Source organism: Thermobia domestica, chromosome 7 (genome assembly GCF_964235325.1).
Source record: "Thermobia domestica chromosome 7, izTheDome1.hap1.1, whole genome shotgun sequence".
NCBI lineage: Eukaryota > Metazoa > Arthropoda > Insecta > Zygentoma > Lepismatidae > Thermobia > Thermobia domestica.
Window position 1 is genome coordinate 252603425 of NC_137460.1, and position 72089 is coordinate 252675513.

A 72089-nucleotide genomic window follows, 5' to 3' on the forward strand; every position below is an offset into this window, starting at 1 on the left:
TGTCGTAGCATATGCTTGTAGTATTTACTGTCTTTCATTTTCTAAGAGTAATAACATACATTTAATAGCATGTGTGGAATTAAATATTAAGTTTTTCATTAATCCTCAGTTTCAATATAACTTTTGCAAAACAAGCATCATTATTCATTACTATGATTAATATTATCCTTTCTATTTATTTGTTTTGCAAATTTATTAAATAATCTGATCACACAATTTTCCAGACAGAATTTTAAGATGTTCATGAGCAAGGAATCAAATCTCTTCTTACACTTTCGTTGTTTAAGAGTGCAAAGGGCTAGTATCTACTTGCGTTGTTCTTCTCAATTTACTTAATAAACTATTATATACGATATACGGTATTTTAACTGAAAATATGGTATCCTATTAGTTATACAACCTTTCGTCAAACAAAATGTTAGAAACAACCAGGAAAACTAACATTTATATACAAATATTCAGATCATGTCTTGCCCCCTCACTTTTAACGTCCAACCGCCGCCACTGCACCCAGATATCATGGAGGAACGAGAAATAAGACTTGACGAATATTTTAGATCTTACTTGCTTCAATTCTTATTCAAAGGTATATGCGTTAATGTGATAAATATGACATACTTTGTTCATATGTTAATATAACGATATAATACTTAAATATTAGTACAATGAATTACTTATCTTAACTTCTTTCTGCAGTAATTGTTGCTTGTTTGCTGCTAAACCACATGGTTGCTTGCAAAACCATCATACTTTGTCTTCGGTCACACATAGACTGAGTAGCACTCTAAAACACTGTTAAGAACATGTAAATCTTGTATATTAATGAACATGAATATGCTATGTATATTCATTCTAAAACCATGAATGAATATGCTTGCCTAGTTGCACTTCACAGCACATTGTTGAATGCACAGACACTACTTGAATAGAACACTGAAAGCACTGTTGCCAGCCAATGCCAAACAAAACTCACCAAAAAATCACTAAAAGAATCACAAAGAATTCACTAAACCACTAAACTATAAACAAAAAAATGAAACTAATATCAATAAAAATAATGCACATATGCAAGCTTATCCAACATGTTTAATATTTGCATAAGATTAGTCTGCGTCTTATTGAGAGATTGAATTTCGTCAGCACGTGCAGATAGGAAGTCAAATAATTAGGTAAAGCAATTTCTACATATTGCGATTGAAATTTTGTTTCTCCGGTGGAAACGAATTTTCTCCGAGGGAATATTCCCCCCGGAACTACAATCTGAATTCATCTCTGTTACGGATTTGTATACAAAACTGAAACGAAATTTGTTAAATACAGGATATTAGTATTAGGGATGGCCTTTTTGAAAAATCTGTTTTTCGATTTTCGGAAATTTCATTTTTCGTTTTTTCGTATTTCGCTTTTTCGAAAAATTTTTCGTTTTCGTTTTTTCGAAAAATTTTTCGTTTTTCGGAAAAGTTTTCGATTTTCGTTTTTCGAAAAATTTTTCGTTTTTAGTTTTTCGAAAAATTTTTCGTTTTTCGTTGTTCGAATAAAATTGCGTTTTTCGTTTTCGAAAAAGTATTTTTCGAAAAAATGCGGCCATCCCTAATCTCAAGATTAAAGAGATTCGCAGTCACGTCCGGATGTTTGCAACACTGGCACTAGTACCCGTAGAGTATATTTATGATGGTTTGTTGATCAACATGGAGGCTGTCCGATTAGACGAAGAGTCGAAGTCTTCAATGATTACGGAGCAATGGCTGGAAAATCCAAATTTTTCTCCGGAAAGTTGAAATTGTAGCAGTCACAGGAACCGAACAAATAAAGCAGTAGAAGACTGACAAAATGCTTAAACAAAATATTATCCAGAACCCCTGCACATTTCGAGTCTTGTGAAGACTATTGAGGGAAGATTCTATATGTAATCATGTTTTCAGAGGAATGGAAATGCTGAGCATTACTTAAAAGAACGGAAAAGCCATGTATATGAAAGTTGACGATAGGATACAATCAATACTTCATAATTTGACAGAACATGTTGACCTGAGAAAATGTCTCAGTCGCTTGAGCTTTGTATGTACATAACCTTGAACAATTTCCTATGGAGGCGCGGTGGCTCAGTGGTAGAGCATTCACCTCCGGTGCTTGGGGTCCCTGGTCCGATCCCAGCTCGCACCGTGTGGACCTTGTGATTGACAAACACCGTGCTCGTGGGTTTTCTCGGAGTTCTCCCGTTTCCTCATTTCGTAGCGTTGCACCATTTCATCTATTATTTTGCTCATTGGCATCTCCCTTAGTTACGCAGCCCCATTTGAGGTCTAGGGATGCACACGAGACAAGATTTATGGCTTTCTCGTCTCGCAAATGTGCTGTAAAATTGATGTCTCGACTCGAAAAAATGTATAGGCCTATTTCTCTATTGGAAGAACCGTGTCTCGAATCGAATTTTGTGAGGAAAATCCTGTCTCGACTCGTCTCGTGCGCATCCCTATCGAGGTCCCTCGTGACTATATGTTTAGCGTATGCGTTTTCGGCTCGGGAGACCGGGTTCGATTCCAGCCTGGAACTCAAGTGGTTTGTATCTCATGTTGCGCTGAGTTCACGTCTCTATAGCTGAGTAGAACGTTAAACTAAAACCAATATCCTCATCATCATCGGAACACATTTGTTAAGCTTAAAATAAAAACTAGATTGCGAATCTTCTATTTATATGTTTTCTTTTCACTTGAAAAATATTTTGAGTCTCTTTAAAAGAAGGAAACACAACAATCATTTGAGATTTTACATTTAAAGAAAGAAAAAAATGATTAATTAGGCTTATATTATATGGAACTTCTCCACTTTATAGTATAAAAATTTGAGATGGACCATTTATCTTGATACGCCCATGTAATTTTGAAACTAATTGATAAAAATGGCTGGAATTTTGTAAGATGCAAATAACGACAAGGGAACTCTGTCTAATAAACTCTGCAGTACCAACAAATTAATAGTGTTGCCAACATAATATAAAGTTATATTTTTAACGCCACTATGCCATGTTATTACATATCTCAAATCTAAATATTAAACGAAACCTTACAACACAAATTTGTTATTCAGTGTTGCAAATTAAGGACGCTGCAATATGACAAGCATCTAAACTTCAGAAACCTGATAATAGTATTAATAAAAGCAGAGGCGGATTCAGGACGAACTCAACGGTGAGGAAAGAAGGTAGTGAAAGATTCTGTTTTCTCTCTCACCGACTTTTGCAGCACTGGTGATTGTGAAACTTAGGGAGGTGAATAACCTTTCCCCCCTGGATCTGTCTATGAATAGAAGTGAGGAGGACAGTGAAATGCAAACCCGAAATGCCTTAGTGTCGAATACTATGACCATGGCTTATTTCGAATGAATACAAGAAATTGAACATTAGACTTTTTTCGAAAAATTTCTTACATAAACAGAACGTCTAATCACGTAGGTGATTCTCAAAAGACGTAAATTTCTCGGAGCCGTTACAGCAATTTGATATCTCAAATCGTTCAGGAGATATGAAAAACGTGAATACTGATAGTGATACTCCTAAAAATGACGTATTTGGGGATTGTTCGTAATGAATCTTGATTCTCTTTGCTTTTATAACATTACAGAAACAGATTTTGGTACTTGTAATTACAATAAATTCTTGCAATTACGTAATTTTAACCAGTGTTGCAAACTTTACCAATGTGTATCACATCTCCAGATCAGTTTGAGATATCAAATTGCTGTAAACTGCATTATGATCTTTACGTCCGTTGAAAACCTTCTATGTTGTTGGATATGATACTCCTTTCTGAAAAAAAAGTCAAATTTTCAATCCCTTACGTGAAGACTAAGGAGCATGGAAGCTTCTCAGTTGCGGCAAGTGACTTGCCAATAATGGCAGAATACCTATGATGACAACTTTGTACCTATTTATTTGAAATAAATCATATCATGATCATAGTATGTAACACTAATGTACTGTGCATGCCACGTCCAAGTTATTTTTTATTACTATTATAGAAGCCTAAAACATTTGGATCTTTGAAGGCCCGTACTGGCCCACCGGGACACCGGGATATGTCCCGGTGCGCCCTCCGAAACATCTCATTATAAATAAAAATAAAGGTACAACTTTTATATATATATATATATATATATATATATATATATATATATATATATATATAAATTCTTACATTTGTTATTGCTAAAGAACTAGTGGTGAATACAACGCGTTCTTTACATAAGGCGTCCTCGCGAACTACATCAAAAATAGACAGTTTTATTTATTCTTCTGTATGGCATAGTTCTGTACAATGAATGCATGCTATTACTGTTGGTAAAGAAACCCGTGAAAGGTACAATGCGCCCTTTATGTAAGGCACCCTTGTGAAACCAAATCAAAGATAAACGGTTTAATTTATTCTTCGGTATGACACAGTTCTATACAATAAATACTTACCGTTACTGTGGGTAAAGAAACCATGAAGAGTACAGTGCGCCCTTTATGTAAGGCGCCCTTGTGAAACCAAATCAAAGATAAACGGTTTAATTTATTCTTTGGTATGACACAGTTCTATACAATAAATACTTACTGTTACTGTGGATAAAGAAACCGTGAAGAGTACAGTGCGCCTTTTACGTGAGGCACCCTTGCAAAACAACATCAAAGATAAAAGTTTAATTTATTCTTCTGTATATTGGTGGATCCACGACCACGTGGGGGCGACCGCTCCCCCCAAAGGTCTTTTACTTCCAGTTTACTTTCGGAAATAAAAATATTGTCTTTTCAATCTGGCCAATCCAATCTTTGTGACAAGCCTAGCAGAGTCTAATCAAAAGATATGGTACTTAATACAGACATATTTGAATTGTGAATACTTCTGTCCCTAGTTCCTTGAGACTATCACCATAAGCCACAAACGAGCGAGAATGATTTATTCGTTGAACGAACAGCTGTAGGAAGAAGGAAAGATGGATCACTCTTTGAACTAAAAATGTACACTTTAAAACTATATCCTAGGGAAAAAAAAATGATGTGTGATTCAAAACCCGAAACTTCAATTACGTTTACCTTGAATAAAGAGAAATATAGAATATTCAGCGCTCCTTACCGAAAAGCTCTCTGAATCTAAGAGGAGACTTTTCGGTTGGTTGATTGATTGATATGTATTTATGTCGTTTGTCAAAAACGATGCTTTACAGAACGAGAACTAGAGTTTAAAGTTGGATCTGAACCACTGCAGTGCGTTCTATATTCACTTACCTTGTATCAAACCACAGAACCTCATGCATCAAATATCAAAGGTACGTCCGCTAGCTACTACATCAACAAAGAACTGTGACTTTTGGGCTTCAACACGGAAACATTTATTGTGACTTTTAATGGCATTTCATCTTTTCTTAGGAAATAATACAAGCTGTTATTGTAATCATATACTGCATAAAGAAGTCGTCCTGATCTTCGCACAGGCCCAACCGCTTTTTGAAATTCGGACAGTAGATAATATTTTCGATCTAAGGTATCACTAAGGAAGGATTTTTGGGAAATTCAAAGAAAGGAAGGGAGAATGGGGTGGGAATTATTTTAATAAGATGATCATCTCTCCGAATCCCTTAAGGTTAGAAAACTGAAATTTGGATTTTGATTTCTTATTTAAAATAATGCGTTTCAACATTTTTTGATGCTTCAGTAAAATGGGGAAAAGAGGTGTAAAGAAAAGGGGGCGGGGATTGCAATTATCATAATAAGATATCAATATCTAAGAATCTTTGAAGGTTAGAAACATGGAATTAGGTATATGGACTTCTCACTTAAAACAATTCAGTAAATATTTCAGCGTTTTGTATTGTTATTATTATTATTATTATTATTATTATTATTATTATTATTAATAATAATAATAATAATAATAATAATAATAATAATAATAATAATAATATAAGATGCCCATATTTCGGGATTCCTTACGGCTAGAGACATGAAAGTAGCTAATTTGATTATTCATTTAAAATAATGAAACATGTATTTGAGTATTTTTTGTCACTTAACGTACAGTAGAAAGGCAAAAAAATAGTGAGGGTTGACTAAAATGCCTTGCGAGGTGTTTGAATTTCGTGACAGCGTTTTAGCTCGATTCAATTATATGTATATGAAAGACACAGAAGGGAGAACGCGAAATATTGTGCCACAGTACACGTAGAAACATTTTCTACATTGTACCGAGCCGTATTCCGAACAAATTGGGGGTCTGGGAGCGATTATCCCACCTAGGTAATGGCTACTATAATATAATTTTATTGTTGTTGTAGGCGTTTCTAAATGCTGCTTTTAAGAAATTAATTAATAGAGCCAATTTCCAACACCCTCTTCCTCGTCTGGTCTAATGCTTCTTTTATATATATATATATATATATAATTATACCACCGCAAAAGCAGAGTATTCGGACAAAATACCCTATACGGTGTTTATAGTCCCCAGTTTGATTCCCGGTGAGGGTACATTTCAACGAAAAATGTGGTTCGGATTCCATTACAATCAATAAGTGCACGTCTCCTTTATCCGTCATGTCACTACCATGGAACGTTAAGCTCAAGCAACAAATCAAAATACCCTATGTATAGAGGTCTACACTTTTGTAATAGTGTCCTATATTTGTCTTCTTGCTCTCTCCTGCTTAAGTTAAAAATTGATTCCAATTTTTATTGGATACCAGAAATTGGATACCTGAATTTTTATACCAGAAATTGAATTCCTTACACACTCATCTTTAAATGCATCAATTGAGTACAGTTGGGAGCTTTTCTTGAGAAATGAACTATTCCATGCACACATAACGTCCAGGAATATCAATGACTCCCCAACTCTTCGTGAATCCTGAGTTCTATACCAATCATAGAAATGTTTTCTTCATCTTTGATACATCAGAAGATTTTGGTACGACTAATGTAGCCGCAATCTTAACGCGCAGTTAAGAAAATGTCAATAATGTTGATAAACTGGAATCATGGTGAAATATTGAGTTAAGCAAAGCGAAACGTAACGAAAATCCAACATCTTGCCCTCAGAAAATGTTCTTTTTATAACGCCATAGATCAAATATCAGATCAGAGAGACAGTGAAAAAAAATGTCATGGATAGGGGTCGACGAACGTCAAGGCATTCTATTGGATAATGAAATTGATAGTTATGTAAAACTTCATGTTTTTTTTTTGCGATCACTTTAGTGAAACAAAGGGAAGTTATATTTATATACACAGAGGAGATATGGGAGAGGCTTCGTGGCAGATAACAGATGACATATAAATGCAATCGTCAATATAGTACTTTGTGTAAGTACTGTGCAAGACAGTGCATCTGATATATTGTGGTGACTAAGTGTGAAGTGAATTATGATACCGCCACGCCTCCGAAACGGAAGTTCGTATTTAACTCTATAGAAAGAATATACTTTCAACAAAAAAACAAAAAAAATCGGGTCACAAAATATAATCTGAGAATCAGGTTTACGCCCCCCCCCCTCTCCAGCCCCGGATTCATATGTGTCCCATTTTTGCAAAGTAAAATTCTGGTCACTTTTAGGCTACCTCATCTTCCAGAAAGCGAACCGCACCTCCAAACGATACCTCTGGATCCGCTAGTGCTTCTGTATGGCACAGTTCTATACAATATACATACTGTTATCGTTGGAAAAGAACTCGTCAAGGCACCCTTGCAAAACAACATCAAAAATAAACGGTTTTATTTATTTTTGTGTATGGCTTAGTTCTATAAAATGAATACATGGTGTTACTGTGGGTGAAGAACCCGTGAAGGGTCCAGTGCGTCCCGCGCATAGAGTAGCCTGCGAAACACCACGTTAGAGGGAAGTGGTTTTAATTGTCCATCTGTATATCAATTCTACATACTAAATTCATATAGTCATTGGCGCAAATCCCGAGAGGATGAGGGGGACATGTCCCCAACCTTGGAACTACGGGGTACTGTCCCCTAAATAATTCGATTTGAAATGTGTTTTGGGGGGAGAAATGTGATGATTTGTGTCCGACTGCCACAAAGGAAAGTGATATGAAATTGATGTCTCTTGGCTTGTTTCTTTTTAAAAAAGAATCCTATTCTTTCATATTTCAAACTGAACTTCGTATCCTGGCGTATTTACGTCACATCAATCTGTATTATTTCAGCTCCCGTTACTTAGACAAAAATTGCAATAAGTGTCAGAAAAGGATATGTGCCTCTCCTCATGCTGGAAAATTGTCTCAGCTGTAGATAGGGCACAAATCCCGAGGAAATTGGGGGCCAGCCCCCCAATTTCAATACATTAATTCGTCTTTAATTATTGTTAGTCTATTTAATTCCTGTAACGATTCCTGTAATGCTATTGAGATCATCATCATTTTTCTCAAATAATAGTATTCTTGCATCATACATAATTGATTTTCTTTCTTCATAGTTTTATTTAAGTTATTATAAAATAAGTGTCCTAAAATTTAATGCGGTCTAAGTAGAAGCATACCAATTACAAATATGCATGTATTCAGATTTCAGAATAAGTTCATGGCATTGATTTGTAATACTGATATGTACCACTATTTCATCTACATCGCCTGATATATAATATACAACATGTTCAACTCAGAAAGCAGATTCATCTGAGTCTCATCTGCCCCTTCGCCACCAAAAAAGCCTTAAATCTGTCCGTCTCCCAATATTGAAGACAACTGTGCTCCCCCAGTTTCTTTGGAAGCCACCCTTGCACCGCCACTGCACTTTATCCGATTGTACACTAATGGAATCTATGACTAAAAATAATGGACATTCACTTTTGCTCAATTTCAATTCGACATTTTGTTCTGGAGTATGGCTGGTTTTGCATTTTTCCGAAAATTTTCGGGTGGTCATCGCTCCGAGGCATTTCTACACCCAGGTTGGTCTATACTTTTCTTTTTATCTTGGAGACAGGAATTAAATCTTCCAAAAGACAGACAGACAGACAGACACACACACACACACACACACACACACACACACACACACATATATATATATATATATATATATATATATATATATATATATATATATATATATATATATATAACGTAATCACGTTTGTATGAGCGCCCTCATTAGTAAGCCAGCACAGGCCTGGATCTTTGTGGATGTTTGTGACACTGTAGCATCCTTAGTTTGTAACAATTTTTTTAGGGGGTATGGGAATAAGGTAATAAGTGAACTGGATAAATCTTTATTCATCAATTATGTACTGCTTTGGTAAAGATGGTACTCTTACTCCCAGCAATTAGAGGGTTACGCCCTCACTTTGGCATAGGTGTCAGTAGATATACATTGATTGTTAAACATTGTGAGATGGTCAAAGTGCAATTATATAAACATGAGGAAAAGTAAGCATATAAAACTAGGGATACTGATAAATAATAAAAATAAGGAGAACAATAATAACAATAAATCAAAAGTAGAATAAATATGTGCAAAAATATATATGTATACGAGGTGCTAAGGTATTAAGATGATGGAAAACAAAATGTGTCACTAAAGTAATAGAATTTAGAGCGATGATGATGAGGTATGAGATGAAGTGCAGAGACGACACAAACATAGTTGTATTAGCAAGACAGATGCAGTGTTAAATCTTCTGTCCCGGGGCGACTCGGGACTGATGAGGACAGGGGGAAGCCCTTGTTAATAATGAGGATTACGTGCTAATATAGGAAAATATGAGGAACATGATCATTAATGAGGTAAATATCATATATTTCCCGTTCGTCAGCAGTCAGATGTGCATTTTGAACAAACAGTGATACTAAGATGTTTAAAAGTGAGTGTTTATACCGAAATGTAGCATCAGTAAGAGCATCAGTCTGCAGAATGGCCAAGAATAACGGATGACCTGTTTGTATGCGTGAAATTATATATTTTAGTCGTAGTTCTGCGAGGTGTTTCGTGAGTTTTGAGAAGTCGATATACTCATATGTAAGCCATGTAGGGTAAGGAAGCTTAATACGGTACGCCAGCCGAATAGCATGTCGCTCCATTATGCAGAGTTTTTCGTAATATGACGCAGAAGCATTGCTCCAGGCGGTGTGTCCAAAAGTGAGGATGGGACGGAGAAACGCCTTATAAGTATGAAGTAACACTTCAGCTTTCAGACCCCAAGTTGTGTCTGTGAGACGACGCAATAGATTTAAACGAATTTTAGCCTTAGCTGTTAAATTTTTCAGGTGAGCATTCCAAGTGAGCTTTGAGTCAAAGACCACGCCTAAGTAGGTAGCAGTAGGTGAAGGGCGTACTCGGTACCCATCAACATTTACTTGCAAGAGATTTGGATTTCTGTAAACTCTGGAACGCATTTTCGGAGGTAAGAACACGATTGCTTGCGTCTTTTCTGTATTAATAGTTAAATGCCATCTCTTGCACCACCTGATGTAATTATCGAGAGTTTGTTGTAAAAGAGTATTAAGTTGTTGGATAGTTTTACCAAGAGCGAGAAAAGCTCTGTCGTCGGCGTATTGAAAAGTAAAATCATTACGTGGAACTGTAGGGATGTCAGAAGCATAAAGGATATATAATAAAGGGCTGAGAGCCAAACCCTGAGGAACTCCAGTAAGCTGAAAGATAGGCCAAGATAGAGCATTACCCACTGTAACATAAGCAATGCGATTTGTAAGGAAAGAATATACTATCCTCAAATAGCAAAGTGGAAACTTAAATGATTGCAATTTTTTAATTAAGAAGTAATGCCAAACTTTATCGAAAGCCTTTTCTAAATCCATAAGAATGAGGCAAGAAGGGAAGGCTTTATTATACTGGTTAGTAATTATGGTGCTGAGACGAAGAAGCTGGTCATTTATGGAGAAATTAGGCCGAAAGCCTGCTTGATGGATGGGTAGTAGAGTAGTTGTCTCAAGATACTTATGAAGGAGGCAGACAAGAATTTTCTCAAATATTTTACTGAATACTGATGTCAGTTGAATTGGTCTGTAAGAGGAAACAGAATGCACTGGCTTGTTTGGTTTATGGAACATGCAAATTTTTGAGACTTTCCAATCTGGAGGATAGAAACCAGTTCTGGGAATAAAATTGTATATCGCCACCAGTAGTAGTAGAAGTGATTGCGGGGCTTCTTTTATATGTCGATAACATATGTTATCAACGCCAGGAGCTGTGTTCTTTTTCCGCTTGAGGGCTATATGTAGTTCATCAGTAGTAATGGGTGCGGTGAGTGGATGTTCCAGATCAATGGCATGATCGGCAGAAGGTTGTAAAGCAGGAATTCAAGAGATGTCTATCCGTTCAGAGATCTTAGAGGCAGCTGTTGGAGTAAAAACGCTCTGTAGCTGACTAGCAAATGCGTTTGCTTTCTCTTCGTCGGAGAAGAGAGGAGTGCCATCTGCAATTAGAGGATAAGTTGTTGACGTATTCTTGGCAGTTGTTGACGTAATCTTGTATTAAACCTCTTCCAATAGCGACATGGGTGTGCTTCTTCGGATAAGGTATTACAAGTCTTAATCCAACTGCGATGTTTATATGCAGCAACATAGTTGCGAACCGCTCGTTGCCATTGGCGATGTTGATGTAGATAGACATCAATCCCTGTTCGATAGTATTCACGGAGATGTTGACGAGCCTTGTGTATTAAAGTGACATACGTCGGTGGTAATTTTGGCTTATGGAGAGTTACTTGAACAGTTGGAATATTATGATGAGCACTGGTTCGTATTGCCTCAGTGAGAGTAGTAAGACACGAAGCCAACTCAGGCTCGGTAGCTGGTGCTGTTACACTTGAAAGAGAGTGTTCGATGTCTTTGCCGAAAATGAGGCCAATTAGCTTTGTCAAATCTAGGAACACTTCGCGGGGCTACTACCGGTCGTTGCGGTTGTCCTCGAGTTAATTTAATTGGATGATGATCGCTTCCGATGGAATCGAGAACTTCAAACTGGCAGTCATTAATAAGATTTATATATGTGATGACAACATCTGGTGTAGTCTGACTGATTGGTCTAGTGTGACGAGGAAGGACATGAAGATGCAGCTGTAGATTTTCACTTAAGAATTGGTGAAAATTTGCCTTTTCGCGAGCACTACGACTATGGATATTAATATCCGCCATGATGATAATATTACGAAAGTTATGGGCTATGTATTCAAAATACTGTAATGGTATGGGTTGGCGTGGTCTAACATAGATAGTGCTAAAATTAACTATTAATGATGGAAAATATATAGAATAAAGTAAGTATTCCGGCATATCGGCAAAAACTTGAGGAGTGTATGCTCTTACTGGATATTTGGAAAAATAACATATTGCAACTCCGCCTTGAGCACGTGCCATATGATTGGGATAATCGTGACGCTGCAGTTGATAACCAGAAATATGGGCTAACATGTTCGGTCTTAAGGCGGTTTCATTAAGTGCAAATACATTAATATGTTCCTCATATAATAATGTTTCGAATAGCAGCTTGTTGTGAAAAGGATCGAATATTAACGAATAGGAAAGTAATCCCCATGATGTAAAGTGACATATGCATGGCTTTAAACAGCAGTTTCCATCGGTCCAACGTGAAAATGAACATAATTGTTAGAGTAAGTTGCATGGAGATTGATGTGAAAAATGGATTTTGCAGCAGAGATTATGTGGTGTAAGATATGAGCTCGCTGAAATGGAAATATATTTTGTAACACCAAACTGATATAACGAAGGAGATCTTCGACGGTTAGCGGAGGTAATATGGATTGAGTCTGTTGAGTTGTTTTATCAGCCGTTTTTAGCGGTACCGTTAGTTCTGGATGCTCAGGGGTTGGTGCTGGTTTGGCTTTACAGCGATAATTGTAAGTAGGATGAAGCCCACTGCAAGTGTTACATTTCGGTGGTCCTTGTAGATTGGGACATGCCTTGGTCTCGTGTAGCCCTGAGCAGTATCCGCATTTAGAAGGATTTGAACAGTTAGCGGTAGTATGATCATTGTATACCTGACATTTTTCACAACGAATTGATAACGGTCTTTGAGTTTTAGATGGTTCAACTCGGTGTATTTTCTTATAAATAGGCGCACCATATCGCAATAAATAGTCAATAGTGTCCTGTCGCTTACAAAGAACGCGGATCATGTATGTAGGACCATTATTATTTCGAATGCGAAGACATTTATCGACTGATATCCCTTCTTGCGCTAGTTCCTCGTGTATTTCTGCATCTGTTAGTTCAGGTGAGACTCCTCTAATGACAACAGACAGAAAAGATGGTTGTCGAGGTGGTGGAGGCTGCTTTTGACGCTTATCTGTCAATTTCGTCAGTTTAGCATTTTTCCCGAAAATTTCGTAGGAAGCTTTATTCCGTATGGTGATTCCAAAATTCGGATCTTTCGATTTCAAAATGTAGCCATTCCTAGTGGAAACGATTTGAACTAGTGTTTCCCGTACCCTAGGAACGTATTTCATTATTTGCAGAAATATCATTTTGGAAGTTGTGAATTTAGTGTCATATTCTGTCAGTAGAAAGTGATAAACAGGATCGAAAGTTGAACTTGGTAAGGAATGATCTACAGGACCCGTTATTTTATTAGTATGCTGTGGATTGCCCTCGACATTCATTGATGTAATAGGAGACCTTGATCGAACACGTTTAGCAGATTGTGTAGATTCTGTAGAAGGATGCCTATCTCTAGATGTGCTTGCTATCGGTTGACTTCCCCAAGAAAAGTGGCGAGTCCGGCTGCGAGATCCCATAGATGTAGGTTGATCGCGGGAAGTGCTTGGATTCGTCGGAAGTGTGGGTGGTAATCCTATATGTCGTCCTAGGTGAGCTTGACCGTTTATGTTGCCAGAGTCCGTCATCGTGATAAAGTAGCCAAGGGCCAAAGCCCAAACGAAGATGAAGAAGAAAGAAAAGATGATGAAGATTAATGAGGTTCAAAAAGCAAGTTGCCCTCCGAAAGTGAAAACTTCCGTCAGCCCTCTAAGTGTCGTATGTGTGCTGTGCTCCCAAATGCGCATTACAACACTTGATCGTAGCTAGCACATTAACTAACACAAGAGAGGTTAGGCCTCTTGATTCAGTATGAAACAAAATTTCAGCCTTTTTTATATTATTCTAAAAGTTACAAGAGTGTAAAGATAAATAGTCCACTAAGTGTGTTCGTGTCACGTTATTTTTTTATTTTTACTCTAAGAGTGTCAAACACGTGTGTCCTCTAAATAAATCTTACCTACCCCACTCGGGGAGGGGGCTAGAAGATTCAAATGACACCAATGTACAATCACTTACCTCTGTTTCTTTTGTGGCTCCATCTCTGGATCACCCTCGGCCTCAATAATCTCTTCCAGTGACTGATATCTTGATGTTTCATGTATAACACCAACGTGTCATGATCTTAAATGGTGCCACAAGCCAGTCGTTGAATTTCGATTGTGGATAATACTTCGACAGTAATTGCATTTTGAAGAAACATCATCATTTTCACGAGAGAAATGTTCCCATATATTCGACTTTCCCATTGTAAATACTTCCCAAAATATCTCTTCTTGCAGTTCTCTTATATACTTCGAAACAAGCTCTGCGTTGGTAACTGATATAATGAACTCGGTTGGGTATTCCTCATAACAAACTAATGCTTCTCTCACTAGACTAATAAACACATCAGAAGTGTTGATATCGTAGGACACGTGTCCCTTCTCTAAACAACAATCTTTTATTGTTACCAAAGTATTCAGTCACAGTGAACACGAAACCACGTACCGTGTAAGCAAAGGCGAGTACGAGATAGCTAGCTAAAAGCAGTCTCAAATAGCTATTACGATTAGAACACGCCGCATCAGCGAAATAAGATACAATTCAATTTCAGTCAGGGAGTAAAGCTTATCTGTATGTAATGATGCGTTTTTTTTCTTTTGTTTATAACTTCAATCAAACTAGGCAGGGAAGGAAATGTTGCTCTTTCGCAACTTCAAATTTCTCTTCAGTTTCGTTTCGTCCCTTCGTGTTCCATCTCCAAACTTTGTCCTTCTGTTTCGTTTTTTTTTAGTTTTTCGAAAAAAAATTTTGTTTTTCGTTTTCCGACAAATTTTTCGTCTTTCGTTTTTCGTTTTCCGAAAAATTTTTCGTTTTTTGTTTTTCGTTTCTCGAAAAAATTTTCGTTTTTCGAAAAAATTTTCGTTTTTCGTTTTTCGAAAAATTTTTCGTTTTTCGTTTTCGAAAAAGCCATTTTTCGAAAAAGTATTTTTCGAAAAAATGTGGCCATCCCTAATTAGTATATAAACAATACGTTATTTATAGCCGGATAACATCTGTAAATATTATTTATCTATCTATCTAGCTACAATCATTGGCAACATCTATTCCAACAAATGATCATGAAATGGCAAACAAAAATATATTAAATTAGAAAAAGAAATAGTTCTAAACGCTATGTTTCCAACCCTGCTTATAAGACACATCTTTCCTGCTCGTTGAAGCAACCAACCAGCGTTGCCAGAGTGTACGATAATTATCAAAACATACGATAATTTTAGGATTGGATAGAATATATTTTTTCCATTGGTATTTTCTTTGTGCAAAAGGAAGAACAGCTGTTTGTGCGGAGATAGGAAGAAAAAAATCGACTGTAAAACGAAAGAGGAAACAAAATGACACTTTTCTTTTTGAATCCCTTACCGCTTCAGCGGACAAATTTCAGGTCAGGAAGATGACCATAAAATCACAATGAAATTCGCTTGTCTTTTTGGTGGGCAAGGAGAACAAGTGTAGCGTTGTTCTTCCTTGTTTGTACTTCTACACAAGAAACAGAGAGCAGGCTTTCTGGAAAATCCACCACCCGCTGGAGTCACCCGTCTCATCTCACTCTCTATAGAGGATGGAGCGGGCGGTGGACAAATCCAACAGAATAGCGGTACATCAAATATTGCGAATTGACGATCCTAACTGCTTTTTCAGTTTTCCCTCCCACTATGCAGCTTTACAAGTCATATGTAGAGAGCAGAGAGAGAGAGAGAGAGAGAGAGAGAGAGAGAGAGAAAGGATGCTAATACCAAAAGTTGATGTAGTCATGGTGGGAATACTTAATTCGCAAACAGAGTTCTTTTTATTTTACGCCTTATTTCCCGAACTTGAAAAGATCAATTTGAAGGAAAGGGAAGTTCGAAATATTTTATGTTGTAAACCAATAACAAAGAACGTTTGTTCAATACGTGCTTTAGTAAGGGAAATAAACAGCCTGTTGAAAGAAAAAGATTGGTCAGATGACGCCGTATCAAATATCAAAAGAAACTTTTCCAATCAGTCCCAACATATGTTTAAAATTATTGTGGACTGTGTAGTGCATTGTTGTATCGTGAGTTTAGAAGAACGTAGTTGTCTAGTTAATCTCGTGGCGTTCATTACATATTTTACAGTGCTCGAGCGAACGTCGTAGTGTCATTGTAACATCGGGCTTACAATGAAATATTGAATGCGTTTTGTGAATGTGCGTTTTCTCTCGCGCGCGAGTGTGTTTGTATAAACTCTTTGCTTTCCAGGATGGAGAGGAAACGAGGAGCTTGTGAAAGCAGGTGTAGTACACCTCAAAAGAAAAGGCGGTTACGGGGGAAATCTTCTACTAAAATAGAACATCGCACTCAATATTACAAAAAAACAGTGGGAAAGTGTGGCGGAATTCAAAGGTTGGCTTACTGCTGTCAAAGTCGATACAACGAAAGCTAGGTGTACAGTTTGTAATTATGAACTTTTAGCAGAACTGACCATAATTAAAAACCACGCTAAAGGGAAGAAAAATCTCGAACGTAAGCGCACGGTTTCGTTTCAAAGAAGTGTTACTACTTGTTTTCGTGAATCAAATGAAGAAACTAATCTGGACAAAAAGATAAAATTCGCAGAAATTAGACTCAGTGCTTTTATTGCCGAGCATAATTTACCCCTTCGTGTGTCAGACCATTTAGCGTTAGTAAATAAAGTGTGTTACCCGGATTCTAAAATTGCCCAGGGCGTAACATTAGGAAGAACAAAGGCCACTTCTATTATTAAAAATGTATTAGCTATAGGAGCTAGTGACGAACTAAATGGTGTTCTTGCGCGGAACAAATTTTCTATACTAATAGATTAATCTACAGATGTAAGTGCTGTAAAGACTCTCTGTATTTGTGTCCGATATGCGTCCGATAATGGAGTTTTGGCAAAGTTTTGGAAACTATTACAAGTGTTTCTCACGGATAAAACTGCGGTTGGAGCCACAGCCCAACATCTGTTCGAACTAATAACTACAGCTTTCAATGAAGACAATATTCCTGTCGAAAATATAGTTGGTTTCGGTAGTGATGGGTGTAACAATATGATGGGTGGAGATAATTCTGTGTCCCAGAAATTGAAGCAACTTCTACCTGGTATAGTTATCCAAAAATGTATATGTCACTCTTTATATCTCTGTGCCAGTGAAGCTTGCAAAATGCTACCTATTAGATGCGAACATCTTGTGCGAAATATTTACGCTTACTTTTCGCACAGTAGTAAAAGGCAAGCAGAGTTTCGTGACTTCCAAGATTTTAGCGGGGTCGAACCACACAAATTGCTGCGACCATCACAGACTCGTTGGCTGTCACTTGTCAACTTTGTCACGCGCATTGTTGAACAGTGGCAGCTCTTAACAGTGGCTTTTATCACTTTTCCTCCGATATGATTACTTTAGACCCCGAAGAGTTCTATGTGAAGTTAGGTGAATTCGAAAGTCTTGATGGAACACGTGAATTTAAAGAACTATCGCGCTTTTGCCTTGAAGTTCTGGCATTGCCCCATGCAAATGCAGCTTGTGAAAGAGTTTTCTCTAAAGTAAATTTAGTGAAAACAAAAACAAGAAACAAACTTGTATCAGAGACAATAACATCATTACTACTGACGTCGCAGTTAGTAGCTTCGCAAGGGGGTTGTTCTGCATTCGCTCCTTCGGAAGCAATGCTCTCTTATATGAATTCTGCGAACTTGTACAAAAATGGATCTCCAGTTAGTGGGTCACAAAATTCGAACCAGTTGCAAGAAAGTGAACTGGAGGAAGTGGCTTTCGAAGAAATCAACTGAACAATCTTGGTGCTGTATATAGTGTACATACTTAAAAAAAAAGTTATTATTTTTAGTTTAACACATCAGATTTATTGAAACAAGTATTGTTCATCAACTTCTGGACAATGTCATTGACATCTTACAAGGTACGTATAGATAATTTATTTTTCCTTTGTCGATGTTAATGAAATAATATAACATTCATGTCTTTACATTTATACTGTACTTTGATGGAAACAGAGTATGCAGTGAGAAAACACACATGCACACGTACACACACACACACACACACACACATATATATATATATATATATATATATATATATATATATATATATATATATAGTATGTGTACGGGAAATACGATAATTTCTTCCGATATTCGATAATTTTTAGTTATTGTGACAATAAATTTGTTTCTGTAGTCTGGCAACGCTGCAACCAACCAAGTGTTGAAACGTATTCTGATTCGTGTCACAGCGTCGGAGTTGGTAAAAACCTCTTATCCTACACTTATCTACTCTATTCGTAAATACCCTTTGTTATGTAATACGCTTTTATTAATTTATTGTACGATGAATACTTTTGATAACTACTTAATTGTCTTTGTTACCTAAAGCATTAAACTGGAGAGGAAGAAGAAGACCTATTGTTTTCAAAAATCAATTATATACATTACGTTATTAAAACATAATCGTTTGTTTGATTAGCACTTTAAAATTGCTTTTGTAAACGGTCTTCTAAATCATTTCATTAATACTGGCAGCATAAAATATAAGGGAAGTATAAGAACAGGGTCAATTTCTTACTAAATTTAAAGTCATAATGGCTGGCTTGGCGTCTGTTAAGTTGGAATTGATGTGCAAAGAAGAAATTGATTGTGACTTATCTCAGGAAAATCCACTCGAGGCGAAAGGGTGGACATACGAACTGATGACTGACAACAAAAAATTATTATTACCTACAACGGAAGGAGAGCAAACAATGGAGAAGGATGCAGCTGTGTTTTCTTTGGATGCGAAACTAAACGTTGGTATGTTGAAATCAGAATCTGCAGTACAAGATCATCCTGAATTTGAAAGTAATATAGAAACGCTAAAAAAAATAGTGGTTCAAGAGACTTGCGCATCGAACTCTAAGGACTCCCAACAATTAACAGCAAAATGTTCAAATTCAGTTCGGCAAGAAAGGTAATGTTCAATTTTTCATAAAGTAATTGGCTCAGATTGATAATATGGTTCGCAAAGTTTATAGATTAAGCAATACTTCAAGATTAATATTTAGGTATGGGAAATGTAAATTAATAATCTTCAATTTGGAAACGGAATGGCACATACAGACCAGCTGTGGCGTATACCAAATAATAATAATATCAATAACATCCATACAAATCTTAAGTAGTTCATATCTTGATGAAATAATTATTACTTTATTATTGATTACACATTTCTCAACATTTTTTGTATATATTTACAATATCGGTGCTCCACAATAGTGTTTTATTTATATAGAGGCTTTTGCAAAGAAAAAATCGGGAGAATGAATTTTTTCCCAAAATTTTGAAATTTTACACGCGAAATCTGTTATACTGGAAGAAAAACTATGGACGTTTGTGGTTTTACTCAGGATGTAGCTCGAGAGGGTCTAGCCTCACTTTTCCGGAGGGCTTCGAAAGACATTAACAAAAGATAAGATAAAAAAGAATTCTAACCAACAATGGGTGTTCAGTAATTGTACAGGTCCATACATAAATTCATTTCATACTAATTTCTTTTAAAGGAAGTAGTCGTTTTGTATTTTCAGCAATCATTTCCAGGGTATGGACTTCCATTTCTCCATACAGGTTCACTTTAGGTGCTTAGAGCACGTACACGATACAAGGATTATTGTACAAACGAAATATGCTAGATGGCCGGCAAAAGAAAAATGTTGCTATGTAACTTAGAGAAGGGTACAGAATGTTGGTGCCACTGGAAGCAAAGAGATTCGTCGGAAAGGGTAAAGCGGGTCACCGAAGGTAAATATAGGCCTATAGGTAAACAGGAGGATAGCACAAAACACTGTGTATAGCGTAGGCTTACATATATTACTTGTTTAATATGTATTTGTACCTTCCTAAATATTTTATAGGTAAGTTCCTGAAATGCTTTCATTGCTTGCATTGCTTTATTGACAAACAACAAAAACACCTAGTTTTTTGGTTTAAATCCTTTTTCGTTTGTTTGTTTATTTAAACTAGGGTTTTTGGTTTAAATAATTTGCTCTAGGTATTTATATCACATATGGACAGAAATCAGTTTATTTCGCTTTGGTGTTATTATGCAACAACCGGGTTATGCTGGAATTGGTCGCATCAGCTTAAATCGGCATCTGAACCGCTTCTCGGGTTATATCCGAGAGAAATTGTCTTCCACTTGAACTCGGAACTGGGACTAATTAGTCAAAATCTGATATGCCTGCCGACTTCTCACAAAGGACGCCTGATAAAAATACTTTGTTCTGATCTTTACATCCTTGTTAATAAAATTGTCAAGTGTCATTTCAGAAGGACAAAAAGATAAAACAATAGCAGTCGTGAAACATTATACAGAGTTAAGTATAGACAATTTCAAAGTACTGCAGAGTACAAAGGAACTGATTTAGTCCAAGTTAGTTCACTACGACTTTTATTAGTCCAAGTTAAAGAAACACAACGACTTAATTTGCATATCAGCGATAAAAGTTAATTTAGCCCACTTTGGCTCTGACACATTTAAACATAAATACACACTAAAGATACTTATGATTTCAGGAAATTCCTCTCGAGTGGTTTGCATTCCTCCCCCAAGAGAAAGGTCGGCATTTCGAAGTACTTTATCAATAGATGACATTATTAGAATGATAGAATATTTAGAATTTTCTTTGATTGCTATTGCATAAAAATAATAACAAATTATTAAAAAATCACAAAAGTGACATCCATAAACTTATATAAAAAGAAGTTACTTCTGTAGATTAATCTCTTTGAGTAATGAATGGGGAATTTACTTCTGATTATACTACGAACCATATACAGAAGTGAAACGTGATAACCCACAAATGTGTCTTCATGAAAATTTCACGAGCTAGTGATGGGTAAATTCCCGGGAAGATATTTTTCGTGAATATTTCCGGGAAGATTCCCAAAAATGGGAATCTTTCGGGAACTTATGTACAATCTGAAGGAATGTGCCATACTATTACTATATTCTGATTTCATAGAAAAAATCTTTGTTTTATCACAGTACGTTATTACTGTTGTCCCAAGAGGAATAATTAAAATCTATATTCTGAAAGATGTTATGAATATTTATTTGGATGGATATTTATTTACAATATGTCATATGAAAGTAAATATGTTTTAACAATGGTATAGTAAGTGCACATACCTTTAAACCACTAAAAAGTTTAAATGTACATGTAAGTGGCTTTTTTAAACTATAAACATTAAATTTTGAAATGTTATAAACAATTTTGTCAACATTTACGCAAATATGTATGTTCACAATATTTGCAAGATACTTTCTTATCTTTACAGTATTGCATGTAACATTGCTACACACAACCTTTGTTTCTGCCCACTTCTCGAAATTTCATGCGTTAATTAACTTGTAAGAGATGTCCGAGTACCTCTTCAGAATTTCAAGTCAGAGAGAGGAGACAGGCCGACGTATATTACTAACGGTGGTTCAGACTTTATTAACACGTTCGCTGCTGAGGACGCCCATCGGCGTTCAGTACTGAATTCGGTATATGCGCCGGACGCCTCCCGGCGCTTGTCCCTTCAGCTGATTCACTTTTCCGCCAGCGCTAGTGCAGGTATTGGCGGGAAACTTTGTAAATTAGTACTTTGCTACTTTGGCTATTGTTTAGCATTGGGAAGCCAGCTTTTGCACCCACTTTTCGCGATATTCTATTCCGATGCGGTTATTTTACGTTAAATTACGTTACCAGCATTAAATTCAGATAGCATTGCAAAACGAGCGATAGCGAGTGAAGGCGAGTTAGAGCCCCGCATTGAACGTTGTTTTTTAACTTCGTTACAAACAATTCACTTTCCTTTTTCACATCACTTCCACTTACCTTTACGGTTTGTACAAATCCCCTACTGCCCTAAAAGATATGTGTTCGATACTTTCTTGACTACTTTAGTACCTATGTCAACTCATTTCTTCCGTAAATCATCCTACTTTTTGCTAGTTTTGGCGCCTAATACTAAACAATTACCTTACGTTTTAGTGCAAATGGAAATTGAACCTAAAATTCGTGTTATTAGCTATATAATGTAGTCAAAGAATTTTAAATTTTTTAATTTTCAAATTCTTGAGAACCTAGAAGTAGATTCTAATATATTAAAATAAAGTAATTATTCATATGGTTCTTATAATTTTGAAAATAGAGTAAGCAAATAGAAATAAATTCCTTCTCATCGGGAATATTCCCACTGCCCATCATTATTACCAACACACACGTTTACGAACACTTTTTCGTTTTTTGATTCAAACTAGATTTTTTTAAGCTAGGGATGGTACCGAGACCGAGGCGGACTTTTATACACCAACACGAAACGAATATATTAGGATTCTAGGTTTTGAAGAATTTGAAGGTTAAAAAATATAAATTCTTTGACTGTATATTATATAGCTAATAAAAAAAAATGTTTACGTTTAATTTACATTTTAACTAAAAAGTAAGGTAATTGTTTAGTATTAGGGGGCCAAAACTAGCAAAAAGTAGGAAGATTTACAGAAGAAATGGGTAAATAGTCGTAATCAAGTAGTCAAGAAAGTATCGAACACATTTTTTTTTTTATGGCAGTAGCAGATTTGTACAAAGCGAAAAGGTAAGTGGAAGTGATGTGAGAAAAGAAAGTGAATTGTTGGTAATGAAGATAGAAAACAACGTTCCATGCGGATCTCTATCCCGCCTTCACTCGCTAACGTTCGCTCTGCAATGCTGTCTGAATTTAATGCTGGTTACGTAATTTAACGTATTAAATCATAAAATAAGCGCATCAAAATAGAACATCTCGAAAAAGTAGGTGAAAAGCTGGCCCCCCAATGCTAAACAATAGCCAAAAGTAGCAAAGTACTAATTTATATATGATGAAAAGGAACAATTTGGTAAATATTGATCGTTGTAATAATGTTTACTATTGATAAAGTACATGGAAATGCTGACCTTTCTCTGGGGAGGAATACAAACTCCTCGAGAGGAATTTCGTGAAATCATAAGTATCTTTGGTATCTATTTTTCTATAAATGTGTCAGAGCAAAAACTGGACTCAATTAACTTTTATCACTGGTATGGAAATTAGGTCCTTGTATTTCTTTAGCTTGGACTCATATAAGTCGTAGTGAACTAACTTGGACTAAATTAGTTTTTCTGTACTCTGTAGTACTTTGAAATTGTCCATATGTAACTCTGTATAATGTGTCACGTGTGCTATTGTTTACCTTTTTGTCCTTCTGAAATGACACTTGACAATTATATTAAGAAGTATGTAAAGATCAGAACAAAGTACATTTATCAGGCGTCCTTTGTGAGAAGTTGGCAGGCGTATCACATTTTGGCCAATTAGTCCCAGTTCCGAGTTCTAGTCGAAGACAATTTCTCTCGGATGTAACCCGAGAAGCGGTTTGAATTCCGCTTTAAGCTCATGAGACCCCTTCCAGCATAGAATGTGACCCCAGTGTTCGTTTCTGTAGTTTTCATTGTGTTTTTCTTGCTTGACATATTTCTGGCTACATATTTTATTCATCCGTGTTTCACTTCTTAGAGCTTAGTACTTCTAGCACATAATTAATCTTAGGTTTATTAATATATCAGAGCGTACTTCCACATTTCCTTTATACTGTAGCTGTGCAATGATTTAACCATAATCTTCCCGGACACAACCATGAATACCGTTTGATAGTAATAATCAGTATCGGATTTAGAAAAATACATGGGAGTGCTTCTTCTGAATAATGTTTGGTTTTTCTAAAAGTTACTAACTTTTATTTAAGAGTAGCTTAAGTTCATGAATACAGGCATAACGACTATTTAGCTTCGTTTGTATTATTCAGCTATAATCTTCCAGATACAACCTTGATGACCATTTTATACTGATAATCAGTGTCAGATTTAGAAAAGTATTTTAGGAGGGCCTTTTTTATTAATGCTCAGTTTTTTTAAAAATTCCTAATTTTTTATTTGAGGAAAGCTTGAAGCTTGAGAGTAAGGCAAAATAAATATTTAGTTTGTGTTAGAAATTCCGTAATTTCGGGGTAGAGGCGTCAATCCGAAAGACGTCCCCACCCTAACCCTCTTCGCAAATCCATCGCTGCTGGTACTTAGTAATAACAAAGTTTTAAAGAAGATTAGAAAGGAGGTCGGCCAGGATTCACAGTACAAGCAGTTTCTCTACATTCACAGATGGAATTAAGAAAAACTTTTCTTAAAATGTTCGAATGCGGGGTTTAATCCCGTACTTCACGATAGAAGCGGGAAAGCTAACCACTCACTCATGTATGTTGTGTTCAGTTGTTCTTAACTTAAATGTATTTTCTTTCTTTCTCTATGGCCACAAAATTTCTCCATTGACTTCTGTCTTCATCCAATTCAATCCAGTTTCTACTCTGTATTCCTATTTTTGCTAGATCCATCTTAATATTGTCCTCCCAGCTGGTTCTAGGCTTTCGTAAGGGAAATTTCCTCCTTGGATTTCCAGTAAAAATTTGAAAGCGTTCCTACTTTCTTCCATTCTGGCTTCATGTCCTGCCCACTTGAGCCTCCTAGATTTGATGACTCTAACGATGTTTGGTAAACCGTATAAATTATGTAGTTCCTCCTTATGAAGTTTCCGCCATTCCCCATTCCCGTTCCTCTTGAGTCCAAATACTCGTCTCAGAATTTTGTTCTCAAATAATTTGAGTCTATTCTTCCCTCAACGTAAGCGACCATATTTCACAACCATAAAGCATAACAGACATGATTATCATTTTATATATTTTAAGCTTTAAATTCCTTAACAGAATGCGTGACGACAAAATATTTTGAACTGGATAATAACAAGAATTTCCTTACTTCGGTCGACATTTAATTTCTTTGTTGGTATGATTCTGGTCTGGTAATACTGATCCAAGATATTTGAAAGTATCCACTATGACGAAAGTATTAATTAATATTTTAACGCATTCATAATTTGCCGTATTACGATCCTTGTATACTTCCTTGTATTTAGATTTCTCTGTATTTATTCATGTACCTGCAAGCGTTTAATAAGGCCTCTGCATTTCTTTTGATTGTTCTCCTATCAGATTTACATAATCAGCATCCATCGTAACCTGGTGAATACCATTCAACTTTAGGTCCTGGTTCCTATCTTTGATTTTTCTTATAGCGTACTCCGAAACCAAGTTGAGTCATAACGGCGATAATCCATATCCTTATTTTAGGCCAATCTCGACGTGGAAGCTCGTATTTTTCTACTCGAACTTTATTCTAGGATTCATTTAAACACTTAATAAATCTAGGTTTTTTGGTATTCCAAATTCTGTAAGAATGTTGTACAATGTTTCCCTCCTAACCGAGTTGTAAGCCTTTCTAAAATCAATAAACAGTTTATGTACTGGGTAATATATTCCCATTTCTTTTCGAGTTCTTGTCGTATGGTAAATATCTTTGCGATTTCGACTAAATCCACACTGATAATCTCCAATATTTTCGTCTGCGTATGGGGTCAATCTTATTAATAGAATGTTAAGAGAAATGCCTCTATTATTATTACAATCAATTTTGTCGTCTTGTGAATTGTAACAGTGATTGATTACTCTTTTTAAATGTATTCCATAGTTTTTTTTTTTTTTTTTTTGTAGAAAAGAAAGTTTCCTAACGTTGTAAACCGTGATGGTGGTTTTATGTTCTACAGCCTAGCAATCCATACGCTCGGATGAACCGTCTATTACGTATATGATCCATGAACAGAAAATTCGATATTTTCCCAACTCTGAGCAAGCTTAAGGAACAGTCAGTACATTACAGAATTTGGAGCTTTACCGATTTTGCAGATCCGAAGCACCTGATAGGTGGTAACAGATTATTACATATGTGATTAATCAGTGAAAAATTGGTTCGAAATATTCATATAATGTATATGAAAGTTAAAATTTTACTGAAAAATATCAAGAATGTGCAGAACAACCGAAACAAAGCTCTTGATGTGCAGATTTCTCTCATTTTTCTTTATTTTGCTTCAAAAGGACGGTGTGTGATATTTTGAAGTAAAAATACCACATACAATTTTGCTAGTATTTGTGTATCATTTTTTTAACTATTTATCGTATATAATAGGCTAGAATAATATTACATATATTGGTTAATCCTTTAGAATTCATAATGTAAATCTGTTAAAAATTTTAAAAAAATCTGTTTGAAATTCATTTGTATTTTCGAGGTTTTGTATTATTATTTGCATCAACCACTAATTAAATGAGTTTTTGTTGTAGAAAGGCGAAACAAAATCTGCTTTATCAGTTTAAAGCAAAATTTTCAAAAAAGCCCAACATTTTCCAAGCAAAAAAGCAAAGCAGAAAAGAGCGATTTTTTTTAAAAAAGCCGGTTTTTCCGAAGTCCTTGCATCTCTAATATTATCCCGTGACCCTTGAATATTTTTTTTTCTAATACCAATTGTTTTCTCATTTTTACAAGGATGAGAATGAGAACCTGTTGTGGGCGCAGACCTGAAATCATTAGGAGTGTGCACTATGTCTAGTATTATTACACATTCGCATTTTACGTTTAACTGGCTGATCAACTGTAGTATATAAATTCCTATTACAAAATATCGTTGCATACCGTTTAAGCGCTCAAAATTAAAGTTTCAAACCACATAATATTATTCCGTTACACCCAATAAACCAGGTGCATCAAACATAAACTGAGGACGTTAGATGTCGAAAGCAGTAACTGACTTTTGGAGTAAATTTATTTAAGCCCAAGAATTGGATTCTCCATAGTGAAAGATATAAACTGAAAGGAGAGTCACGACGCAACTCATTCATTGTTAGACCCTCGAGTGGACTGCGATGTAGTTGTAGTTTGCATATTGCGCTGCGGAGAATAGTTCTCAGAATAAAAATAAACCTTATTGGAAAAGTCATGTATAACTTACATCCCTTTTATTATGGGGGCCTCAATTGAGCTGTCTGATAACAGTGCCCTAAATGCACTTTCGAACTATCAGTAAGGAGAATGCATTACGTGGTTTTTCATGATTTGTGATAAACTAGTGCTTTTTGAAGCAGTGGTAGATAAATTCACGTGAAAATGTGATGTAAAAATTTGGCAAATGCCATTTTTGTGGTAACTGATATTCTGAGTTTTGCTCGTAGTTGTTGACAGCTCGAAAATGCAGTTATGACAGTTCACCTTTTGTTTCAGACTGCTTAATTACTATTGATTCAATACCAGAATATATATATTCAGCCTTTAACTTTTATCACTTTGAACTGTTTGCATGACAAGAAACAACAAAGATATTCTTACCTTTCAGAAATCTTTTCATTTGTGCAGTATCATGACAGAGTTTGTTAATTATAACACAGTTATTCACTTTATTTAGTATATCCCTTTCATACTGCATTAAGAGAAACGATTCAAAATTATCTTGACAGAGATTCGACCTTAATCTAGATTTAATAATTTTCAGTTTGGAAAACGCTCGTTCACAATTTACTTGTGTATGAGTGATCGTATGGAGGCATTTGTACACTTTAAAGAGCTATGTATAACATAAGGCATACATGCGATATTCATATATAATTTTGAACCCATACGTGAGGCAAGACTTGCAAGCTTTCTTAATGTTTATTTCCTACAACGCTGGTTCAATATCGTGTCACCATGTTTCCTCTTCATACTCACTACTTAATTATTCACTATCCTATTCACTCACAGCCTCTCCGTGCGATGTCTTGGAACAAACTTCTACAAATAATTTTAGTTTTTCGGCAAGTCTCCCTTTATCTATACTGGAGCTGACAGATTTTGTTCATTGCATTTGTGGGTAGTTCGTCTTTTAAATCCAAAATCAGCCTTGGATTGAAACACACCAACTCGTGATAAAGATTTTCTTGTTTGGAACACCAGTTAGTCTTATTCTGATTGAATTTATGAAGGGCACCATTGAAAACACAGAATCTGAAAATTTCCTCTTCTCTATTCCCTATGATTTCATGAGATGCCAATTCAAATCACACGGTTACATTCTATTGAAAGAAGATTTTTGCACTATCGCAAGATGGGCGCTGTTCAAATGTGTGATTACAGCGAAACGCATACGTCCTTCTGGTGTCTTCGCCACCTCCAACTACCAATCTCTTACGCACCACGTGGCTTACAACGACATTCCTTTTGCTAAACCACTGTTACCTTATTGTCAGCACCTGGTGTGAAATGACCCAAAGGGAATATTTCTGTGATGAACAACGCAGTTTCGGAACTGGACCGCACTAACGGGTGCAACATAGCTTTTCCATTATTGTGTCCAGGAACTCTGGAAATCGTCAAATAATTTAAATGAGATTTTTATTTCGTGGTTATTGCAATGAAGAACTTGATAAAGAATTCGTGTATATTTTAACTCAGTGTGATATAACAAGTCACGAAATATATAAACTGTACGCGAGGTTGCAATAATAATTATCACGACATGGCATCATATGATTCGTATACTACTTCCCTAGTGTAATCATTAACGAACGAACTGACACCAGCGGAACTATTTCAAAACAAGCAAACGAAATGAGGTGAACAGTTTATACCCAGTCAGGAATGTCTGCAGAAATGGTAACTGTATTAGCATCAATAGAACTGTATTTAAGCGTAAAAGACCTAATGATTTTACCTTTCTTCAGACTATTACGTTTTGACCTTGAATTTCACCATGAAACCATTCCTGTCAGGAATCTTATAAACACACAAAACTTGAAAGCAAGCTAAGGTTGGTAACTACTCTTTACAGCTTTTAAACGGTACAACTTCTAAAGTATTCTTCTTACCTTGTACTTCCAAAACAAAACGCAGTGAACGCAGCGAATTATTAGCTATTCCACAATAATCTACCGGGTTTGGAAATTTCTGGAAAGAGTTACCGTACTGATTCATCAAAATTGACAGAAGGCCATTTTATAAATTTTACGTTTGAAAATACCTGTTTAATCGAATATTTCTGGTTAAAGCGTACACATTCGGGATAACATTGATACTAACTTCAAATGTACAGAATATAGCTAGAAAACCAAATATCTAAACATGTAGAAATTTGGGCCTGAAATCCAAATTAAACATTGAATATATTACAATCACAAAAATAAAAAAAAAAAAAAAAATGAAACGAAATCTTTACGTCCGACGCTTCACAAAAATAGATTAGACACATACGTAGATTATTTATCTCTGTCGATTTAAACTTCAGAAAAAGGATCAAGTGACCACTATATTTGACTCAAAAGCTGTTGCTTGTAGGGAGCGTAAACCGTAGGCCGCTAGGTTGGTCCAACGCTGCTTCTTCCGGCATTTGATGTACCATGCAGTAACATGGTTAATCATATTCGATGTTTAATCTTTTAGTATAATAATTAAAGGAACCATGATTTTTAACAATTTCCATGTTTTCTCTGTTTAATTCTCTTTTCCCTTTCGTAATTTTAATTGTCCGAGTGTATTATTCCAATTTGTCCTTTTTGCTTAACTTTTATCATGTTATGCGTTTTCTTTCGATGATTGCGTTTAGCTATATTACTAATCGTAATTTTTCCACATATTTTAGAAATATTTGCTTATTACTTCGTTTTAACCAAATTTTGTATCAGTTGTTGTAGTCAACCAACCACTAAAGTTTATGGAGGTTGGCCTTCTAAGAAATAGTACTTGCGTCTTCCAGTTGAATTGTTTCAGTGTATGTCTGATAGCTGGATACCGAACATGACGATACTTACATGCCCCAAGACATGATATGCCAGGTTATTTCTCCAATTGGAGCAAAAAGAATGAATATTTCGGCATCGCTTTGAGAACCACTAGATAGGAAGGATAAATTGCATTCACGTTTATTTCTAAGAGACGAAAATAAATGCAGAGAAATTGAATATAATAATATTCATCATGCAGAGACAGAGAAAGCATGGACAGAACAACGAAATTTAAAGTCATAAGCATAAACAATCTGCGTTTCCCTCCTGTCCCATGTTTCTGTCTTGGGTTTTCTCTACCCTTATGGAACAAATCTCTTTTAGTAGCAATAGCGAATATAATTTATAATGCTTAATTCCCTCAAAAACAAACTCTAATACCAGACTTTGAATCGAACGCAGAACATTTCGAATGAGTCTCACACGCTGTTCCCGTAGGTGCACAATCGAAGGTGTGTGTTTAAATAAGCCATGATACTCCACACTGCCATAAAGTTGGCCCGGTTACATCAGAAGTTTGAATTTTATTTATGGTTTTTAGACGTCTATAGGTTGACATTTGACTACAGAGAAAAACATTTGATCTGTAGATCAAGATCAGGTTAAAGTTAATCCACAATCTTCACAAATTACTGTTGCAGCTACATATACGAGGCCTGTCTAAAAAGTATCCGACCTTAATTTTTTCCACGCAAAGTGGTGATTCTCAGGCGGCGCCAACGTGCACGGTGGAAGTAGGAACCTTAATGCGCATGCTTGAATTTTTTCACCGCGTTCGCGTGTGCCAGTCGTGAGCTGGTGGTCGCGAAGTGAGGTGCTGTTGGTAGTGTTCGTTGGATTTAGTGTTTCTCGCAAGATGACTGAACGAATTGAGCAAAGATACTGCATCAAATTCTGTCAAAGGCTGGGTGATTCTCAAAGCCAAAAATTAGTAAGATTCAGCAGGTGTTTGGAGAAGATGCGATGGGTGTAACACAAACAATGGTTCAACCGATTCAAAGATGGCCGCACATCAGTCGAGAGTGAGCAGCGTAGCGGCAGGCCCCAAACTGCTCGGAATGCAGCTGTTGTTGAGCGGGTGCGAAATTTGGTGATGGCAGATCGCCTCTTGACAGTGCGGGAGATTGCAGAAGATGTTGGAGTGAGTAAAGATTCTGCACATGCATTTTTGCGTGACGATTTGAACATGAAACGAGTGGCTGCTAAATTTGTACCCAAGTTGTTGTCTCAGGAACAAAAAAACACCCGTTTTGACGTTGCACAGGACCTTCTGGACACCACCAACACTGATCCTGGGTATCTGAATACCGTGATAACTGGAGATGAGTCATGGGTGTACGGGTACGACCCAGAAACAAAACAGCAATCGTCTCAATGGAAGCATCCCGATTCTCCAAGGCCGAAGAAAGCGCGGCAGGTGCGAAGCAAAATCAAGGTGTTGCAGACTGTTTTCTTCGATGCCCGTGGAATTGTGCATCTCGAGTACGCACCGGAAGGACAAACAGTGACAAAGGAGTACTATCAAGATGTTCTCAGGCGACTCCGTGACGCAGTCCGGCGCAAAAGACCAGACATGTGGACATCGAAGAACTGGCACGTCCATCATGACAACGGCCCAGCACATTCATCCCAATTGATCCACACGTTCTTAGCCAAACATGGCATTACAACCGTTCGCCAACATCCCTACTCTCCAGACCTGGCTCCTTGTGACTTCTGGTTGTTTCCAAAATTGAAGACGCCTTTGAAGGGATCCCGTTTTGAGAGTAGAGAAGACATAATGCGGAACACGACGACGGAGCTGAACAACATTCCAAATGAAGACTTCCAGCGGTGTTTCCAGCAGTGGAAGGATCGGTGGGCTAAGTGTGTGGAAGCACAAGGGGCCTACTTTGAAGGGGATTAGGGTCCCAAATCTGTCAGGTATTCGCAACTATTTTTCTGGCCAAAGGTCGGATACTTTTTAGACAGCCCTCGTATGTAGAACTAATCGAGGATTTGTATTGAGAAAAGCGAAAATATCCGAACTGGAAGCATTTTAAATGTGGTATTGGCCCACAATGCTGAACCGAAAGGAAAAGGAATGAATAAGGACTAAGGCTAATGAAGGACGATAGATCATGAAAGTAAAAGGGAAAAGAAGAATCAGCGTGCTTGGCTATCTTATTCGACAGTCCGATTGGATAGGGAAAGGTAATAGGAATAGCATAAAGAGGAAGACCAATGATTCAATATATAGACAGTTACGTAGAAGAGACCTTTAAAAAGGTATAAATCTGATCTCCCAAGAGACTGAAAAGTTTCAAAATTTCCATGGTGCCCACCAACCTATGGCTGGGGTGAACAGGAAGAAGTCGAGGATTTTAAGTTTTGTTTCCTAAATTTGCGATATGAGCACTAGTTCTTTAAGGAGGATTAAAAAAGTGATTTCATAAATCTATAAGGCCAGCCGTAGCTCTTGAAGGAGGTGTTCTTACCAGTCATCCGTGCGTGAATGGCATCTCGTAGCTTTATTAGGTAATATAAGAGCAGTGAAAATAAATCTTCGAAAATGCTAATTGCAAGTTTTCACATAAATACGACGATACGGTGTCGTGTTATTCTATGAAAAAACCCGCGTTGAAATATCGGCTGGTACAAGTTATTTTTTACTCTCAAACTACATTCTTCTCTTAATATATATATATATATATATATATATATATATATATATATATATATATATATATATGCATTCCTTGTGGAATATCTTAAATTTTATTGAGAAGTGGTTGGTGGATGATAGATTTTGTCAATATCTTCACATTTCGTTTTTTTTTTTTTTTTTTTTTACTGTGTGGATTATTTCTGTGCCCGGAATGTGGTCTTTGCGGAGTTATGCCCTGTATAATACGGATGTTTTTTACGTACTAATTTATGACATTTTGATTTAATTTTGCCTTTTTGCACAGCAAATAAAATGGACAAACCAATACTTGCAAAGTTGACTCGGTAGTCAGATGGCTGAAGTGTTGACGTCTGGAATAAATTGTCGCGGGCTCAAGTCACATCAGTTGAAACATTTTTCTTTCTAAACAAATCTCTATATGTATATTATTATTTCTTTTCCTGTTTTTCTCGCATGCATCTTCATAATGTGTTATAGATTCTGTGTTCATAAATTACGGTAGGTTAAATCGGATTTCGTTATATATGATTACACTTTTGTATCTTTTCTTCAAAATGGATTTCTATGCGTTCATATTTATTAATAATTATTTATTTATTTCAAATTTAATGGTCGTGTATTAGCAGTGATTAGGTAGGGATGTGTTCGCAGAAAATACAGAACGATGCCATAGCACATTTTTTTTTTTTTTACATCAATGCTTTATTTTTCTTACCCTCGAAGTTACTGCCAGTGTGTGCTATGCAGCTAAACCTTTTACTCAGTGTTGGTGCTGAAGCCTCAGTTTTCTGAAAATAATCGCCATGTCAAATCACGTATTTAGACACTCATTATGTGTCAGCCCCTGCTTAAAAATAACATATTGATTTTTATCCTGATATAAAAGAGATTATCTGTGTTAAAATTGTATTCGTTTTATTTGTACACACACACTTTTACACTACATTTTATAACAGGCATACCAAATCTAGTTTCGAATCTGGCGTAATATGACGACTAATTCTTCGAACTATATATGTAAATCTCAATGGTGTGCTATTGCTCATAACGTACGTAAGTCATTTTGGACTAAAACTGTGCTTTATGTAAGTGACGGCAGTTCTCTAGAACGGATTTGCTCCTCCGTCCGTCTGTGAACAGTTATCAGAGCAATATGGTAAAAAATATATTGAGGAACGTTTTGCTGCAATTTACTCAGCCTTCAAGGAATAGGTTCCAACATCTTACTTAACTCTCTATTCAAACCTGAATTGATTTAAATTAACCATTTCCAGCTTCAACGTTTATTGCTATAGAATGAATATTGTAATATAACGAGAAGTATTTATTTCCGATACTTCTCAGCGTCTTAACACAACTTTCACGACTATCCAATGTACTTTACCAGCACCGAAGATAGTTCAAATTTACTAATCAAACCAGTTCCGAAAGTGATTTTCATATTGAATAAACAATAAACGCTTTAATGATGCTGCTTGTTTAAATATTTCAGCGTTCCTCGAATAAATTCATTTTCGCCCATTAACCCTATAGTCAAACGGAAATTTCTTCAGACTAGCAATTAGTTTCAGACTTAACTAACAAAACCAGAGAATGATACGTTAACGGATAACGAGAAGTGATTATTTGAAAATGATCCTCTGTCTATACACAAGAGATAATCACTGTCTAAAACGCTCTGCCAAAATGGACAGTTTTTCAAATTTTCTAGTATTGCCAGTTTCAATACCAGTTTCGACGCTTATTACCGTAGAAAGATAACGGAGACAGAGAAGGAGAAGAGGTTTGCTGCCAAAACTTGATCGTCTCAAAGCAACATACCGTTACTATGCTGCATATTACTACTACTTCTGGTTTAAAAATTTATTTCTGAAGAATGAACACTGTTAAAGGTATCATGAAGCGACTTTTGGCATTGGATAACCATCTCAAGCATAGGCTCCATCTTCTGTATCAGAATCTCGTTCAAATCATACCTGGTTAATACTAGCCACTTCGATTTGAACTTTTATCACCAGAGAACGAAAACAGGAAGAAGACTTCTTTCAACAAACAATTGAGAGTCAATCATAAGATGACTCTTGGCAACGCTCTACGAAAACTGTAAATGGCTTAAATTTAGTAAAAATTTAGATTTCAATATCTATTTCTATATGGCAATCGTGCTAAGAGTCAAGAAGATGCGCTTTTGCAATCAACTCAGCATTCTAAGATAAGGTTGTACATTTTCCGCTAAGTAGAGCGATTGAAATTTACCATTTCTGGCGTTAACATTTGTTATCATAGGGGGAAACCGTAACAGACGTTAACAGATTGTACAACCGATTGAGGGTCTGGAGTGAGTATATCACAAGCCACAGCACTTTACCAAAATCGGAAGTTGTTGAAATTTTCTAAACATTTATTTTCAATACTGATTTCTGTAGAGTAAAGACAGTAAGAGATATCGAGATACGGTTTCGTACAATTGATTCAGCTTCTCAAGAACAGGTCCATCTCCTCCGTCCTCAATTCAAATCGTAAGCATTTCTAATTAGCCATTTCCGATTTCAACAATTATCCATACAGAACGGAGAAAGTAACAGATAGCTAAAGGCGCATTTCTGTAACCAATTTAATGTTTAAATTGATCATATCGTGTTACCCACAGTACTCTACCAAAAACAAACATGGTTCAAATTTAGTATTACATCCGGTTTAAATATATTTTTCAACTTTTATTGCCACAGAATAAGAAAGATACCATATAACCGCAATCAGTTTTCTGGAATCGAGTAAGCGTCTCAATACAATATATAATGACTATTATTGACAGTGTCAAAGACGGAAGTAGTTCAGATTTACTATTACATCCAATTTCAACACTTATTTTCTTACAAGAAGTATGAGAAAATCTACCAGGATGCAGTTTCTTGTAATCGATTCTGCATTCAAATTCAATTCAAAGATGAACCATGAACAATTACTGGTTGTCAGAATCAACCTTTACTAGCTTCAATGTTTATCGCCACAAAACAAAACGGTCATAGAGAGTGAAAAGCATTTTGTGCAAAGGTTCTAGCATCTTAAACGTTTTAACATATCTCTACTGTTCACAGCACTATATCAGAACCGCAAGTGCTTCAAACTTACTATTTCTTCTGATTTTCGTAAAGCGTAAATGGTAAGATATATTGAAATCTGTTTTTTCTACAATCGAGTCAGGTTGCTTAGGAAACGATCTGTCTTTCTCGTTAAAGCTCTCTTCAAGTCGGAAGTGGTTAAAACTATCCCTCTCCGGCTTCAACATTTATCGCTATAAAACGAAAATAATAATATATATTCTAAATGCTCCAAATTTACGCCTCATTTCATTTTTCACTGAAACGTATATTTCAATAAAACGTAATGTTTATACAGATCAAAGCTTTTTGTACATTTGCACATAACGAGACAGTGGATTTCTAAACCTACGAAGTTTGAAACTTCACCACCAGCCAGACCTCCGCAAACTGTTGCCGTGAAGAATGTAATTCACAAGGTTCAATTGATTTATTAGGCTTTTACCCATCTTCTCATAATGGAAATAAATTTGCATTGTCAATTTTAGATGTATTTGGTAGAAATTACACGATTTTTCCCATTAGAAATGCCACTGCCATTTGTGTTTTAAGATGCTTAGAACATTTCTAGTTTGTAACCATGAAAATTCCGAAATCTATATTGGTAGATAACGGTGAATATTTTATATCAGCTAATTTAAGTCTAAATCAAAGAATATGTATTACAATTCAAAAGTCCTTACCATCCGAAGAGCTCTAGTTTGGAACGAATTCATAGAGAAACAAAAATTTTGTTTAAACTATTGTGTAGTTAAGATCATACTTCTTGGAAGAGGTACATACTCCAAATTATAGTTTTGCTGAATTATTCTGTATGTAGTAGTTTAGGTGTCAGCCCTGCATGTCTTCACTTGAACGCAAAACCTAATTATCCTCTATTGATGAATTTTACCATTGTAACAAATGAAAGTTGACGAAAACAAACCTGTATATTGGGAGAATAAACTCATAATGACACTACGGTAGAAATGAGAAAGTGAGTAAAGAAATCAAAACTAAAACGCATCCGAAGAAGGAAAATATAAAATAAAAGAAAATAATTTAGTGTTTTTGTTCCAATCACGTTTGAGCTCAGTTGTAAATAAAAAGATTAGTAAATTCTTCATGCTCTATAAAGGTCCTTTGTTATGGAAAATTAGGATCTCATATAAAGTTTTTGAACTTATAGATCCTTCGAGTGGAGAATCTTGTAGCGTACATTCTGTTGATCGTATGAGAGTGTTGAGACGCAGTAAAAAAACTAAAAACATATTTTCCAAATTAGCTAAGAATCACCTTCGCGAAAAAGAATTTGATTCTGTAAAAGAAAACAGCAAAATTGTAGGTGCTTGTGATCCTGAAACTCTGGTAAATATAAATTTTCCTAATGTGAATAAAGTTAGTTTGTATCTAACACAAGCGAAAGTAACATGTTTAATTCCAGCTACTGCTGAAAGAGCTATTGAAATGTGACTTGTATTTACAGTAGTTGAATGTTAAGTTCAAGTGTCAAAAACGCACTTTCATATTGATTTCAAATCATTTGTTAAATCCAAAGTTGATAGACGTGACATGTAAGATAATTCACGAATGCGGAATATATGTTAAAAAACATTCTATGTCAAATAATTGGCTAGCAATATTATATTATATAAAAGAGATATGAGCTGAAAACTCTCATTTGTCAGAGTGGCCATATTTTGTCGATGCTTATGCGACAAGTTATTGTAATTTGTAGTAAGATCTTAAACGACCCTCAGTACGAGGTGAGTCGCCTAGCGTTTATGTAATATTGTTGGTGTAAACTAATGTACACTCTGAGTTTACTAGAATGAAAAAAGTTTTTCTGTGTTACTGGAAATACTATTAGACGAGTATTCTGTTACGAATGGCAACTCCCTTCTATTTTCATTTTAACCTTAGAGCTCATTTTCCGTATTCTTTTTTATTCCTACCTCACTAGAAGGTCTTTTTTGCCAGTCCGAAGGGTCGAGAAGATACTTTAAATGTATAGTGGGGAAAGGTAGACTTGTAAATTTAAGTTAATAGACGCTGAATAGTGTAAAAGTGTGGCAGGCTTACTTCTATCCTGTCTCATTCTTATCGTAACAATAGGAAAAAGGGGTAAGTAATTTATTTCATATGAGTATTGTATGATAATAATGAGTAACCTATACTTCTCATATATAATTATTTTATTTGTATGTTATTGCGTTAAAACGTTATAAGTAGTTTGAAAATGTGTTCTTATGTATATACAATTTTAAGGGTAGTATATACAATTTTAAGGGTACCATTGTTTTAATTAATGTATGTTTCATCTATTTGCTTGATGAAACCAACGATTCGTAATATCATGTGAATTTTATATCTGTATTTTCAAGAAGTTTCATTTATTTTTAAAAAAAGTGATTATAACTATATTTTATTTCCGTAAACTATGTTTTGATGCAAAGTAATAGTTACATGTTTTAGTTCTTTTGTAAAGTTAACATGTGTTTCTGATGATTCAATGAATGTAACTGAAAAATTTTCTATGAATGCGAAAAAAGAAATTATAAAAGTTATAATGTTAATATAAAATATATAATGTTAATATGTTTTGCATCTAATATATATTAAGTTTTCCATAATGTAATTGTATTATTGTTGGTGGTAACAGCGCATATCATTTAAAACATCATGATATTCATTTATGTATCAAGATGTAAGTCATGCACAAGATATTGTTTATCCTAGTAGCAGTGCGTAAAAGAATGAACTGCAAGTGAAGAAAGACTTTACATATAAATGTCCCATAAGTTCATTTTATATGTATTTAAGTGACCCGTAATTTCGTTATTTTCTTCGTTGAAATAAGACACTTTCATCTGATGAAGTGATCGCCAAGCAAAAGTACTTATAGAATTCCCATTGAACTGGTGAATTAGCTTTGAAATGATGCTTTAAGTTGAAGAGAAATCACTGTATAGGGATCTTGAATCTCTACAATTCTTTAATGGTGCACGTACGTTTCTTTCGGCCGCCAATGTAACTGATCCAAATTTACGAGTAATTTCATTTTTCTCTCAAACGCATATTTTGTACTTGGTGTTCAATAGTGGTGATATTCCAAATTTATTTAGTTCGCCTTCTGTGTGGCGTTCTTCGATTATGCTGCCACCTATTGTTACCAATGAAAACATTGGTAGAAGAAAAGAAAGAAAAGGAAAATTGAAGAATGTGGAATGTTCACGAAAGTTGTTTGTGTGTTAGTGCAAACGATTAGTGCATTTTCCATTTTCAGAAAATCTTGACAACGTGATGCAAGTGCATAACATTCATTGTGATCAATATACGGGACTAGATGTTAAGTTCACCTGTTCTCAATATTACATTTTAGATCGTCTAAAAAATGCTACCCCCCGAAACTGGATTGTTGACGATTGAGTGCATTGAGCAGATTCATTGAATGGCAACCGGAGAGAGGTATTGTATGTTCCGATCCTGTAGGTAATACAGGACAAGGCTGTGTTGACCGTGGTGAGGAACCGAGCAGGTCCTGTGGGGGTTACTAAATGAAGAAACTGGTTTGTCCAAGATGCGCGAAACCTTAGTATCGAGGAGATGTTGTTTCGGAAATGATTAGTCCATCTGTTATCTGATTTTCATAAAGAAAACTGAATAAAATATCTATAAGCTCTTTTGTGAACAGCGTCCCAACAATACGTGCTATCTCCTACCTAAACATTCTGTTCAAATTGGAAGTGCTGCAAATTAACTACTTTCTCAACATTTATCTCTATAGACTTAAAAGAGAAATGGATAACTAGTAATAGGTTTTTGAGATGGGTCCAGTGTACAAGAAACAGATTCTATCTTCGATTTTGTTACTCTATCGAAACCCGTTGTTACAGATGTACTACTTCAAGTCTGAGCACTGAACTCACATATTTTGGAAATCTTAGTTTCACACTGTGATACGATGTAAACATTTTTTTTTAAACTTCAGTGTTGTATAACACGTTTAATAAACCCCATCAGGTTCATACTGTTTAGTCATACATTAAAGAGTAGTGGATATGAAACAGATATTTCGCAGAAGTTATGTGAATGGCTAAAGAAAATATCCAGTCTTCAGACTTTGTTTTTCCCTGCCATCAATTTATACCTTTATCCTGGTTTGAAATATTATCTTAGTATACAGGGATGCTGTTATTTTGTTCGTCTATCAGTCAAATGATGTATGTTTTAACCACGACAATTTTTACCATTCCGACATTTACGTTGGTTACTTCGCACATTCCGCTAAGACCGTAACACTTGTTCATAAACGCAAATATTTTAGAAATGTAGCATTTTGAATTTGATGATTATAGTTGTCTTAGTGTAAGCAAAATATTTTTGTGAGATTTTTGAACACTTTCTTATTTCCTTATTTCTATTTGTTTGTAATATTTTCCCGCTTCTTTCCCTGTACTAACTAGCTTTTAAAGGAAAGCTCAAGATATTAGGTCTCTGGTAAAGCCTAGGACTTACAACAAAAGCGTAAGTTCATGAGTTTTTTTTTTCGTTTGTGTCAACTTTTTGGTATATAATGATATATTTCTTAGTGCATGAATAATTATGTCAATAAAGTTTCGTCCCGTTGATTTAACTTTAATTGATATGTGTGTTTCCGAAGTATACTTGTTTGTAAAATTCTAAAGGTCAATACTAGTAATATCACGTTGTAGAAAAAAATCATAATTATGTAGTTATTAGTTGTTGCTGTAATCAATAGAATAAATTTTGTTGTTAGAATAGACCTATCACCTAGCTACAGTTTTACTTGCAAACGATCACGAGGGAGAAAATGTCAGTTGACCAGATTTAAAAATGTTATCTCAAATGTAAATAATTCTCAAGAAAGAACAAATTGAGTAAAGGATGATTTTCTTGTCTATATCACCTTCAATTAAACTTAATTGTTACAAGTCCAGGGTATCAATTTATATCCCTTTCCACGCGGACTATTTCTTTAAAACTACTCAAAAGGAAACAATAAAAGAAACGTGTTTTTCTAATCTATTATGATCTACTAGTCCTCATAAATATTATCTATTTTTTTTTTAAATAGTAGCTTTCGGAAAAATTAACGTGGTCACTTGTGCAAGTTCGTCCGATATTGTATATGTTAGTGATTCTATCTACCTCCACAATTGTGTACGTGAGGGGTGAGAGGGTTAAAGAGTGTTACTAACACGCAGGAATAAGACTGCTAAATTTTTAATAACTTACTTATCGAGAGATGAAGGAAAAGAAAGTCTACGTCGTAACATTTACAATAGTAAGAAATCATATATTTTTAGAAAATGGAACCGTTATTTCTACGATAGGCGGGTCACGTCGCTTGCGTTAGTAATACGCATGGGAACTGTAAAATTCTTGTGAAAAGTTGTTATGTCAAAAACGATAAGATAATATTTTAGAGTAAGATACTCTAACAATAGAAGATGATAGTCCAAGTTAACATGGTTTAATGCAGGATGATGTCCAGTTGAGAATTTAAATTTTTAAGGTGAGGGGCTCTAAATAATTAAGTCATTCGGCCGTCATTCGTAATTTCGCGAACGTGTGCACAGTATGTTTTACCGGCTTGTAACCAGCGAAACACACATCTGACCTCTACAACAGAATGTGCAGAAAACCAATGATTATCTTCAAGTTTGAACTTTCGCAGATCGTTCAGGAAATAAAACCCTGAGCAAACTTACGCTTATTCTCCCTGGTTGAAAAATTGCTCAGGATCGTGATTTTAATTCTTTAATGAGATGTGGACCGGTTTCAAGACACATTTCTGCATATAAAATTGCAATTTGACAAGGACAATGTAAATAAAATGTATACTTTCTTTTTAATGTGTTTTTGAAGTCGGGAAAAGTTTTTTTTTTTTAAATCTTTATTTTAATTGTGAATTATCTTTTTCTAGTTTTTACGTTGAAGGGTTTATGTATGTCCAGTGTTCTTAGGCATATAGTCTTACGTAATATTTATTCCGTCAAATTTGTGTTTAAAAAAGTCTTATTAGGTATAACGCCCTCAAGCTACGTAGTCATACTTAGTCAATAGTGTCCATAAGTTTTGTCCCGTTGAGTATTGCACTAACGCCTAAATGAAACAGGTAATATAAGTATGAATTATTAAGGAAATAGCGATTCTTCGATGTTTTTTTTTTTTCAAGATGTATAATGCTCCATATCAGTAAGGAAGCACGTTTGGAAAGAATTAAGGCGTTATTTGAAAGAGAAGTGATGAATTTACTTTGTTTCCCAGTAAGTAATTTTCTCGTCGTACACTACAAGCTTTTTTACTGTTTTTCACGTTTCCCGTGTTAGGACGTCTAAAGAAGTCTATAATTGGATTTGAACTTATATGTGTTTACAGCTTATTTCAGAACATACGCTTGAAACGTAGTTTTCTTAAAATCTGCTATCAAAAATGTGATCACTTAACTGCATCAGGCAATGCGTGATGGAGATCTATATATTATATATTAACTTTATATCATGTTACATTTATATATTAAGAAATTTACGGAAATTGTCCCTTTTGATCTCATAGAGCGTAGGTCACTTGTTCGCTGGTATTGAGTAAAGATTTTGTAGGACAAATTTCACTTCCCTAACATAATCCACTCGTCAGATACTGTGATTTTCCCGTAAAATTTAAATCTCTTCTGTTACTCGTAGGATCTTCATTCTAATGACAGTAACGTAAAGGAGAAGGCAAGAAGTTTCCTGGCTGAGATACAGCTGCTAGCTTCACTGTAAAATTTAATTTCACTCAGTTCACCCATTTCCTTACCTAATAAAAGATTAGCTGGATGTCAAGTTTGTGTACTCAGATGTAATATGCAGATTGTTCATATTTTCCCTCTTGAATGTTGTATTTCCCAAAACACTGATGCACACAACAGCCTCTTCAAAGTAAAACACTACAGTGCCCGAGAATTAACCTGGCAGTGACGTGGACACCGCTGTTACTTAAATGCCATCCCACTGGTTAAAGCAGACGCTTCGTTCAATTCAACGTCCAATCCCAGGAAAGAGAAAATGCGCGAACACAAATTCGAACTTAAAAGCAAGCTGCGTTCTCTACAACAGGAAAGCGAAGGGAAATGAACCGAATATGGAAGAGTCGTTTCTAACAAATATACTTGTCATCTTTTTATAACGATAACTGTAGTTCGAGGAGACATAAATTCTACATTTTTTGCTTTTTTATTTATATAACTTTCATGAAGAATATGGTTATTTTGTATTTGAATTTCATATTATAAGTATGTGGAAAATAATTTTAGACGATAGGCATGTATGCTTTATTCTGTTCTAACAACATCAGATTTCAACATGCTACATACTTTCATTTTGTTGAAGATAGACACAAACATGGTGTGGACGAAATGGGAAGGAAAGTCCAACGTTTATTTTAAAGAAACCCCCATGGTCGCGGAAACAGAGTTTTCTAGGGGTTAGTGAATAGCTTCGAAGAGTATAACATTTACCGATAGGACACAAGAACACCACTTCCACGAAATATATACACACACACAAACAAACAAACCAAAAAACAAAAGCGAAATGAAGTGAACTGACAAGCGCTTCTTTTCTTTGTATAGGGCTATACAGTGCGCGGTGACTTGTGAGAGTTGTCAATCCTTTGTTTGGTTTTCGTTCTCGAAATCTTGTGTATAAAAATGGGTGATAGTACCATAAAGAAGGACAAGCCGTTGCATAGTGATGCTAGAGACATTAATGTTAAAGTTTACAACTTTTCTTCAGCAAACAATAATAAATCTGACAGTCTTCGTAAAATGTCCCGAGCAGCATGTGTCAGTGAGAGATCCGTGTGGCGAATTGTGAAAGGGAAGGAGAAAAGTCTAAATACTGGACAACCTGTCATAACACCCGGTAAAGCAAGACCAAATATACAAAAAAGACAAACAAATGTATATAGATTCTAGACCCTGCCTAGTCCGGCCGGCTGAAGTTAGGGTGAGCGCGATACAACCATATTATAGTTCATTTGCAAGCCTACCGTGAAAATTTTAGGGGGGCAGCAGAAATTTAGGGGTCGGCCCCCAAGAACCCCTGGATACGGGCCAGGGAAGGCTGTTGAAAACTCGCGTAAATGGGAATAATTTTACTGGGAAAAGGACTGTCTTATGGACAGAGAGGTTGACAATTCAATTATGAGTGTTGGAAGCGATTCAGGACCGGATGATTTTTAACAGATAGTGATCGGGAAGACGGACCTGGAACTTATAGCGACTATTTATTCCCCGGGTGCTCACCAATCATAGACTAAAATTAAGAGTAAAATATTTCTACGTTTATTGTTATAATTTCTTGTGTACACTTTAAAATATTCAAATCCTCCCAGTTTCCTACCAACATTATTTTAAATTGCAGTATGAAGCGTTCAGTGTGCCATCTAAGCATTATTTGTGAACAGTATAAGTTGGTAGGCTTGCAACTGAGAGCGCTGACGTCACTGCCAAGATAGTTCTCGCCGACTATAGTGTGCAACTGTCCTATTTCTAACGATTAAGTCTCGTCAGATTATAATTTTTGACATACAAATTTTATCCTTTTTCCGCCTTTATGATACCCATTTCAATTAATTTAGCTTGTTAAAATGGCACTTAATTGTAGACACTCAACATATTAAAAAAATATTTAAAACACTTTAGCTTCCTGTCTCTTATAATCTGATAGATAACATATTTCTTCCATTCTTCGGTATTCAGATTTTAGCATTTATCTTCACACGCCCCTTTTTACTTTTAACAATAATGACGAAAGTGTTTCACATTCGTAATAATATTCCAGGAACATTGTTTAGAAAAATTCCTCTAACATTTAGATTACAAACCCAATAGAGAACTTTGATCTCTCCGAATGGCATTACACCAAGTTATGAGAAATTTAAATTCTATGTTTTGACCACAAACCTACAGGCATTAGTAATAATCTAAGGGTGACGAAGGTGCAAATGCTTGTCAACAAACCCTTAACGTGAAATTCAGGAGTCATGGTATGTATTTCGAAACAATAGATAAAGATTACAAGAAGCTGAAACTCTCGGCTTCTCAAATGTATTTATTTCGTAATTGGGCTTAAATATGTATCAGATGTAACCACGTAGCTATATATCAATAGACGCAAAATTGTAGTGCCTATTAAAATTTACTTTGTCAAAGTTTCAGACTATAACAGAAACACCGATAGAGGTTTTATACTGATTGAAATTCCTTTTTTTTTTTTTTTTTTGGAAAAATTTTAAACTTGTTATACTTTTCTTTGTTTCTTTGTCGTCATAGCAATAGTTTTTGTAGCTGCAATTGCCACAAGTTCTCGCGATTGTGAAATTTTCTGACACAAAAATTGAGGATGTAAATATTTTTAGTAAAAACGGATCTCTATTTTTACTTTTAATAATAAAATGTTTATTCATCATAGCACAAAATAGGTATCTTTCTAGTTAGTTACTTGAGTTAACTCTGAAATCGTATATACAAATAATTGTACAAAATGACATATTAAAAGCAAAGTACGTGCTCTTATTTTTAGAATAGAGACATATGGAATCACCTCGATAGTTGTCGGTTACATGTTCCTACGAAATTTCAGCTTGAAGGAACAGAAATATGAAACTCAAAGAATTTCATTTCTTTGTTATTACTTATAATTTACCTTCATTTATACTTCCTTGTTTATTAAATTTTTTACAGGCGCTATAACGAATTTCCTCTTCATACAGAAGCGAATTCTTTCATTGCGTTAAGAGAAACCCCTTCTTACTCCAATGAGAAATCTCCAAAGCATTCTGGTAATGGATTTAATCGATCACCTTTGTCAAGACATATGCTAACCCATAAAAGGGAAAATCATTTCACATACCGAAAGAGTGTTAAACGCTTTAGTCAAAGATCACCATTGTCAATCGAAAAGTTAATACATACAGGTGAGGAATCCCACATATGCGAAGAGTGTGGAAAGTTATTTAGCGTACATTCAAGATTTGTTACGCACATGTTAACCCACACAAAAGCAAAACGTCTCAAATGTGAAGAGTGTGGTCGGTCATTTCATCAACGTTCAAGTTTGGCAAGACACATGTTAGTCCATGCAGGAAATAAACCTCATACATGCGGAGAGTGTGGAAAAGCATTTAATCGGCGTTCTCGATTGGATACTCACATCTTAATCCATACAGGAGATACAACTTACACGTGCGAACAGTGTGTTAAGTCATTTACTCATCGTTCAACATTGGTTAGACACATGTTAATCCATACTGGAGGAGAGCCTCACACATGCGATAAGTGTGGGAAGGGATTTAGTCGACGCTCAAATATGGCTAGACACATGGTAATCCACACAGGGGAAAAAATTCACACATGCCAAGAGTGTGGAACTGGTTTTAGTCGACGTTCAAATTTGGCTGCACACATGTTAATCCATACAGGAGATAAACCTCACACATGCCAAGAGTGTGGGAAGGGATTTAGTCGACGTTCAAATTTGGCTACACACATGTTAATCCATTCAGGAGAAAAATCTCACACATGTCAACAGTGTGGAAGGGGCTTTAAAAATAAATCTCATTTGGCTAGACACGTGTTAATCCATACAAAAACTAAACCTCATACATGCGAAGTGTGTGGAACTGGTTTTACTCGTCGTTCATATTTAGCTACACACATGTTAATCCATACAGGACAAAAGCCTCACAGGTGTCAAGTGTGTGGAAAGGGATTTCATCAATGTTCTGTTTTGGCTACACACATGTTAATCCATACAGGGGAAAAACCTCACACTTGTGAGCAGTGTGGAAAGGGATTTATTCGACGTTCAAATTTGGCTACACACATGTTAATCCATTCAGGAGATAAACCTCACACATGCGAAGAGTGTGGGAAGGGATTTAGTCGACGTTCAAATTTGGCTGCACACATGTTAATCCATGCAGGAGATAAACCTCACACATGCAAAGAGTGTGGCAAGGGATTTAGTCGACGCTCAAATTTGGCTTCACACATGTTAGTCCATTCTGGAGAAAAATCTCACACATGCGAAGAGTGTGGGACTGGTTTTAGTCGACGTTCAAATTTGGCTACTCACATGTTAATCCATACAGGACAAAAGCCTTACAGGTGTCAAGTGTGCGGAAAGGGATTTCATCAACGTTCTAGTTTGGCTACACACGTGTTAATTCATACAGGAGAAAAACCTCACACATGCGAAGAGTGTGGTAAGGAATTTAGTCGACGTTCAACTTTGGCTATACACATGTTAATCCATTCAGGGAAAAAGTCTCTAACATGTCAAGAGTGTGGAAAGGGATATAATCAGCGGTCTCATTTGGCTAGACACATGTTAGTTCATACAGGAGCTAAATATCACACATGCAAAGACTATGGGAAGGTATTTAGTCGACGTTCAACTTTGGCAACACACTTAGTAATCCATACAGGAGATAAATCCCAGATATGAGGGGAGTGTGGAAAGGGATTTAGTTAACGTTAAATTTGGCTACACAATGTTAATCCATACAAGAGAAATGCCTTATACGTACCAAGAAAGTCGAAGGACTTTTAGCCATCGTTCTATCCTTCGAAAAGCAAGTTAATACATGCATTTAGAAGAACACATTTGCCAAGAGTGTGGAAAAGGGTTTAGAATATGTTCATATTTGAGTCAACATGCATCAATCCACAAAGGAGAAAAGGATCACACATGACAACAGTGTGGCGTAGGATGTAGTGTGCGCTCAACGAAGGATATACGCTGCATAGAAGTCACTCCCCACAGGATCAAAACGAAATCTAAGCCACGAGTGTGGCAAGGCATTTAATCAACGTTCAAATTTAGTTAAACACGTGCTAATCCACACAGAAGAAAAATCTCATACATGTCAAGACTCTAAAGCATTTCACCAACCTTCAAGTATCGCTAGACACGTTAATCCATAGAGCAGATAAATCTCGCACATTTAAAGAGTGTGGTCGATATGTAGTGAACATTTACCTTTAGGTACACATATGTTAATCCTCAAAGTGTAAGACCTCACACATAACAGCAGTATGGAAAAGGATATAATCAACGTTCTCATTTGGCTCGACACATAGTAATCCATACAGGAAATAAACGTCACACACGAGAAAAGTGCGGGAAGATATGTATCGAGGTTCAACTTTGACTACACATAGGATATACATACAGCTACAGGTAAAACCCACATTTGCAAAGAGTGTGGAAAGGGATTTGTAAATCTTAAAGTTAGCTTCGCACATGTTACTCCACACAGGCGAGACATCTCACGTATGCCCAGAGGTATTTAGTATTTACTAGAAAAGTACTGGACGTTCAGCCAGAAAAACGAAAAATGTTGACTAACAAAGATGAGAAAATCAACGTTTGTGCTGAGTGTGGAAAATTGTTTAATGTAAATTCATACTTGGAACACACATGTTATTCCCCACAGCGGGAATTGCTCACAAGCTCTAAGGATGTCTTAAGCAGTTTTGCGTACCCTCAAACTTTACTCTCAATTGTTAATCTACACTGGATGAAATTCTCACCTATGCCAACAGTGTGGAAAGGAATTTAGTGTATTGTCAAGTTTTTTGAAGACATGTTAGAGCACACTGAGCAAAATCCTCACGTATACGACGAGTGTAAAAAGGAATTTGGTTTAATTTCACGTTTCGCTACACATATGTCAATCCATGCGAGAGAAAAGACTTACACGTACCAAGAATGCGGAATAGGAATTAGTCAAAGTTCACACCTTACAAAACACATGTTAACATTGATGGATAATTCCCAGCAAGATATTTTTTTGGGAAGATTCTCAAAAATTGGAATTTTCCGTGAATTTATGTACACCTCCGAAATTAATTGCACGTCTGATATTTTCTCCTTAATATTGTAAGTTTGGAAATAAAGCGCTCTGTGCTAGGTGAAAGAAAGGAACGAAAAAGAAACGACTTCTGAAAAGAATTTGCTGTTTTAAAATCTCTGTTTCTACTTTACTTGAAATAGTGATACTTCTAGTTTGAACAGTACCTTAGGATTAATGCAGCAAAATCTTTTCTCTTTTAAAAAGAAATCACATACTTCTCAAAGAAAAACAAAGATCATCATAAAACAAGGAGAGATAAGGTATGGTATTTTATCATTGCAACTGAAGGAGCATTCTCTAGTTGTTCCGATAGCCATGCGTGTCAAGTAGTCTATTTTTTTTGTTGCAAAATGTGGAACCTGGTTCGAATCCCACTCGATCCCTTTAATATATATTTTTCTTTAATTTTCAGTTATTCTACCCGCACACTTTTATAGTATATATATTACAGTGAGGTACAGCTTTCTATTCTAAAGTCTTCTCTGTATACCTCAAATACGACTTCTCCTTAGAGCAAATCACCTCTTGCATCGATCCGTAAGATTTTCGTGAACCTGTAAATAAATATGGAATTCTAGTGTCCAGAATATCACCATCAGATCTAATACTTCCTTCGTCACTACCAGAACGCAGCTTTTACTATTATTATTATTACTATACGCTTCTTAGGCGTGGAAGACCCGTGCTTGGTTCGCGATGGAAGCTAATGTGGTTTGGGGCCTATGTTAAGCTGTAGGATCACTCCTCACATAGCCTCGCTGCTCAAAGGGACGCTAAACTCAACATCAAATATATATGTATTATACGCGCCTTCCGTGTGAGAAACCCGGGTTCGATTCCCGGCGGAGCTCATGTAGTTCGGGGCCCACATTAAGCTCTAGCCTTAATTCTTATATAGCCTCACTAATGAAAAGGGTGCTAAACTCAAAATCTATTATAATTATATGTATCTTTGTTGTGGGAGACCAGGGTTCCATTCCCGGCCGGAGTTGATATCGTTCGGGGCCTACGTTAGGTTGTAGCTTTGCTCTCATTTAGTTTCACTGCTGGAAATTGCGATAAAATCAAAATCTATAATTATTATTATTATAAGCAAGAAACAGAAAGAAAAAAACGTTTTAGGGTACTAAATTTGATGAAATCTTTTATTTCTTCCCAGTATGGACATTATTTTTGTCTTGGTGTACCAGAATCGTTTTAAATAGGTATTCACGAACATCCCACATTTTTTCACTTAAAAGTCTTAATAGCTCTCAATAGTATCACGCCTCGCAAGAGTCAATTGCATCGCACAAGAATGCACTTAGGTACATAACACCTTCGGCATCACCTTACTCCGAACATTCCCACTTAGTATTTTACGAAAGGAGATGAGATGTGTTCTCTACTTTCAAATCGGTTTTCTTTCAGGTAAAAAAATTGAGAATGTAAGCCATACATTGAATTATATTTTTTAAAACCTGGTTGTATCCGCTCTTTAAAGATAAACGATGTGCTCAAAAATGAGATCTCTTATACATTTTCGTATAGAAAAGCTGGTCTGAAGAGAAATGAAAGTGAATTGAGTCCATAGGTGGACACTATTTAGTATATCTTACATCCTGCGCAGGGCGATGTTTCAACTTCGAGAGGGAAACCTACACCTAGAAAAACTACTCAAGTATCTGCAAACTGTGTTCAGCATTCAGATTTTGGAACCTGCCTCGTCAATATTTTCCTCGTGATCTGCCACATTTGTATCTTCAAGATTTCGTTAAGGTATGTTGTAACTTCTAATACAAAATGGTTATAATTTCTATAGTACACCAAAAGTTTTGATTTTGCAATACTGTCATGGGTAACATCAATGTTTTCTTGGACAGCATTATCGAAGGTGCAGTGCAGCGAAGTTAATTAAAAATATCTTTAACCTTCTAGAAATGTGCAACTCAAATTTTCACAGTAGGGTTGGAAGTTGCAAGGTTCATCAAGAATTGACACATATCTAGTGGATTATTGGGGTGGTATTTTTATAGTAGAGGTACCCAGTAAAACTCGATAACCAGCGCAGGGATATCGCACCACAGAGCCGGTTAGGTGTCGATGAGCTATACACTGTTTTCGACACGACTCAACTGAAACATCCTCTCGATTCGGCTCGGTTGAAGTCCGCCACATCTCAGTAGACTTGATATATGAGCGGTCTTTCTGAACTCGGCTCTATAGTGAACAAGTCGCGAGCCGACGACCAATTTAAATCAATTGCACAATTAGAGTCGCCACGTTTCATTCAGCGCATTCAAATGGACCGAGATTCGTCGCTACAGATTACATCGGTAGTTGCTTTTACGGAAATGACTGATTTCCGGCTTACTGAGTCTTCCTGTATCTGATCTCTTCTTAAAAATATCCTTGGTTCGGCTGTGAAGAGGATTGCTACTAAACGAAGTATTTGAAAAGTCAGGTGTAAATTTCCTACTCGATAAATTTCTTGAATAAGTATCTTTAAGAATTAAAGGAGTTACGAAGTCTTCAGTAGCTTTTATCAATTCAGGTGAGTAGGGCCATGTTTTTTATTGGATATTTGAAAAACAAACACTAAAAAGAACGATGTTTTTTATTATTGAAAATAAAACTTTACAGGTGTTCTTTACAACACCATGTTTCGCATCCATACACCACCGTAGGATTTTCATTGGAGAAAAGACATTCAAGTGACAATTAGCTCACATTTTTACTGTTCATGCACTTTTCTGTTCTGTTGGAAATATCAGTAAAAGTTTAATGAATATCAATTTGGACAAAAACGACACGCTGATGTTCTCTCATGCTTCACAGTGTAAGCGTGCATATTCATGAATTTTCTAAAAGGTAGTCGAAATTTTTGAATATATATAGGGTAATTTTGAATGGGCCTAATGTAGGGTCATTAAAGCAAAATGATGGCATATGAATATAATTTGACAGAAACGTGAAACATCTTGTCTAGAGTTCAATATGATGGGAGAGTTATTTTTATAATGTATTGAGTTACTTTGTCATCAACTTTTCCTTATATACAGTATATGATACAAGTTACACTAGGTGATAGTTGTTATTTATAGAACTCATAGTCGGTTCCGAACTAGCGCCTTATTTGTAGCGAAGCTACAATAGCTAGCTGCAAATTCTGTAACTCTAAATGTAGCGGCGCTACAAGACAAAACCTCTGTTTTGTAGCTGTAGCTGAATTACATAATTAAAATTTTTAGCGTATTTTTTTAAAGCTAAAAATAAATGTTTTCGAGGGCGAAAAAATACTTTGTAACTCCAACATTTCCTCACAATTTTTAGTAAACGTTTATATGATGATAGGGACAATATATGATTGTTTTCTGATTTCTATCTCCAATAATTTTGCAACAATATTAGAAGAAAATTTTCTGAAATAAACTGCGTACTGACGATCGGTCAAAAGGATAGTAATAACTCTTAAAATAGACCTACATGCCATTCTAGCAGCGAAAGCATATACCTTTTGGACGGAGGGGTTATATATATGTATGTATTTACTTATAAAAGAGCAGACAAAATGCATACTTTACTTTGAAATGGGAATTGACAGACAAAGCTTTTATGTAATATTTAACCAAACTTTTAAGTTCAGTTACGCATGTAGATGACATGACATGTATTGATGCCAAGTAAACTGCATCTGTGACAAGAGGTTTAGTAGCGAATAAGTTTCTGAAAAAAAAACTAGCTAATAGTTGTAGCGAGATACAATTTTTATCTTGTAGTTGTAGTATAGCTACTTTTAAAAGGTAGCTTTACTACCCGTAGGCCCCGAACCACATGAACTCCCACCATGAATCGAACCCGGGTCTTCCATACCAACGGCGCGTATAATAATAATATATTTGGTTTTGACATTAACGCCCATTTCAGAAGCGAGGCTATATGAGAACTGAATCTACAGCTTAACGTAAGCCCGGAATCACAAGAGCTCTCACCGGGAGTCGATACGGGGTCTCCCACGCTAAGGAAGCTTATAATATTAATAACAATAATAAAATAATAATAATAATAATATGAACTGCGTTCTGGTAGTGATGAAGCAGGTATTAGACCTGATAGTGATCATCTGGACACTAGAACTCCGGATTTATTTTGAGGTTTATCAAAATCTTACGGATCGATATAAGTAATTTGCACTAAGCAGGAATCACAATGAGGTATATAGAAAAGGTTTTGCACCTGTGTACCTTCTTATTTTTTGATAAATAAGAAAGTTCTCCATCACCTCCTTGTTAAACATATATTATAAAAGTATACTTCAAAAATAAATGAGAAATTACAAAATGAAAAAGAGCATCGAGTGGGACTCGAACCAGATTTGAAAGTACTAAATCCGCACAGAAAGCAAGAACATGGGTATCGAAACAACAATGAAGTTCATTCCAATTCATAAATAGAAAACGAATTTTTTAACAACTCGCCCTCCCTTTTCTAACGAATATTGTGGTCGAAAAGCGTTTGTATTTTACTATCAACAAAGTTTTCTGCATTTACCAAGTACTATGATGTTCTAAATGAATCATACATTAAATTATAAAAAGGAAACTGAGTATTTCACGAGTTATATTGGAAAGTCTCGTTATTTTTTCTTTTCACATTCCTTGTCACTACACCGGCTGCGATATTGCCAAACCTACAATTCTAATACTTAAAAAAATTCCGGCATGCAATTATATTTTTTAGAAGTCTACAATCAAAAAGAAAATAGCAATCTATTACCATATCTTCCTTTGAAAGTTAAATTCGTTTTTATATCACTGTATATTATTATTGCTGTCCCCAGAGCAGTCTAAAATGTATATTCTGTTCGATTTTATGTTATTTTATTATATTTAGAGAGTATGAAAAATGGATATTTATTTAGAATATGTCCTATGAGAATAAATATGTTTCGAAATGGTGTAGTCTTGTTTTTCCGTAACATTTAAATTTTTGTCAACAGACTTTAATTCTACATTACATCTATTGATTTCAAATTCTACTTGTACTGTGTACTTTGCAAAATTCTCTTAGCATAAACGTTTCGCCATACCTAATTCAATTTGTAATTTTTCCTCAAAGTCAGAACGTAAATTCTTTCTCTCTCTCGTGACTGTCTTATTAATGGAAGTTAACATGGAAGAAAACTAGATATCAACATCTCAAACCGTAACCGAACTATATGGAATTATATTATTGATGACGTCTTAAATATAGAGATTCTCATAGATTTGACTTTTGCGTTTCTGCTAGAAGAAGGAGAACTTTCACAAAACTAATATATATGTACATTAATAGAGAAACTGATGGACGTTCCGTAGTAAAATATGATGGAACCCTTCTGGTAGGGGAAAACCCCACTATAGTTTCTACAAAAATTTTACTTCCTTTTTCAATTTCACTCAGGCACATTAACCAATACACTTAGCTGTATCGAACGCTCAAATCTGGATGTCAACATCTAGAAATGTAGTCGACCCATAAGAAATTATATTTTTGATGACGTTGTAAGTATAGAGATTGTTATGGATATGGACTATTGGGTTTCTGCTAGAAGGAGGAGAAATTTCACAAAACTAATATATGTACCTTAATAGACAATCTAATGGACGTTCTGTAGTAAAATATGATTGTACCTCTCAAGGTTAAGTAAGAACTCCGCTATAGTTTCTAAAAAAAAAAAAAAAGTTACTTACTTTCTCAATTTCATTCAAGCAGCTTAGACAACATAAACAGCTGTGTCGAATGTTGAAAACGACATGTGAATACTTTAAAACACAACCGAGCTATAAGGAGTTATATTTTTGATGACGTCTTAAATATACAGATTATCTATATTACTTTTTGGTTTCAGCCAGAAGGAGAAGAAATTTCACAAAACTAGTATGTGTACTGTAATAGACCGTCTCATTTACGTTCTGTAGTAAAATATGCTGGTACCCTTCTGGGTTAAGTCAGAACTGCACTATATTCATATTCGTTTTATTTCGTCTTTATGATCATACATATTGCACGAATTCGTGCGTATGAATAAGACTCGTCAAGGTACAAAAATACATATACATACGAATTAATTACAATACTACGCTACGACTACTATATGAAAAAACACAAAAAATAGACCTTTTAAAATGAAATGAAATCTGTAAGTTTAACGTCCCACGGTTATGCCGGTGAGGCTAAAGGAGACGGTGATAATGAGAAATGAGTGAAATGGTGGAATGAAGAAAGTGGGAGGAAACGGGAGAACCCCGAGAAAACCCACGAGCACGGTGTTTGTCCACCACAAAGTCCACACGGCGCGAGCTGGGATTGAACCAGGGACCCCAAGCACCGGAGGTGAACGCTCTACCACTGAGCCACCGCGCCCCCAATAGACCTTTTAAATACTACCAATAATCAAATTCATTTACACACGTAGGAATTCATTCATGAAATAAAAGCAGTGCTGTAATAGGTAGGTTTTCAATAATCGCTTAAATTCTCCTCTTTGTTCTGTCTTTCGAAGATATAGAGGCAGTTTATTATATAGTATGGTACCCATATACACTGCATTTTTTTCGTATAATTTAGTGCTATGCTGTTTTCTGGGGATTTTATCCTTACGCCTGGCATCGTATTTATGGTTTGCTGGTGCGTTAAATACCTCAATGTTGGTCTTCAACAAACAGTAACATACGAAATACGTATAGCGAGGGTAAAGGCAATATTTCAAGTTACTTAAATATCGGTCTACATGAGTCGTTTAGTTCGGTCCCAGAAAGTTCTTAAAACAATTTTTTTAATAACGAACAACATATTACTATTGGAAGTTTTTCCAGATTATACCATATGAAAGTAAAAACTGAAAGAGTCCGAAATACAAGTTACGAATCGTATGTAGTTTTATTACATGTTTGATTAATTTTAATGCATAGAGCATTTTATTGAGCTTTTGTGCTAGTGAAAGTATGCGTGCTTCCCAGGAAAGATTGTGGTTTAGCGAAAGGCCCAGAAATTTAGTAAGTTTGAATACATTATTTTTTGATTATTTAACATTATATCAGTTTCTAGGCAATGCTTATTTTGAATATGATAAGAACTTAGTGCTATAGATTTGTCTCTGTTTAATTTTAGTTTGTTTTGAGAAAACCAGTTTTTTAAACTACGGGTTGTCTTGTCAATTTTATCACAGATAATATAGTGGTTCAGTTGCAGAGGTCTCGCGATCAAATTATAACAAGTATACTTCTCTGCAAAATAGCCCCTTCCGCCTCCACATGCAGTGCCGCTTACTACATCAAAACAGCCAAAAACAACTATTTCCTTAGCTTCAACTATTCCTCTCACCAGACATTCACTCACTTTTCCTTACAAACCAAAATACTTTCTCCAATTGACCCGATAAATTTCCTAAATTCGGTTCGGCGATACTTCACTTAACCCGTAGAATGTTATAAGGAATCATTTAAATTAAGAAATTTGCAATATTGTTTTAATTCGACTGTCCATTGCAAAACTGCACGGTTGTTCCATTGTGTGTTTACTATTATTTCAAGTTATGTATAAGCCTAATAATTTATTAAATTCCAATTTCTTCATAAATAACTAATTTCAGCAATGAAACTTGTACACGTATACTGTGTTCGTATCCTTAATCAGTGTTTCTGTTCTCATATGCAACATAGAGCAAGTCTAATTTTCTATTAAATAAATAAAATACTCTAATGTAGATGGCCAATTTAATTTAAATTTCGATCGTCCCATAAAAAAAAAATAAAATTAAAATAAATAAAATACAAAAGACGAACAAACATTGCTACTAGAATGTGGACGAAATTTCTATTTAAAACATGAAACATTTCAGCACAATGTATAAATTGAGTTTACGGTACTAAATATACTACAGTGCATTTAGCATTTAATGGTATTAATTACCTTCTCTCCCTCGTTCTCTCTCTCTCTACACACACACACACACACACACACACTAATACACAAACATGGGAAAGGAAATCAAGAAGCATAGGAACAAATTGAACGTAAACAGTGAGACGTCGTAGACACGTACAAGCGTTATCACTTAATTTTTCCAATGAGAGTGCTACATTATGCATGTATTGGATGAACCTCTTGGAATCGGCGAAAATGCCTCCAAGACCTAATAAGCAATCGAAAAATTATCCTGGTTTACAGAGTTTTAGGACTTTCCGTATATTGTAAGTCAAATGGAACTATAAATAAAGGTTCGAAACTAAAGTTAATTACTAAATGAGATATGCGCAATGAATTTATAGAATTTTTGAAAACGGACATCCCGAAAATACCGCTACAACGGACAGCAAAATTTTAAATAGAAATTTTGCTTTCTTTGAAACAAACATGAAATTTTCAACAACTTTCAGACAAAACATCATTTCACTTCTCGTAATCAGTAGCGTAGCCAAGATTGTTGTTTGGGAGGCCTTAGTATTTGAAATATATATGCATTTATTGCGCCAGAATGTTGTTTTAAAAATAATAATAATAATGTTCCTCTAAAGTAGTGGGTATTTTTAGATACTTCTTCGTTGTTCCTCGATTGCTGTTTTCGCACATTTCCTTCGCCAAAATTCACACCACCACTGTCTTTTATTTTTTGTTCTAGCCATTCTTCTAAAACGTTTTTCGAGTCTTTCTCTGAATTAATAACTTGTTTAGATTTTTCTCTGTCGTTTTTGGTTACTTTGTGTGCACATTTTGTTCACCGAAATTTACAGAATTATTTTCCACTTTAACCAATTTTGTAAAAGGCTTTGCGACATTTCGCAGTTGCATTTATCGAAATTCATTGATCACCGATTTCATTTATGTTAATTGCAGCTAGAAGTGGCATTAAATGAGGTTTTCTGATTATAGTTAATCCTATTGGGAACGGTGGTGAACGATTCAAAATAGGCAATGACGGGTCACGTGTTTCGTTATTTTTTGTCGAACTTAATGATTTTTTGGACTCAAAAATGTCCATTCCCTCTTAACCCTTGAACTAAGGCAAACATTCATTTTTCGGAACCTCTTTTTATGATTAGAAAGGAACCGATTCGTTTCAGTATAGCCTGGTTCAGTCTGCAAAGGCTTTGCAAGATACGTGAAAACTGTGACCATTGCTATGTCAAACAGCAGAACAATAACTTGGTAACCTTACACTCTTTCCTTTCTTTCCTTTTAACAGCAGGGATTCCTAGAAAACTCGAAAATGCAAACAAACACTTTTAAAGAATAAAGACGACGTTCGCAAACACAGCTTGTCTAGGAACTGCTTATTTTGTTTTGAAATAGAGTACATGGAAGATACTTGCTGTTTCTTCAGAGAAAAAATACAAATATCGAAGTACGAAAGTATATTGTCAGAACACTTTTAATATGGCCCGGCCCATTTTCCTACGCCATTGCTCGTAAGATGTGGTTGTTATAATACTTAATTGGTAGGTAAAGAGTTAACTTATCAAGTAGCTGTTACAACTGGAGATCTATAAATGTTTCCTCTTAAATTCTTCAAAATTTAATTCTTTAGAAAGAAAGTAAGATAAACCATTGTTTCCATTTAAAATGATGAACTTGCCCCTATATCAATATTCCCGGTACTACTCTGTTTTCAAAAATTGTACATCTCATTTAACAATTCACTTTAGTTTCGAAAGTTTATCTATTATTCTGTTTGAGTTACGGTATCCGAAAATCCTCTAAACCAGGATACTTTTAGTCACAACTTGTATTTTGTAACCGTTGAACGCAGTGTGTTAATCATCCTGGGTCATGCCTAGGATTACCGGTGGCAAATAAGTTTCCCACCTTGCCAAATTTATATTTTATTCACGCGAAGGATAAATTTCTCCTTCCTAGATGTTTCAATGAAGATCAAATAGAAAATCGGAAAAATTTTTATTTGGCAGATATTAAAACTGGAGACACCGTAGTGTAATTGTTAAAACGTTGGATTCATGTCCGCGTGGTCCTGAGTTCGATTCCCGGCCTGTTCTTTTCAATTTCACCCAGCGTCCACCCAGAGTAGTGAGACAAACTAGGGAGTCACGTGAATAAAAGACGTGACGGTCACCACGTTTAGAAAGCTCCCGTTACGCCTATTAGAGACAGGGCGATGGAACACGTGTTCGTAGCTAGAATGGACGTAGTTCCACCAATCGCTAACAGATGGCGTTGGAGCGGCCTAGACCAGAAAAAGAGCTATTACGCCAAATGGCTTGTTTTTTAGATGTTAAAACTATTTTTTTGGAAGTGACAAAAGTATATAACTATTACTAGTAGCTAGGAAACTTACTGGAAGCCATTCCTTATTTGACGTTTATGAAGTACATTAGTGTGAATTATTTAGTACTCCAAATGGAAAATATGACTGAATGTCTTCCTATTCATTTTCTCTTTCTTTCGCTCTCTTTTATATATACATACGGTACTTTGCCTTTTGAAACCCTTGCGTTATTTTATCCCAACTTTCTGGGTAAAAAAAAAATATTTCACATATTGGTTAAACGGGATTAGCTTTTGAAAGGTATTCTTTTAACGAAAGCAAAATCAATCCATGTTGTCATTTAAAACTTTGAAGTCCCCACCCCGTAGAGGTATTACAGAAATGCTAACATGTGAAATTGTACAATTTTAACATAGAGCAATGTATTGAACGGACACTGAACTCTATTAGTTTGCGTTAAAGCAGAAATGCTTGCTGCATATATTTTGGTATTTCTTATTTTTGCCATGAAAAGGAAAAGGTATCTGGAATATTTATCACTTAATATATAAATAATAAGAGATTGCTAAATCGTATTAAGTATTAGGTTGAAAGGTCATGCAAATCAAACTGAGGAAATGAGAAGTTTAGATGCTCCAAAAATGGAATACCAGGCTCAAGTTGGGGTATGCGTTACGTATATTCTCTTTTGAAAGATTTAATACATGATCTGCATTTCGAGCAGGTTTACATTGATTCGTAGGAATATATATATATATATATACGGTGGCGAATCCAGGATATGATCAAGGGAGGGGCTAAACTATATTTTGCCACTTTATCCAGTGTATACCTGAGTGTCAAGGGGTATAGCCCCTCTTAGATCCCCGCATGTATATATATATATATATATATATATATATATATATATATATATGGGTTTAATCCGCAATTAAATGTATACAGAATTGATCCAATATGTACCACTTTTATTTCTGTCTGCCCATTGCCGTTGAACATACCACAATTCAAACGTAACAGATTGATTTATCATGAGGTTTAAACGTTTTCACAGTGTTTGTTTGTATACCATACGATAAAACGTAGCTTTAATTTAGAATAAAATGTCTGCGCCCTCGTATATATTTTAGAACAGACACTTCTACGCGAATAAAAGAGAACTGTGTAGGTAAGTGGACTACAACACATGTAAAACTTTAGATAAAGATTAATTAGTTTCTTTAGAAATAGTCCAGTGTGAGGAATAGTATTTAGTAATACGTTTGGGTTTCCACTTAAGAAAATACATCATTATGTAACGCCACACATATAGTGGATCAGTTATCGGCACCATTGTCGAATAAGTGCTATATAGGCCTAGAGCACAATAATGATTTTTCAGATTTTAAAATTCTTTGTAATATTTTTCGAAATAGTTCGGTAGTCCCTTGCATACACTGTAGTTTTATTCACAGAGAGTTAATTGTAGAGATCTTGGCTTCCTTAGAGGAAGATGAAAACTTTGCTGAAGCTGACATCTACATTACTCCTCCCGAAGATGCTGCTGATATTCCTGAAGATAGCGTAGATGAAGACTCGGTTGCCAAAGAAAGAACGAAAGTACCAATAGTACAGTCAAACTCTGTTGTCCAATAAACAAATATATGGGTTGAATAGATCGAATGGAAGAGAGCATTGATTTTTACAGACTATTAGTAACGCCTAAGGAGTGGTAGTGGCCGGTAATTGCTTTCAGATTTACATAGATATTAAAATGAGTGGCAATTGTACAGAAAGATTGAGAAAAATTACAATTACGACCTTCTTCATTTTTAAAGGCAAATAGTGGGTACGTACCTACAGAAATGTGGAAATGCACCTTCAGTTAGTTGTAGAGCAAAAATATCGAAGGAACCAATTGGAAGAACATGTAAATCAGTCAAATTTTATTCTGAAGGACACTGGGTACTGCTAGCATCAAAACAAGGATTGGTTTGCTATGTGCAAATAGAACACTACAAAAATGTGTAGGAAATGCACGGGCCGACTTCGTGAAGCTTCTTTACGATGTACCATGGAACCTCAACTGGAGCAGTGAACCGCAGTGAGGAAAGATAGACTTAGTTATGCTTTATTTTACATTTCATCAAACATGTTAAAATTACCTGAACTTCCCTCGTTAGTGTTTCAAATGTTGACACATGAAAATAACACATTGAAAGTAAGTATGGGAGCATGACAAATTTATATAGTGTAAGGGTTCAAGAACATGAGTCCCACTTTGGCCTGGTATTCCGATAATAGAACAAGAGTTATTTTCGACGTAATCAACATTACATGTGAAACTAAGCACCCCGGACAAAAAATAGTCACCCCCTTGGTACTTACGTTAATACCGTGTAGCGCCGCCCTTGGCCTGGATAACCGCCTGAATGCGGTCGGGAAGGGAGTCCACAAGGGTCTGCAAGTCCATCACATCCAGCTGAACCCACTCACGGAGGTTAAGATCACGCAATTCCACAAACTGTCGGGGATGCTGATGTCGACGTTTCACCCGCTGTTCCTACTGGTACCACAGATGCTCAATTGGGTTGAAGTCCTGCGATTTTGTGGGCCATACGAGGTGCGGTAAGGTACCTGAGTGTCCCTCAAACAAGTCACATATGCGTCCAGCTCGGTGAACCCTGCTGTTGTCATCTTGAAAAATGGGTGTGTCTATAGCAAAGTCATCGCGAAGAAAGTGACTGAAAAGCAACACCTACTCGTCCAGGATGTTCAAATAAACGTGCTGGTTCATGTTCGTGGACACCTCAATGAGTGAGCCCACGCCATAGTACGAAAAACACCCCCAGAACATGACAGACCCACCCCCGGTCTACACCTGACCTTCCACACACTGCGGGTGAAATGCTTCATGTGGTCGTCGGTGGACACGACGCCGGGCATCATTTGGATACAGGTAAAATCGTGATTCGTCAGACCATATGACACGGCGCCAGTCTGCTACTGTCCATGTTTGATGATTATTGGCCCACTGCAGACGAGCAACTTCATGTGCAGTGGAATTTTGCGAGGTACCCGACTCCATATGTTCATTGCATGCAGTTCCCGTCGCAATGTTCTCTCGCTGACAGGTTGCATACACGAACTACAGTAATTCCTGGCGGGTTTAGAAGCGATTTCGATTCACAAGCCTGGAAACCCGTCTTCGATACCGATCTGCGAGGATCTTTTTCCGACCACAGTTCTGGCGTCGTGTTTCATGGCCACGTGTGTTAAACCCATGCTTGTAGACACGTTGAACAGTCCGCCGCGACACACCAACAAATTCGGCAACTTCCATCATTGTGTGGCCATTCGCACGGCCAAACACGATTGCCCCTTTTTGCCACTCCGTCACGTCCGCGCTCTTCCCCATCTTGCCGCACACACACCGCTTCGATCGGGTCTGTATCACTCCACAGTAATGCCCTCTGATCGCCTCGAGGCAGTATGTGCACTTTTGGCCATGTGATTCGACCAATACGCCATCTGTACCTGTTTGCCATCTCATCCTCGCTCTCGCCCGGAGGTGACTAATTGTTTGTGCAGGGTGCTTATAATGTGTGTATTTTTCATCTTAAGGACCAAAATAATGAAGTTTTAACTAGCTCTCAGAACTAAAAGAGTTAACCATCTTTGGTAAAGAAGGGTTAACACTAACAGGATTGTAATTATTAATCTCTGCGACATCTACAGCTATGGACTCGACACATTAATTTCGTTTTTGATTCTTTTTACATGTCACCCCATTCCGACCAAACCCAGCGTACTAATGAAAGCTAAACATTGTCTTACATGGTGTAGGGAGTAACGAGAGTCCACTGATGGGCTCCGAAGGCTACTGATCCGATACTAATATTGGTTGTTTCTGTTTACTTTTTTCACGTCAGCATTCCACGCAGAACCATTGGTACCAATTGAATTTAAACGGCATGAGAATTGTTCATTTTACCGAATTGGAAACTATGGGATCTACACTAACATTAGTTGTTTCCAATCATTTGGTATGTTACTTCCTTCGATTCTCAAAAGATCTTATGTCAACCAGAAGCTGAACTTAATCGTAACGGAAAATGCTCCTAAAGAACTTAGATGCTCTGAGAACTATGGATTCGGGAATAATATCGGTCATTTTCTATCATTTTTATATATATCACCTTCTACTCACTATATGTATACTAGAGAGCTTACCCTGACGGTACTCTTTTCCAGACTGTAAGTAATCTACACATATACATATAAATACAGATAAAAGAGAGAGAGAGCGAATAAAGTGCCACCATTTCTGTATATAAAGTAGTTCAGAGTATTGACCTTAAAACCTATAGAATAAATTGCCTTGCTACTTGAGGCACAATTTAGTCTCTTATATAGCCTGTAGGGACAGTGAATTCTTTGTGAGGAATTAAGGGTAGTGAGGTTTTTGTATTAACAACGGTCCGACATCTCTCCTGTTTTATCCATGTTCTCATTAGAGCGCTGACTATATTTCGAAAAGTTCAATCACATGGTGTAATGAGAATATTGAGACGTAACCTCTATATAACAAATAGCTGCAGATATATACACTACACAACTTATTTATTGCTATTACATCATTTTCTTAATTTGTATTTTACATTCTGAAAACGACTGTCACGTCTCATATGTTATACCGATTTTAAAGATTGAATTTGTTTATGCCCAGAAAAAGATTGGTGAATTGAGGAAAATGGTACTATATACCAAAACGTTTTACCCAAACGGCTAACTAACACACAATCTTATGATTAGGGGTCCGTTGGTTTACCTTTGAGCAAACATGACAACTGTGCTCGAGGTCTCTCTGATGTAACATAACTGAATTTCCAAGACAATGACATTCATACCTATTGAAAACTTGTTTTCTCCTTTGTTTTTTTTATTTTACTATGGAAGTGTTAGCCATGTTCGCTCTGTTTGCTTTAATTGGAAATGTTCTTTTACGTTTGGAAAAATAAATTACAAAACCGGCACCTTGTCTCAAAATGGTTGAGCGCATTCTTTATTTCTGTTTGTAACGGTAATTATTTCACCGTGTAGAGGTTGATCGTTTGACAGTATACGTGGTGTGTGAGGATTAGTAATCGTACACAACACAAACTTAGTAAACGAGCCCTGGTAGCGATAATGCGCCTATAAGTTTAATTATGCACACAGATTGCAAGTGCTAATAAAGGAAGATAGGATATACACTGGAACGTATTTAAATATATTTGGACTATGCAATATAACATAAGAACACTTAGAGTACAGGATGACTTGTATCTTGGTATATGACAATGGAACCTTTCGCCAAGCACACATAGTGTAAGCCATCCGCTTGTATTATTGCAATTCCAAGTAATATGTAATATCACCTGTATAATATAAATTGTTAGGCATAATATGTTCACATTTGCGTCTTGGATGATCACTTATTACATCCGATGATAGCAGATAAATACAGCGTTACACTAAAAACCAATTCACAGCACCGTATGTTTTTTTTAATACATTAAGAATTAAAACTGCTAATGTATAGTAAATTGGTAAAAATATATATGTTAATAACTTTTCTCACTGAAAGAATACTATATCACGCTTCTATAAGCACTGGTTAAGACGGATTGGTACAAATAACCAATTATTTCATCTTCGTATATAAAGTTTCTGCAAGCAGCACGTTTTTTCTCTTTCCACCATCCACAGACTATTCACTCTTTATAGTGTTGCTAACTCAGAGATCTCTTTGCGGGATGAGCAGTGGGACCAAGGTTGGTCACAATATGGCTTCCCAGCGTGGGCGAGCTTAAATAGGTCAGTCCTACTGAGCACTAAGCTCCAGGATCCATGATGGTATCACCTGTATGTTGATGTTTGTGTGGGCTAGTGTCCCAGGTTAGCAACACTACTAGTTAGTCGATCGGTTTTCACCTGTCGTGTCTAAGTTACTTCTTGAATTCTTGTTTAGGATCTCTGTCCACTGTTGCTCAGTTTTAGGTGTAGGATTATATTTTCTACAATTGTCGACATATTGGGGTCGAAGATATTTCCCTGTCAACGGGTCCTTCAAGATCAACACTTTGTCGTCGATCACCTTCTCGCAGCAAAAGGGACCTTGGTATACTTGGAAGAACTTGCTTATATTTCTTTGTGCGAAATTGCTGAGATAATGAGTTGGTATGAGCACCCAATCTCCTGCCTTGATCTCCTTTCGGGAGGCTTGCCTCTCGTTATGGGCTTCATTTCTTCTTTGTCGTTTGGTTAACTTATTCGTATAGGCTTGGAGTAGTCGTCTGTCCCATTCCGCTTTTATGTCTTCCGGATAGAGATTTGTCTGGGTTAGTCCTAAATACCTTTGCACATAGTAGTGTGGAGAATGATTCAACATTAATCCAGCTGGAGTCACTGCTAAAGAGCTGGAAACAAAATTGTTCAGGAGCATGATACTATCCTGCAAATGCGAATACCACTTCTCATGGTTCTCGTGGCAAATATGCCTCAATAGCCTGATGAGCTCTGAATGGTTCCTCTCTGCTCTATTGCTGGAAGGATGATACGCAGTAGTGAATCCTAACTGGATGTGTTGTGCTGCCAGGAAGTCGGAGAGGCGCCCACTTCTAAATATGGTGGAATTATCGCACACTACCACGTCGGGTCGCCCAAGGTGCGTGATGTACGTTGATAGCGATTTGATCACATGACTGGTTGAGGCCTTGGTGCTGGGATATACTACAATGTAGTTGCTGAAAGCATCCGTACCTGTCAATACGTATCTATAGCCATGAGTTGAAGCTGGCCATGCGCCCAAATAATCAATACATAGTACTTGCCGAGGTCTAGAAGCTTGAATTACCTTAAGAGGTTGTGTAGGAGGGTGTCTATCTACTTTGTTTGTCATACACTCTACGCAATCTTGTATGAATCTCTGCACATGTTCTTTCATGTTCCGCCAAAAAAAAGTTTTCTGATAATTTCGCGTAGACTTTCCCCACGCCGAAATGTCCTGTACGTTCGTGACTAATCCGCAGCATGTCCGGTACTAGATCGGCTGGAAGGCAAATCCTCCATCGTTGTAGTTCCCGTGTGTGTCTCACCTCCAATACTTCCACCTCCTATCATCTTTTGCTACTCGCAGATCCTTGAGGGCTAGGATAATCGGAATTAGATCTTCATCTTGTTGTTGTTGAAGACTTAATAATACCGGTGATAGATGCTGGATTTCCTCACAGAGAGCCTGTACGGTATTCACTCTATTGGTAAGTTTCCTCATCGATGGCTACCCGTGACAATGCGTCCATGACTATGTTAGTTTTGCCTGGTATGTGCACTACTTCTTTAACGCTTGGTTGTCGCATAATACCTTGAATTTATGTCCTACGAGCCATTTAGACCATTTCCGCACGGCGAACATAACGGCTAAGCATTCCAGCTGGCTGGAGCTATAATTCCTCTCTTGTGGCTTCAACGTCCTGCTAGCATACTGGAGGACTTGTGCTTCACCATTGTGCTCTTGTTTCAGACAAGCAGCTAACGAAACATGTGAGGCGTCACTCTGGATGATGAATTCTTTGTTCCAGTCAGGATGTGCCAGGAGTACATCTTTTTGCACTTGCTCTTTGAGTTTTGTAAATGCTTGTTCACAATCTTCTGTCCAGGACCACTTGTTGCTTCCTTTCAAAAGGTTGAAAATAGGTTGCGCAGTCTCCGCAAACTTCTCTAAAAACGATGTTGATATTGGATCAACCCTAGCCAACGCTGCAACGCCTTTTTCGTCATTGGACGTGGGAAATTGATGATCGGTCTTACCGCATCCATATCCTTTGTCACGCCTTCTGTTGTTATCACATATCCCAAGAACTTTCGATTTCTTCTGCAGAAGACGGGCTGGATTATCCTGCTCTTTGAGAGTTTCCTTATTTCCTCTCTCACTTGGTTCCGGTACTTCAGTGGTACAGGATAGGGTTTCCTCACTATGGGCTGATCCGTTTTTACCTCTATCTTGTACATAAAGTCACGGCATAACCCCGGTGTCTCGCTGAACACATCTTGGTACTCCATCAGTAATTCGTGGAGTTGATTTTGCTCCGCCCCGTTGAGAACATCCGCGCTCCTGATCGCATTATGGATTTGTGCACTTATGTTTTTGTCACCATCCCCTTTCAAGGCACACACCCTACTCAGGTAGTTTATAGATGATACTTCCTGTTCTTCGCACACCTCCATCTGTGGTGGAAGCGGCAGCATGCGGAAAATTCTCCTTACCTTACCATCGCCCCAACTCAACGTACGTGATTGGAAATCGATCAGGGCTCCCAATTTATTTAACACGTCTATGCCTAATATCAACTCTTCTGACAAGTGCTCTACTATGTACACTTTAACAGAGCACTCGACACCGCACATCATTAACGGAATCATAGCACTGCCTCTAACTCCAGATTTCTTCCGTCCAGTAAAGTCACCTAACACCACACCGTCTGCCTTTTCAATTCTAGGCCGGTACACATTATGCGTGACTTTCCTCCATGTGTCATAACTTAGGAGGGATGCTTCACTTCCAGTGTCGAGCAGAGCCATTACTATTACGTCGTTGTTGTGTATTTTAATTCCAGCGTGCGAATGCGTCAGTTTGCCCTTTTCGTTTCCCGATTGATTGCCATTGGTTGAGTGGGAAGGAGTGCTAGAAATCCCGCACACTAAATATTCTTGAACAGGCCCCCAGTTTGGTTCCCTGGTCCAAGATGGGGGATCCTGGCCAGGATATGTTACTTTTCCTGCCAAGGTGTTGACGTATATACGTCATAACCGTCGCAAGATGAGCATTGGTTTTCTCTTTGGTTCGGGTTACCTTTCTCCTCTTCTGCTTGTTTTGTTCTGGACCCACTATCCGTCTCTCTTCTTTTCCGGAAGTCACATCTTTCATTCTTTGGCTAGCTGCTAGTCACACTTCCTTTTACTTGCCTCCGGGTTCGCTTATCACGGTCCCTCTTCCACTGACGTCTCCTTCTACTTTGATTATTCTGCACTTCGTTTTCACTTGTTCGCTGAGCAGTCTTCTCTGCCTTCACCTTGTTCACTGGTACACTCCGAGCATTAGTTTGTTGCTTTTTCTCACCACTATTCTTGCATTTTCCTTCTGTACGATACAGCGTTTCCAGTCTGTCAACCACAGACAAAAGTTCAATGAGGTTATTGGGTGGATGGAGTATAAGTAGTTCTCGCACCCTTCGTGGCACTCGCGATATTAAATCCGCGAAAATTACTTTTTCTGGTACAGTCGGTAAGAGTTCCTTCAGAGTCTGGAATTGTGTTAACACAAACTCACGCACACTACTGTGCACCCGAGGATCGAACACTGTATTCTTACAAGTTACCAATCGGTTCGCGGTCACGTTATCCGACTCGAAAGTAGAAAGTAATGCAGTCTCAATTCTGCAAAAGTTTTAAAAGGCTGCGCTTGTAACTTTAGCCAACTATAAGCCGAGTGAGTTAACAGTATAGGTAACATTGGTAATAAATAGTCAGTGGTAACACTAAATGCGCTAGCTTCGTCTTTCAGATTTTTGAAAATGTTGAAGCACTAATGCTACTAGACTCACCTGAATACTTTGTAAATTATTGTATGTCCTTAGGGTTAAGACTTACTGCATCACGACCTGTCTTGCACCTTGAAGAATTTCCTAACCCGCGTATCCTACAGCATGGTTTCCTTCCCCGATGTGGGATACAGTCTTCTTCACTCCGTCCGTATCCTGGAGAAGCTAACCTTTTTGGTTCGTTGTGTTCCTGAGGACTTTTGTTATACTCATCACCTACACACCTACTCCCTGAACCGGTACATTTATATTTCCCGCAGGCCTGGCGTCTTCCTCTCCTTTTACCTCCGTTCTCCTTAGTGGTTAGTTCACCTCTTGCCCTAAGCTTAAGAAGCTTAAGAAGCACCAAGTCATATGCTAACTCAGATTCTGATGCTTGCGATTCTTTGCATCTTTGGTTCAAATTACTAGTTCCATACCTGCTTGCCTGCATCGTACCGTCGCGTGTTTTCACCTCTGTAGCCTGTCCCCTTGTCTGCACGTCCACAAGGCTCTTTACTTCTTTCCAGTCCTTCAACATCATATAGAACTTGTGCTCTATAGTATCTTGCTTTGCCTTTATATGTTTAATTTGGCTTTCACAGCTCTTCCTTAACTTATCTAGCTCCTGCCGCATACCATTCGTTGCTACTTCTGTTTTCTACCTTACACCTTGTACTTCTTTGTCGATGTGCAAAATGTCTGCCTCCACTTCTTCTTTAAGTTGTTTCACTTCCTCTGTGACCTGGTTAATGTTGTTCTTTACTGTTTGTATTTCTCCATACATTTCCGTGACATGTATGGACATATTTCCTATACTTTCTGTAAGCTTTTCCATTCGGGCATCTGCTTTGTTCTGCTGCGCCGTCATGGTTTCTTTGAGTTCCTTCACACTTTTCAATAGTTCTAATATCATGTCTTGTCTGTCGATCGGTTCTACTGTGTATGAAGCTGACTCACTGTAACTCATCTTGATGGCCCACTTAAAATATATCTGCATGGAACTGTATTGCAATTTTTTTGCACCTTGTAACTGTACGCACTTACAACTTACTTTCTGAGTCTCATAATCTTGTATGTAACGGTACTTATTTCACCGTGTAGATGTGGATCGTTTGACAGTATACGTGGTGTGTGAGGATTAGTAATCGTACACAACACAAACTTAGTAAACGAGCCCTGGTAGCGATAATGCGCATATAAGTTTAATCATGCACACAGCAATAAAGGAACATAGGATACACACTGGAACGTATTTAAATATATTTAGACTATGCAATATAACATAAGAACACTTAGAGTACAGGATGACTTGTATCTTGGTATATGACAATGGAACCTTTCGCCAAGCACACATAGTGTAAGCCATCCGCTTGTATTATTGCAATTCCAAGTAATATGTAATATCACCTGTATAATATAAATTGTTAGGCATAATATGTTCACATTTGCGTCTTGGATGGTCACTTATTACATCCGATGATAGCAGATAAATACAGCGTTACACTAAAAACCAACTCACGGCACCGTATGTTTTTTGAATACATTAAGAATTAAAACTGCTCATGTATAGTAATATAGTAAAAATATATATGTTAATAACTTCAGTCGCTGAAAGAATACTATATCATGCTTGTATAAGCACTGTTTAAGACGGATTGGTACAAATAACCAATTATTTCATCTTCGTACATAAATTTTCTGCAAGCAGCACGTTTTTTCTCTTTCCACCATCCACAGACTATTCACTGTTTACAGTGTTGCTAACTCAGAGATCTCTTTGCGGGATGAGCAGTGGGACAAAGGTTTGTCACATGTTTCGAGGCAAAAAATTTCAAAGTCCAACTTCGGGTATCTTCGTAAAAAAGTAAACCAGGTTCGAACCACGAAGACATCCTTTGAAATCGGGAAGAAGTTTGCAGATGTGTTTCTCTTCTTTTAAATGTAATAAAACTTGTTACCAAGTGTATAAAAAGCAACATTGATTGAAACACTTAATGATACAATATTTCGAAACTTTGTATTAATGTCAGCACATGCTTGTTTGTCATTTTGCTCCCCATACTTAATGGAACATTTAGATACGTAAACGAATCTTTCCATATGTAAAAGAATGGTGAAAGTTAAGACATAGAACATAATTCTCGCCTGAGTACTAAAATAAAAGTCAAAGTAGAACAAACACAGCGTTTACAGTGGATGTGAATGTCATAATTATCTTAAATACTGCTATATATCGCTAGAAGTATTTTCCGAATAGCGCTTGTATTAGCTCAGTGGTAAGGCGTTGGACTTCAAATCGTAAGGTTGAGTTTAATTCCCATCTGGGTCAATGCTTCTTTTATGAAATTCTATTTTCCGCAATGCATGAAAAATTATATAAAATAATTAGATTAAAATACATCAGTCGTACATGTATAACATATAATCATTGCAGAACTTAGTGTTCATTATGTTTAAAATATAACAGGTTTTCACTGTACGTTGGTATTCTATATGTAAATGTTAAATACCAATTAAGAAAATAATATCGTCGCAATAAATAAATTATGTAGTGTATTTATTGGCAGCTATTTGTCATATAGAGGTTACTCCTCAACATTTGTATTACAGCATGTCATTGATGTTCTTGAAAAATCATCCGAGGCATAAAAAGAGGGTATAAACAGAGAATCCAAAGTAGAAACGCTCGCAAGAAATTCATGAACCCCAAAGGTCACGTCAGCAGACTGGAATTGTCCTTATGAAGCATGCCAGGGCAGAAAGTCTTTACATAGATTTTCAATTCAACACCTGATATATGCTTTTGCAATGTGGAAGTGGTGATGCCTTTGGCCGCTCTCTCTCTCCTTCTCGCTGGCTCGCTCTGTATTTATATATATATATATATAAAGGTGAGTGTATGTGTGTTTCAACATAATTCTGATATGTCTAGAGCGATTTTAACCATATTTCTTACAATCTGGGAAGAGTACAGTCAGAATACATATAAAAATGCTAGAAAAGGATCGATATTAGAATCGAATCCTTAGTTTCGTGGTCACTTACATAAACAGTTCTACTTTCAATTCAAGTCCAATTAAGCTCCCATTAGCACCTACGGTGATTACCTAGCGACAACCGATATTAGAGCGACAAAAATATCGAAATCAACCGATATTAGAGTCGAATCGTAAGTTTTCAATGCCGCATTTCCCATTAAACCAACTGATGACCTCTGATGACCCCTAAGTTTAAGTTCACCTTCCAGTAGGAATAAGATCCCCTAGCACGCCTAATGAGAAGAGTCGAAGGGTCAAAGATACAATGATTCAAAACGACCGATATTTGTGAAGAGTCCATAGTTTCGTTATCACCGAGATAACTAGCAACACTTCTGAACGAACATGTCAGCTGGATTTTGAATTTACAGGGGCCGCATCGAAGGCATTGCTCACACAGCTCTAAGTATTTTAATGTTTCTGTATAAATGAATATTCCAGCGTATTTCTGGAATGTCTAGGACAACCTTTACCAAACTTGGGGGACATA

At 36.4% G+C, this 72089-nt stretch overlaps 1 protein-coding gene across 1 annotated transcript; it reads left to right on the plus strand.

Moving 5' to 3' along the window:
* Positions 1–18511: 18511 nt before the first annotated feature.
* LOC145690820 (uncharacterized) lies at positions 18512–53921 on the plus strand. Its single transcript, XM_081766127.1, has 2 exons — positions 18512–19256; positions 45541–53921. Exons 1-2 carry the CDS (start codon positions 18892–18894, stop codon positions 47303–47305), a joined length of 2130 nt encoding a protein of 709 aa, XP_081622253.1. The 5' UTR covers positions 18512–18891; the 3' UTR covers positions 47306–53921.
* Positions 53922–72089: the final 18168 nt, after the last annotated feature.

Coding starts and splice junctions, on each gene's coding strand:
- LOC145690820 (XM_081766127.1), top strand. CDS start 18,892: ATGGCTGGCTTGGCGTCTGTTAAGTTGGAATTGATGTGCAAAGAAGAA. Junction 19,257..45,540: donor AATTCAGTTCGGCAAGAAAG/GTAATGTTCAAT, acceptor AATTTTTTACAG/GCGCTATAACGAATTTCCTC.